This window comes from Melanotaenia boesemani, chromosome 12 (genome assembly GCF_017639745.1).
Source record: "Melanotaenia boesemani isolate fMelBoe1 chromosome 12, fMelBoe1.pri, whole genome shotgun sequence".
Taxonomy (NCBI): domain Eukaryota; kingdom Metazoa; phylum Chordata; class Actinopteri; order Atheriniformes; family Melanotaeniidae; genus Melanotaenia; species Melanotaenia boesemani.
The window spans coordinates 22,312,573-22,384,661 of NC_055693.1; the positions used below are offsets into that span (position 1 = coordinate 22,312,573).

General features: G+C 37.1%; 3 protein-coding genes across 4 annotated transcripts; 1 reads left to right on the forward strand and 2 right to left on the reverse strand.

Moving 5' to 3' along the window:
- Positions 1 to 564: 564 nt before the first annotated feature.
- vgll3 (vestigial-like family member 3) lies at positions 565 to 3,052 on the reverse strand. The gene is made up of 4 exons (XM_042000926.1): positions 2,584 to 3,052; positions 1,474 to 1,828; positions 800 to 1,351; positions 565 to 699 (listed from the first exon to the last, which is right to left on the reverse strand). Exons 1-4 carry the CDS (start codon positions 2,683 to 2,685, stop codon positions 659 to 661), a joined length of 1,050 nt encoding a protein of 349 aa, XP_041856860.1. The 5' UTR covers positions 2,686 to 3,052; the 3' UTR covers positions 565 to 658.
- Positions 3,053 to 13,990: 10,938 nt separating this feature from the next.
- On the forward strand, positions 13,991 to 25,618 carry chmp2ba (charged multivesicular body protein 2Ba). Its single transcript, XM_042001789.1, has 6 exons — positions 13,991 to 14,198; positions 16,803 to 16,894; positions 21,306 to 21,500; positions 22,434 to 22,536; positions 22,800 to 22,906; positions 23,915 to 25,618. Exons 1-6 carry the CDS (start codon positions 14,165 to 14,167, stop codon positions 24,026 to 24,028), a joined length of 645 nt encoding a protein of 214 aa, XP_041857723.1. The 5' UTR covers positions 13,991 to 14,164; the 3' UTR covers positions 24,029 to 25,618.
- A 786-nt stretch (positions 25,619 to 26,404) lies between these two features.
- On the reverse strand, positions 26,405 to 46,204 carry pou1f1 (POU class 1 homeobox 1). Of its 2 annotated transcripts, XM_042001788.1 has the most exons (9): positions 46,140 to 46,204; positions 42,422 to 42,552; positions 40,588 to 40,690; positions 38,056 to 38,217; positions 37,655 to 37,753; positions 30,307 to 30,567; positions 29,617 to 29,781; positions 28,185 to 28,245; positions 26,405 to 28,090 (listed from the first exon to the last, which is right to left on the reverse strand). In XM_042001788.1, exons 4-9 carry the CDS (start codon positions 38,171 to 38,173, stop codon positions 27,850 to 27,852), a joined length of 945 nt encoding a protein of 314 aa, XP_041857722.1. In that variant the 5' UTR covers positions 38,174 to 38,217; positions 40,588 to 40,690; positions 42,422 to 42,552; positions 46,140 to 46,204; the 3' UTR covers positions 26,405 to 27,849. The 2 variants fall into 2 exon arrangements, with proteins under 2 accessions (XP_041857722.1, XP_041857721.1); XM_042001787.1 differs by lacking the exons at positions 40,588 to 40,690; positions 42,422 to 42,552; positions 46,140 to 46,204 and adding an exon at positions 39,743 to 40,305.
- Between the last annotated feature and the right edge of the window lie 25,885 nt (positions 46,205 to 72,089).

Sequence of the window (72,089 nt, forward strand, 5' to 3'; positions counted from 1 at the left end):
ATTTGGCATATTTTGGCAAGTGAAAATATACCTGAGGGGGGAAAAAAAATCAAAATCTTCATTTTCACGAACTGTTTAATAAATTTATTACTTCAACATCCAGTAGAAATATTTACACTACACATTCTCCAAAGGCTAAATAGCATAGGCAGCATTTAAGCAAGAATTTTAGCAGAATTTGTTCAGCAAATTGCAATTTATCAGAGAAAAGCATTATACACACAGACACATACACACTCACGCACAGCTGTCAACAAACATTTACTGTACAAAGAAAATGTGGATCAAAATCAAGCTCTTGAAACAGAACTGCTTGGTCTCACAATTCATGTAAAGGAAACAGTTTTGTGCAGACAAATAAAAAGCTTTTTATTCTTAAAGCTAGAAGTCATTTTTTTATGCTTTTTATTTTTATATCATTCTTTAAGGGTCTTGAGAAGGAGCTAAATCATCACTCTCATTCAAGTCCAAGCCTGAGTTCATCTCCATGATGATTGTGAGAACAGTGTGAGACACAGGGACCAGGCAACAGTGAGCATACTATATCTACATTTTACATTACAGTGCTGGTGTTGCAGCCATACATTGTTATGTTAAAGCTACATAGTAGGTCTTTTTTTTTTTTTTTTGGTGTGAGCTGATATCATGAGTCCATCAGTTAGAACCAAACTGATGTCTTTGCTTTGGTCTGATCAAGAGCTGCAGAGAAAAAGAAAGAAGGTAAATTTTATCACTTATTACAAGCATTATTAAACATGATATTTAAGAAATGATGGTCAAGCTGATATTTCTATCATACCTGAATCATACACCTCCAAAGATCCATGAAGGGCAGAGGGGGACCAGGCGACAGAGGTTGCCGTAATAGGACTGTTGTTGCTGGGATCCATCTCTGTCTTCCCCCCCTCACTGTGTGGGGAGCTACTTGTGCTGGCGGTGGGCTGGCTTTGGCTCCTAACACCAGGCAGGAACAACGTGTTGAATCTGGGATCCAGTGCTGGGCCGTGAGCTGGGTATGTGTGAAGCATGGCGTGATGGTGTCTGGTGTGGATGTGAGAGCGGGTGCGAGGGTGAGGATGGTAGACATCGTGAACATTGGGGTAGCTGCTTGTGCTCTGGGGGCTCAGACTGTAGGTCCAGCTGTCAGAGAGGGTAGCTGCAGACGGGAGGCTAGCCTGGGAGAGCATGTGGCCAGCCCACAATGCTCCATCTGGATGGTTAAAGGGAACTGGGCTGGAGGAAAAGTCTGGGTGGACTGACACAGAGACAGAGTGGAGGCAGGAGTTGGCTTGTGATGGCAAAGCGCTGTTCCAAACTGAGCTACTCTGACTCTCCTGGAGGGAACTACCATCTGAAATGACCAAAGCGCAAAGTTTAAAAACAACACATTGCCATACACCCTTTTCTCACCATTAACTTTATCTGGTAATTAAATCAAATCAGCAGTTTCTTCAAATGTGTTGCTGCTCTTACCTTTCCATAAATTAGCAGTGGCTGAGGCAGATGGTTGAGTCACTCTGATGGGTTTGGTCTCGCTGTTGAAGTTGCTGGACTGACTGAGAGCACGAGAGAAGTGCTCATCCACCACATCCCCAATGTCACCTTGAAAGTAGGTGAACAGTACACATCGGGAGCTCAAGTATTCGGCTTCTGCAGGCTGAAGACCATCTTTCATGTCTGAATCCGATGAGGAGCTACGGCCTGATTCAGCACCTGCTGCTACAGGAAGTCGCTGGAGGCCCTGATCCCTGGGTAGCATCCCTCTTCCTTCAACTTGTTGCTGCTGCTCCATACACTCTTGCATCTTACTGTATACACTCAGCTTCCTCTGGAGGAGAATGCAAATACAGATAAACTGACAGATCCAAGCTGTGATATGCAAGGTCTGTGAATAACATAGAAAATATTGAAATTTCAAGTTTTTTATTGACTTCTCAACATAGACTACAGAGGATAATTTCATACTTTCAAGTCAAAATAATGTGATTTTTCTAAAGACCCCCCACAGAGAAAATATTTAAGTGTTATAAATGATAAATTTCCACAGAACCCAATCAGTAGGCAGCAAATTGTTGGAATCGTGTGAAAATGACTTTCTTTCTTTTTTTTTTTTTTTTTTTCATTCCGCATTCCAACTATTTGTAAAGCTCCGATCCTCTTTCCTTCCTGATTGACTGGCTGTCATTACATCACCATATGACCACAGGATTAATAGCTTCGTGTCATTACGCGTGACCTAAGATGAATACCGAGTCCCAGATCGGAATTTAATCATTCAAAAAAAGAAACGTAAGGTTTATGTCGTAATGAAAGGTTGAGGTGAGGTCTAGAATAATCATCTGTCATTATTCCCGATTGTGCCAAGAAACTTAGTCTTTAAAACTTTTTTTTTTAGAATCCAAGTGATAAATAGTCTGCTATGCTTTGAAAACAGAGCTTAATTCATTCAGCACTAGAGCTCTTGGTGGAAGTCATTCCTCAATCTCAGTTTTACAGGAGAAAGAAAAAAAAAAAAAAAAAAGAACTTGAGCAAAATGTCAGTCCTCATCTGTGGCCACAAAAGCTGAACTTTGAGCTGCTCACCTGTTGCTGCTGATGGTGGTTATGGTATGTCGCTTTGTACGCCGCTGCAGGGAGGTAGTGCGCTCCATAGCTTTGATGATACATCACATCCAGACAACTCATATCGATGGAGTAAATCAGCAACGAAGGAGGGGGAAAAAAAAGTCAACGGAGAGAAACTGACGGAAAACAACCGAAAATGACTCTCCTTGAGACTTCAGACGGGCTGTGTCCTCCGGGCCAGCAGTGGCTCCATATATGCCCAAATGCATACAATGGCCATGTCGTCCAGTTTGCATACAAACAATGCGCCTCCCGCTGTGCGCTTCACCAGTAGCCACCCGGGGCTACAAAATGAATCAAAACGCTAATAGACACAGTGTATCCGGGAAAGTCCTTTCCTGACAAGTTTTCAGATTGCTTTAAATTCAGTAAGAATCCCTTTCTCCCCTTTCTCTCCCTCTGTTTTGGAGGAGAGTTATATTTAGAGAGGGCTGTGGCTGTTACGCACGCCCACCAGGGTAGGGCCTGCAGTGGAGTTCAGAAAGGCTCTGCTGCTGGACGGTTCTGTTACCATTGTCGGCTTTCATTCAAAAAAGTTTCATTTACAGATATATTTAGAAGATTTTTTTCAGAGCCACAGGTTAGGTCAGAAGTCCATGTCACCCCAAGTCACATATGTAGTTTAGGATGGATATTTGTTTTTTCTTCTGTTTTAACTTGTGACAGTAGCTGTGTTAGTAATTCACTTCCCTCAAATTGGTGGCATAACAAAACATTCTCTGCTTCCAATATTGATTTATTAAATATTCTCGATTACAAAGACAGTCAAACAAAATAGTCTGAATTACTTTACGAAATACTCCTCAAGGAACCCATCTGTATAACAATCAAACATTTATTTTCATTGATCCCCCATTAGATGGAAAAAATTTTAAATTCTCTATGAAATGGCAGATTCAAAAAGAAATGTACGAGCTTATGTGCCATCTTTAAACAAAACAGGGCAACTCAGTGGCTTGTCTGTCAAAATCAGATTTGAGTTTTTCTTTTCTTTTTTTTTTATGTTTACCCCTCTTGTTAAAGAACCTAAAAAGCCCCAAATAACAGAAGCAGATGTGGACATTTCTGGAACACTGCGTGTGTGTGTTTGTGTATATATGTGGTGAGCCATGTTGCTGATTTTTACTGAAACCTACATTGCTCCCTCATGGAGCAAAACTCATTGATTGATTTAAACTGTTTGCTGCCATCTATTGACAAAACAAGTGACATGACATGCTTATCAGTTTGACTTCATCTAAAGAGCCTTGTTCTTTAAGTTATCAGTAGGCGTTTTGCTACAATGCAGATTAATCTAAGTGTGAATTTAGATGACTAAGAAAGGAGTAAACACAAAATTATAGTATAAATTATCAATGGTGGTGTGCAAAAAAACAATTAAATAAATAATATTAGCACGTGGACAGATTCAATTGGTATGATGAGGTTTACAAGTGATTTATAATCATATTCTTCAGTTTTTGAGCCATGCAGATTAACTCCCGTGGATGCACAATACAGTAATATAACTTGGAATAACCTAAATCAGAAAGAAGAGAAAAGCTTAAACAATAAAATTTGATTAAATAGCCGCATGAAAAGAATTTCTAAAATATCATTTTTAACTATCAGTGGACCAAAATAATTTAGATATTTTAATAAAACAGCTAATTACTTTTAGATTTTTATGGAGAAAATAATCCTTAATTAAAGATTTAAGAAATTTAAAAACTATTGCAGCCACTAATAAATCTCTGTGTGCTGCCTCTGTCCGTCTGTCTGCTCATTCTTCACTTATCTGTCTTCCTTCAGCTATATCAGTCTTGTGTTTGATTTACAACATTGCTGCCAGTTCAGATAAGAAACCTGTAACAGTACAGCTTTGCAAAGGTCATTAGAGACTCTTGCAGGACTTCAGTTTCCATTCTAAAAATATTATTTTAACAGTATCAATAAAGTTATTAAATAAATTGTGTTCAGTACAGAAACAGGTTAGAATCATGATAACAAAGAGCTTAACCACAAAATGTAGAAAACACATATGGTTCTAGTATCTGGGTTAATTCATATAAAGTTGAAAGAAAACTCATTTTATTCTGCAGTTATGAGACTGTCCTCTGCTTAAATATCTCCATGAGGAGTTATGTTTGATAAACAATAAACAAATAGATAAATAAACAATATAAAGACCTTAAGTGACCATGAGAGCACATGTGTGGGTAAAGTAGCTTTCACAAAAGTAACTGTCAGAAAGAAGAATGTACTTTAATTTTAACCATGATTGTTTACAAACCCCAACTTTTTAACTTTGTTGCTTAAACCCAACCAGGAACACACAGCTAAACCCATCCAAGAATGAGCAAAACATTGGACTATTCTGAAGTAGCCTTCTGTGAGCCTTGCTCTAAATCCTCGAACATCTGTGGAAGGAGCTGAAACAAGCCATCTGGAGAAGGTACCTTTCAAACTTGAGACAGCTGGAGCAGTTTGCTCATGAAGATTGGCCACTGTTGGCAGGTGCAGAAGTCTTACAGAAATCATTTAATTGCAGCGATTGCCTCAAAAGGTTGTGCAACAAAATATTAAGTTAGGGATGCCAACATTTTTGTCCAGGCTTGTTTCATTAGGTTGTTTTTTAAGGTAATTCTGTTGACTAACAACTCAACAGCAATGTCTGATTTTCACTGGTTAATGTTCAGTACCTTTTGTCAGTTTTGAGTTATTTCAGTAACCATTGTGATTTAGTTATTAGTCATTTAATCATGTCAACAATTCTGCCCCTGTCTGTACCTCTTTATAAGGATTGTGTTGCATCTTAAAAAAACATCATAGTTAATTTGATTTTCAAACAATAAAGGAAAACAAGAATATTTCCTAAACAATTTACATCTACACATTATAGAAATGTTAGTATTTTTTCATGTGATTTAAGAGATTATGTTACCTCTAAACAACAATGTCGAAGCTCTATTAAAATGTCTAAGGACAAGTTGACATTAGCAAGATACGCTCTTGTTGGTTTGGCTAGCTTAGATGTTGATTCAGTAGCCGTTAGCTGTTCTAAAATAGCTACAACTGCAGTATATAAACTGATTGGGAGACCAGACTAATCATGTACATCTTTCATATTTTAAGGTTTTTCAAATAAAGATTTTTTTTCCCGCTTAGCTGACATTCCTTGAACAGGGAGTATGGTTGGGGAGTACTGTTTATGTACTCTGGAATGTAAAACAGCCATTTAGTTCCTTTGCTGGAGTTGTCTTGTACTTTGCCTGTACATTTGCTGTCTGATACATGTTGTACTTGACTTTTCTGTTCCTACTGCAGTAAATGATGCTGCTGGCAGAAAGTTGTTACAGTAATGTTAATTATTTAAAGAGGTGTTAAATGTAGTCTACTATAATGAAAGGTGATGATATTATACACAATAATAATGATAATATCACAGTATTTGAAAGTCTGACCTCACCGAGTCACTTCAAGTAGCCCTCTCATTTCCATTTCTTGCACAAACTATATAAAATCTATTATCTAACTTGCTTTTTTCCCAGTCAGTGCAAGAAATGGACAAGTGGTAGTAATGACTTTGTCATTAAACAAGTCAGTATACCAACCAGGATGAAAAAAAATGTAGGAACTGAACTTTGACTGAAATTGATTACTCGCCAACTTGATCAAATACACCTGTTTCTTTGTCCTGCCATTACATTTAATCTGTGGAAAAAAGGTCCAGCTGTATAGATCACTAATAATCACTGTACTCACAAGTCTATTTTTCCAATTTTAATGCAGTAGTGCATGAAAGACAAGTGTAAAAAAAATAAAAATAAAAAAAGAACTGCTTTATATCTGACCTACAGACATTTGTTTCCTGTCACTTTACTGTTAATTTACATTTTATTATTGTGCATTTCACCCACTGTGGGGACCCGGAGAGAGATAAATGTTCAAGAAACACAACAGCAAGATTTATTATTGACTTTCTGCCTCAGCACTGCTGCATGCTGTTGTTGCCACATCTGACACTTGGGTTAGCAGATATGATGACACTTCAGGGACTGTGGCAAGTGAGTAACAGACCCATCAATTTGACTCGTGTTTCATTCACTTTGATGACACAAAGAGAGCATGAATTATTCAAGCACATACCATGGATGCTAAAGTGAAGGAATGTTGTGGAGGAAAACCATTTATTAATAAAGACAGAAATATGTTTGGAGTTTTGATTATTCCACGGAAACATAACTGTTCTCATCTCCCATCATGTTGATAAAAGTTAGACAAGCAGCAGCAAGAGTGTGTTTTTGTGTTGCTTTTTATTGTCTTTGAATTATAAAAACTTAATGGCTACGCATGTATCATTATGTTCTTGAAAATGAATGACATTTAAGATATTAACAACAAACAGACAAATTAATGGATCAGTTTTGTAATAAATGGCAGTCAACATAACAAAGACATGGAAGTACAACTAGGACAGTTTGGAAAAATGATTTGTAAAGCCAGGCTGTTTTGATCAGACACACTGCTCAGCGTGACAGCACCGGCAGTCACTGAGACTGATTATAAAGTAGTGCATAGCTGAGTTTTTCTTTTTTTTTTCTCATTTCATCTCCATCTAGTCTTCTCACAGAGAAAATCTCACCCTCGACTGTTTTAGGTTGCTTTAGAAGTGGGGCAGTAGAGCACTCAGAGTGATGCTTTGAGGCACTGCAGGAAGTATAAGATTCATGGACGCATTACAACAGACAGATATGCACAAACTGTCTGACACAAGACTCTGGACCTCCAGGGTTTGTCATCAAACATCTGGAGCAGCTAGCGCCTCCACTTCTTTCCTCCTTAATGAGGCACAGAGATAATTATTAGTGGATGCTTTAGAGGGAAAAGCTGGGGAGAAGGGAAGGGACTGGAATTAAAAATGAGAATTGTTTGCTTTTCCCCCTTAAAGAAGGAGAGACCTCCAGTGCTTTAGATCTAAAGAAACTCCATGCTTCTAATAAACTTCTACCACATTAGATCACAGAAACTTTTCTGACAAACCGAACTGAGGTTTGGGGGGATACTTCCCAAGAAACCAAAAGAGAGGTCTCAAGGGTCTTGCCCTAGATCTGAGTCTCACAGGTAAAATAGGAACAAATCCCTTATATGTCTTTATACTTTGAAATGGTCACAATTAAAAATATTACTCAGATTCTAATGTAATGCATTCAGTCTTAAAAACACGTCAAGAACAACGTTTCTAACGTTGTCCCACCCTACAGCAGGTGTGAGAGAATGCTGAGCTTTCACATTAAGCAGACTGCACCATAATGAATTTTGTGCTGTGATTGCTTTCATTCCTTTGCCCTGGAGAGTGTTTAGAAATGTGCACCTGCCAGGCCCACTTCTCCAAATGACCTTGTGATGATGATGACGACACTTGTGATGATGATGTGGTGATGATGTTGCACAATATTCAGACATGCAAAGGCTTGAACTTTAGCTCTTTATATTGTCTGTTAGGTTATTTTGTTTCCCATAATACAGATTTTCAGACAATAGTACAATGTTTGAAAGAGACTGATTTAATTAGTTTAGCAGTTATTTTACATATCTTTGTTATATATCTCTGAAGGCATATCTTGTCAACACACTGTGAAAACATCATGGTGGAGTATTAAAAAATTGCATAGAAATTGACCATGAAAGGATGAAATCCTTACATATTTATATCAAAAGTTTGCATCACCTAAATTACAACTTAACAGTTCCAACTCAGTCTCACTTTTACAAGCTGGGGTGACCCCTGATGGGAAAAAGCAGACAGACTTTGTGAGTAAAATGCCCCGAGAAGACTGTTGCTGTAAATTAGGGCTGTGTAAATAGACTGAACTGAATTCAAATACAATGAACAGAAGTAATTTGTCTCATTCTCTGATCCAAAGATCACATATTTCCAATTAACTGACATAATCAATTTGTCAAACACTTTAATAACATCATACATAATCCTGCAGTAAATAGATGTGCTTGTAAATATAAGGTTGATATTCAGTTGTATTTAGTGGTGTACCCTCTAATTAGATGTGGTGTCTTCATTGAGTGTGTCTGAGGTGGGGGAGGAGAGGAGCCTCATTCTAATTAAAGAACCGTTAATGCATCCCTGTTCATGTTAAGTGGATGCAATATTAGTGGATTTTTATTTATGTCCAGGGAAGTTTGAAGAACAGAATCTTCTTACTGACTTCAAATAAACATTTCCCTCTATACCAAAATCAGAAGATGAATTTTGATGTAAAATCTAGTTTAAGCAAGATATAAAGCAACTTGGAATCATTTGCTCTTTGACACCCCACTAATGAATAACACAGTCATTTGTAAGTTAATGGAAAAGAAATGTACATGTTAAGCTTAATGAGAAAAAAAAAAGAACTTACAATGGATTTATTATCTTAGTAATCACAGGAATTGCGTTTTATTGTTCTTGCTGTTTTTGCACATTTTCGAAACGGAAATTAAACTTTTAATTGCAAACAGTGAACAAAGACAAGCTTTTCCTTGGTGGTGTATTTGCACCCTTACAGCCTGCCTGTTACAAAGCGACCAGTGGACGCTGGGTTCAGAGTCAACATGCTGACCTTGCTTAAAAAGCACATAATTACTCAGTCCATCCTTCAGCTTTAACTCACTTTCTGCATGTGTACAGATAATGGGAGCTGCCTGGACTGGCTAGCAGAAGTTAATTAGATGATGGAGACTCAAAGGCAGGGGCATAATGGAAGAGAATATGCTTGACTGATGTGACTCTCCTTTCGAGGGTCACACTAAGGAAAAGTTTCCTTTCGCACAAAATGAATATGAGTTTAAAAGTTAAGTGTAAAAATTCAAATTGGAAATAACAACAGAACATTGTTTATGCAGGACATTTGGGTTAAAACACTTGATATGTGTGAAATTAAGTCTAAAACCCCGACTATGACTTCAGGGTGAAATCAAATTTTTTTTCTTGTGTAAACAATTGCACAGTGTAAAATACATTAATATTATCTGTAAATACTCCTCAACATGTAAATAAAATAAAAAAAGGAAGAAAACATCGAAATTTTCATTTGTTGTGATGGCACCCATAAAAGCACCCTTTATTAGACTTCCCATACCATATATATATATATATATATATATATATATATATATATATATATATGCTTGATAAACTTAAAGAACATATTATTTACAAGCATAATGCATTCAGAATCAGGACAATTTAGGATTTGAATATGTGAAAACTGCAAAGTACATATACTGCACAGTGAATAACCCTTCCTCATTCATCTTCTTCATAGATCCTCTCATATGGTCCCTTTACCTCCTCCAGAAAACTTCACAAAACCTCATCCTTTTTTCCGCAGAGTGAAAGGCTCGTCCTCCGTTGCCCTTCCAGTCGTAATGACTCTAATTCCCTCATGCTAATGGTGTTTCCAAGCCTCAGCCCCTGCTGGGACCACCAGCCCACTTCTTGTGGTCGCAGCCTGGCCCCAGGGCAAGAAGGACCATGGACCGAAGAGAGGGAAGAGAGACTAAAAAAAAAAAAAAAAAGAGGGGCAAAAGAGGGTTCTGGTTTGATGCATGTAGGACCTACCCTCAGACAGATTGGCATCCCCAGGCAAAAAAGACCTGTGGATAAAAGAGGGTGTCATTGAACTGCATGAATGTGTGTGTGACTCACTGAGTGTGAAATCCAAAATAGGCGCCAGCAGCAGATTTAAACAATAATATCTCATTGTTTGACCTTACGCACAAACCCTGCATGCCTGTAGGATGTGTGCACGCATACCTGTTTGCATGTATTCAATTCATTTCTCCTTACATATAACTCTTTGCATGCATCAAAGCACTACTTCTTCCAGCTTGTGTGTAGTACTGTGTGTGCTTTAAGTGAGGCTGAGGTCGGGGGTGGCAATGATGATGAGCAAACACTACAGGGGGAAATAATCTCTCATTACCCACAATTCCCTGATGCTGTGCTGCGCCGGTGAGCGCGGCTAGATTTGTCCCACAGGCAAAAAAAAGTGGAGTCACTCACTCGATTTATTAGACCATCCCAAACTCCCCTGCCCTCTGCCTCCCCTGCTGCTACCACCTTGTTTCCCTGCTTCCTACCCTCTCTCTGTCTCTCTCAGACACCTGCTGTCTTCCATATGTCCTCTGTTCTCTCTACTTTGTTTGAGATCTGATGAAAATTTCTGTTTTTGATCATTTAAATTAAAATTCTCCCGTAGTTTGAGCATTTGTTATTAACTCTAATTAGCTGTTATCTTATTCACTTGCTTATCATAAAGCTTCTGCAACGCTCACTCAGTTGTGCACATTTTGAATAATATATATAAAAAAAAAACAATATTTTATTTTATGAGTGGTTAAATGAACATTTTTCATTCAAAACATGTTTTCATTAACTGGATATTGTAGTACATTACCAGGAAATAATCCACAATCTTCAAAAGTAACTAACAGATGAAAGTTTGGTTTTATTAGTTAAGCAGAATATAACAAGAAAAATGGGCTGTAGTTTTACGGAAGTGATAACAAACTTTCCTAATCAATCTCATGACTTCTTTGGACAGTTTCAGTTGTATTCTCAACTGAATGAGTTGAGAAAGTGTCATGTAGCTAATGCTTTGATGACATTTCCAGAATGCAATGATGACATTGTAAACTTTACTTTAGACAACTGATTCACATCTTTTCTCTGTCCCATATTCTCGAAGTGCACCACAATATCCACCCAATAACCATCTGTCTCTCCACCCAGGTCGCAGCAATGCACCGTTCATCTAGCAGAGCTTTTGATATCCTACATACCCCATCACAGGCTCTTGTCTCTCTGTGTTTGCAAATAAACATATTTCAGCATACAGTTACTTGTCAAGGGTGAAGGGAAAAACGCAGCATATACTCATATCTTATATCCATTTACGATTCTGGATTTATTATATGCTTGCAGAATGTAGGAATGAGAAACACACCCTGAGAAAGCCTGAGGGAGATTTGTTGAAATTCTAGTGCAAATGATATATCATAAAATATAAGGGCATCCATGGTTTTACTGATATAAAGCAGCTAGCTGCAATAAAAATAAGACCTCACTGATTTAGGATTGCTTCCTTATGTAAGATTTGAAATGAATAAATATGATTTCTGTCAAGTCGTCGTCCTACAAACTTTCATGCATTGCACAAGCACTGCATTTTATTTATTTATTTTTGCCAACTTTCAAAATAACAGGCTGCAAAAAGTATAAAGATGGTGGAAAACATTTATAGTTCTTTTGGCTCTATTAGGACACAATAGGTTTCAAGTCTGAATGTCCATGAAAGGGTGCTCTGTGAAGAGAAGAAAGAAACACAGTTGTTAGAAGTCTGCAACAACTCCACAGTCATTAAGTGAAGAGATTTGTGCGATTTGTTTGATGATACCTTAAAGCTGAAAAGCTTAGTGTGCTTTATGGCTGCAACTCCCACTGATTGTGCAGAGATCTCATTTCACACATGATTGTCTCTTTTCTTTTTTTTGGTAGGTATGTGTGTGTGTGTGACTGTTTATACACTCTGTAGTTAGTGCTTTAACATTACCAGTCTGCTTGCTCGGGGCTAGATCACAGGCTGAAGGGAGAGGATGGGATGGATAGATTAGTGAAGAAAGTGGAGAAAGTAAGAGACAAATAAGTGAAGAGAAGCAGGGAACATTAAAACGAGAGACATTTCTCCATGTTTTCTTTCTTTGTTTTCTTGTGTCCTTTTTGTTATTTCTAATTCATGATTTCTCCTGATTTTTATTTGTAATAGAAAATGGATTGCACTGTCATACAGTCCTTAAAAAAATATAAAAAAAATTTTTAATATTATGAAAAAATGTATGTATGACTCTTAATAACAACTGATAACTAAAAGGCATCAACAATAACATATAAAAATATTTATATTAAATTAATCAAAGTGTTTCACTCAAAGTTAAAAATGGCAATACATCTATCATAGGAAGAAACACAAAATCCAAAATTTGATCTGAAGTATGGGTGTACATGCCATTGCTTTGTTACCACAAAGTCAAAGACAGGCTTAGTGCCAGCAGGTCCTCTGTATGCTTGGGGCTAGATTTATCACCATCAGGACCCTCTGACGATGAGGCCGTTTAGTGGAGTCCCTATAGTCCTCTGCTGATTAGCGCCAAACATCTTCTCTAATAACCTTAACAAGAGCAATGCCTCAGGACGACATACCAGTGCATAGGGGGAGCTGTGTGCTCACACACCTCCTTGGAGATAAAGAAAAAAGCTAAGGGCTACCCATCCTCCTCTCCCACTCTTCAAAGTCACCCCTCTCTCCTGTTCCAGCTGTAACTTGGGATCTCTCACCATTTCTAGGAAGAGACTCCCCCACCTCACATTGTCATCTGCCTCCTACCTGCAACCAGTTCAGATAAATGCACAAAATTGAATTGGATATGGTTCAAGAGTCCCAGCACCCAGCAGAATGCTCCTTTCAGCATCAATATGAGATAAGAAAAAGGGACAAATGAATACAAACTTGAGTTGATGGAATTGTTCTCTTCAGGGGATAAAAAGGCAATAAATGAAATTGAGGGGGGGGCTTTTATAGACAACCTATGTAGATAATTGTTTGATTGTATGCATTTTCTGTCATGACAAGTGTATCACGTGGCTTATGCCCAGGTGCAACGTAGGTGTCAAATACCACGTGATGACTGAATGACTAAAGACAAGATGAACCAGTTAGGATGATTAAATGATAGTCAATAAAAAAAAAGTAAAGGTGATTAAAAAATATCAATTTCGCAAACTCACTTGTTTGCTTAGCTTTGTCGTACAACAAAAAAGAAAGGTCTTTGTTGCCTATTTACATTTTACTAATAAGTTTCCAGCATGTATGTTACATTCAAGAAGTCTGGGTTATTTTATCATAAAATTTATGAAAGCAATCACAAACAAACTTAGCTTAAACTCGTTCATTTCTAGGGTTTGTTTTTCACTGCTATCATTGATTATATTTATAATATTTTTAGTTTTTTTTTAATGGATAGAAAGTAACGACAGTGGAGCTTGAACTGTCTTGTTTTACCTGGTATATTTTTTAAGTCTTGTACTCCATATGTAGGCTAAGAGTCGGAAACTACTCATTAGCATTTAGGCACTATTACAGAGTACCCTGAAACACACATTAGTGAGACTTGTTTTCCGGTGGAATATTTATGTTTATATTTATAAAAAGGTTTTTTTTTTTTAAAGGTGTTACAACATTATTGCATTTTTTAAAGATATTCGTTTGACTAAGTCGACGTGAAGGCAGCATGAGAGTCCCGTCATGACGTCACATCGAGCCTTTCAGTCAGTCAGCTGAGGGAGGAACTCCGACAACAGAAAGTCAACCAGGAAGCAGAAGCTGCTAAACTGACCCACCGTCCCGGTCTGACGGCTTAACGACGGTATTCACGACAGGATTCAAACAGTATATCAGTACAGGATTTTGGTTTAGTATTTAAGTAGATACAGAGCAGTAACATGGCTTCCCTTTTCAAGAAGAAGACTGTCGATGGTAAGTTTGCTCTGTGTTAAAAGCTAGCTAAGTTGTTTTTAGCCCCGGCGTTCAGCCCAAATTAGCTCTCTCAACTTCACTTGTTTAACCTGTTTTCAATCCTGTTGAGTCACCAGTCACACTACTGATTAGCATACAGCGTTGAAGCGTTGCCTACAGTCAGTGTAACATAGGCAAACATGCTATTTTTAGTAGGTAACGGGAGTAAAATGTAAGCCTAAACAACAAGTGAATACAATAAAATGTTATCAAAATATTGTTTCCTCATCACGTAATGATCTGGTGAAGATTACGTGATCTGGTTAGTTGGTTGGGCTGTAGAAAGAGGATTGTATTGCCACGCTAAAGCCAAGGTGAAGCGATTGTCTTCAAATGAGCAGAAACAGTGAAACAAAAGCCTTACTTTACCTGAAGTGTTTTTCAAAACGCTGAATTTAAAATATGTATCAGCTGTTTACATTTGTCTTCATTTACTGAGGTTTTGTTCTACCTTGGTCTCATCTCTCTCACACACATAATTTGGCTGTATTACGGTCTATTTGTACACCACACTGTAAAGCTTAAGTCTGGTGCTGCTGTGGAAGAAAAAAAAGTGATTTTTTTTCTTTTTTTAACCACCAATAATGTAAAAAGAAAGTGTGATGTATGACAAGGGTGTTAAAGTATGACATCATTACCATGCTATCCTTGCAGTTTGAGTTAATTTAAGTTATGTGCACCTCTCAAAATTTCTGAAAACCCTTCTACTATAAATATTTGAGTATTTTTCTCCAGGCGAGGTAATCAGCCTGACAGGGTCAAGATGGAAAATGTGCCACCTATTTTCTTAAAATTAATTAATCAATTATTCTGTTTCAAATACTGACTCCAAGGACTGGATTTCCAGAGGACAAAGCAGGCTAATCTCCACCAGCTTTGGACATTAAACTTATTTGTGTGGATAATAATATAAAAATGTAGCAGCATGTTTAAAAATAGACCCTACTGGTTTAGGCAAATCTTTTCACAGCAGTATTTTACTCCTCCCATCACTGCTATTCCAGCCTCACCCACACAGACAATCTGCATACTGTACTCACTGTGCGCTCCATGTCGGCCGTCATCAGGTCCTCTCAGCTGTGACTTTCTGCAGTCCCTATCTCATGTTCTGAATTTTCCTCATTCTCTGGACAGTGTTTTGTTTGCTGCCCTTTGGTCGGGTGGTTGGAGTGGTTTCTGGTTATTTGGTAAATTTGGTTAGTGGTGGTGGGGGGTTAGATCACACATATTTGTAGGATGATATCCCTCCCACTTTGAGACGTTGGCGGCACGTCACCTTATACGTATTTATGCTTCGTTCTTACAAGTGGCCCACCATGCTGACGTTTCTCGAAGTTTATCCCTACTAGAACTTTTTAGGAGAAATAGGCATTTCTCTGGCTCTGAACCACTCCTTTTTTTTCTAAAAGGTTTTTTCTATTATATACTATCTTATGAATGAATAGATCATAATCAGTTGTTAAACTACTATATTTTGTATTGATTTCTTATAATTTAGTGTCTTTAAATTGTTCTGTGATTCTGTAAATATTTATTGCACATCTGTCTGTTCATAAGGAGGGATCGGTTCTCTATTACTACCTATTTTAGAGTGACTTTTCCCCAGCCTTAGAGGCTAATTATTTTTATTTTAATATATGTATGTGTGTATATATATATATCTATATATATATATATTTTTTATTTATTTAATTTATTTTTCTTCTTTTTTTTCTTTATTTACTGAAGCTTAAAGGGCAGAGCATGGTGTAGGTCTTGTAAGATTGCCAATTTGTAATTTTGGATTAAATCAGAGTTTTAGTTTGAATGATTTATTTGCCATATCTATATATGCTTAATTATTCCCAGTCTGACTCTTAAAGGCGAATTAATTCTCAAAATAACTTAAAGAAAAATAAATGCCAGAGGCTCTAACATAAAGATGCATCTACATTTTATAATTATATTCATATTGCTGATAAATTCCAAAACCACTGAGTGTGTATGTGTTAATTATTTAGTTAGATCTTGTCTTCATAAGAAGCCATTTATGACTTCAGAGTCATAAATGATCCCACAATATTCCACCTTATGTTGTTTAGAGCCAGCTGACTCAATACCAGTATGAGCTGCCCAGGCAGTTCCACAGTTGTCAGGATGTCAGTGTCAGTATGCATTCAGTGTGCTGCTGATTACTCAGTGGTATGTCACATGCATCTGGGCACACACACGCAAACGTGTTCACTATTAAAACACTATGCAGCTGATTTAGACCCTTGCTGACTCTATTTGTTATACTTTATCTTGTTCTTTTCCCCCTTTTTCTTTGTTGTTGTTATTATATTATTATTGTTGGTGTTATCATACATTATTTTACTTTTCTGTTTTTTTTTGTGAAGACAAACTGCACATACCATGGGCACGGTGTGGCAAATGTTAAGATTGATTTTTCTGGCTGATGAGTTTTTACATTTTTAAATTTTGGTATGTGTAGAATGATGGTGGTTATCATAAATGTCCAGGTGTTGCATCTGTTCTAAATTGGTAACTTATCTTTTTTCCTTGCTGTTGTGCTTTTCTCTAAAGACATCATCAAGGAGCAGTCTAAGGAGCTGCGTGGCACTCAGAGACAAATCACCAGAGACAGGGCAGCGTTGGAGAAACAAGAGAAACAAATGGTTGGCATTCATGCATGCACTTTCACAGACATAAAAAATTTACAGCGAGTTTAAGTATGTGCATACAAGGCTTTTTAAGATTTCTACATATTGCATCAAAGCTTTATAACAACCCCCCTGTTTCTTCAACACACACAGCCACAACCCCAAATGCTTATTATATCCACTTTGCATAATTGGAGATTGAGTCTTATTGGCTAATAGGTCTAAATGAATAGACAAGAATGGTCTGGTGTGGTGGCTTTGCTCCAGGCAAGTGAGAGCACACACATGCACACACACACATACACATATTCAGAGGGACACAATAACACTATATTCAGAGTCGCACATAACATTTCCAATCTCTTAAAGATGAAAGAAGCTGACTGTGTCCTCCCCACTCGTATTAAGTAAATATCGTACAGGACGTAATTACTTCCTTTGGGAACCACGTTTTTCCTCTTCATTAATGCTTCCTGCTAATTAGTCTGGTTTTTAACAGCTTTATTGCACATTCTGGATAAAAGAAATCTTGGCTAAGAAATGAAAATTGCATGGATTTGCAAGTTAGCACAATCGTGATTGTCCCCTATTGTACATGCATGCACATTGTAGATGAATATGGTGCAGGACAGGGGTTATCCCTCAAAGATCAAAGTACTTTTTTAAGTCAAGCTGTTGATTTACAATACATTTCTTTAAGATGTAACAAACTAAAAGGAATATAAAAGAGGAAGAAACACACACATCAAAACTAGGGCATAATCAGATATGACCAATGTCTTTAAAAGTACCAAATTACAAGTGTATCTGTGTTATTAATTATTGGGGGATTTAATGTAGCTTAACAACTCTATTGCTATTCCCTATTTCAGAGATAAAAGGGAGAGTCAGTGGATTTTCAAAAGAAAAATAAAGGGACCATAAAATCATTAGCATGTAACTCAAAGTTAATCTCACTTCTGGGATGTCAATCTGTTTGGTTGGGAAGTAAAACTAATTTATATCAATTTCACCTGCTGTTGTACAAATGGAACAGACAACAGGTGGAAATGAGATGCAATTAGCAAGGCAACCCTATAAAGGAGTGGTCCTGCAGGTGGTGGCCACAGACCACTGTCCTTGGTTCTTCCTTTCTGGCTGATTTTTGGTAATGTTTGCATATAGCCCGTGGCCTCACCACTAGAAGTAACATGAGGAGGTGTGTGCAACCCACAGAAGTTGCTCAGGTAGTGCAGCTCATCCAGGATCGCACATCAATGTGCGCTGTGGCAAGAAGGTTTGCTCTGTCTCCCAGCACAGTGTTGAGACATGGAGGAGATTCCAGGACACAGGCCAGTATACCAGGAGACACGAAGGGGGCTTTAGGAGGACAACAACCCAACAGCAGGACTGCTATCTGCTCCTCTGTGCAAGAAGGAACTGCCTGAGCCCTACAAAATGATCTCCAGCAGACCACTGATGTGCATGTTTCTGCTCAAACTGTCAGAAATAGACTCCATGAGGATGGTGTGAGGGCCCGACGTCCAAAGGTAGGGTCTTTGCTCACTGCCCAACACCGTGCAGCCCGATTGACATTTGCCAGACAACACCAGGATTGGCAGAATTACCAGTGGCACACTGTGTTCTTAATGGAAGAGAGCAAGTTCACATTGAGCACATGAGACAGAGATGAGTCTGGAGATGCAGTGGAGAACATTCTGCTGCCTGCAACATCCTCCAGCATGACTGGTTAGGCAGTGGGTCAGTCATAGTCTGAGGACGCATATCCTTGGAGGGCCGCAGATACCTCTATGTGCTAGCCAGAAGTACACTGACTTTCATTAGGTACTGGGATGAGATCCTCGGACCTACTGTCAGACCATATGCTGCTGCAGTGGGACCTGTGTTCCTTCTGATGCATTAAAATTCTCAGCCTCAGGAGGCTGGAGTGTGTCAGAAGTTCTGCATGATGAAGACATTGATACTATATACTGGCCTGCCTGATCATCAGACCTGAATCCAATCGCTCTGGTGAATGTCTCGTTCCATCCACTGCTGCCACGTTGCACCACAGCCTGTCGAAGAGCTGACTGATATCCTGATCCAGGCCTGGGAGGAGGTCCCTCAGGAGAACATCCATCATCTCATCGGGAACATGCCCAGATGTTGTAGAGATTGGGTACAAGCATGTGGAGGCAACACATACTACTGACCCTCATGTTGATTGTCTTGAGGACTTTCCACAGAAATTGCATCATCCTGTGATCTGATCTTTCCACTTTCATATTGGGTATGATTCTGAATCCAGGCCTCCACGAGTTAATGATTTCCATTGATCATTCTCATGTTATTTTGTTCTCAACACATTCCACTATGTAATTAACTAAAGATTTTTAACTTGACTATTTCATCCTTCAACATCTAACATGTGTTTAAGTGTTCCCTTTATTTTTTTGAGCCGTGTATTTGAAATAGCAAGAAGTTTCTTTTTTAAACATTGAATAAATGTGGAGTTTTTTGTAGCGGAAGTTGTAAAAGCTGGCATCTTGCAATGCAGAAGCTTTTGCATCACGTTGTCAGTGTATAGTTCTGAAAACTCTTCAGCATTCTGGCCTTTACTAATGCAATAATGGTCAATTTAATCCTAGGTAAAATCTTTCAGCCTCGCACTTCTTTCCTGCATGGCATCGTACTTGAGTGAGCACCATTTATCCATTAACCCTCAACTCCTCCCTTTTTTTTCTGACAGGGAGGCAAACAAGACATTATAGCTTGCCATCAGCAGCAGCCCCTGCTTGCCTCTTGTCTCTTTTCTTGTGAAATCTCTTCTAAGTGTTTCAGTTCACAGTGTAGTTGGCATCAGTTGTTTTCCTTTAAAAGGTTCATTGAGCCATTTATAGACAAGCTAACAATGCCTGACGGAGCTGATGTATGTCTGCAAACATTTTTGTAGGTGAGAGAGGGAGAACCGCAGAGCTGAGAGGGGAAAGTCTATTGTTTCTGTATCAAACATTAATAATTGATTGTTACTTCCTGTAGAGGATGCACACAAGAAATAAACAAGAGCTGCTGATGCTGAGAGGCCTGGGATGCTTACAGTAACCTGCAGCTCCGCTCTCATCTCTGGGGATGCTCCCACACGTTCATGCCCACACACTGGATCCCTGTAGGCATCAGGATACTTTCCCATATTTACTAAAGCTAAATGCATGTATTGGTTTGCCATTGAGTAACATTTGATTTGCATTGCTGCATTTACCTCGTCTATATTTACAAACACAATGGTCTCCCTGGGGCTTTGTGAAAATTTGTTTATCAATACAAATATAGTACTTCTATACAGTTTTATACTTTATGTGTATTTATGATGTAATTTATGTTCCCAGACTATCTGTTGAGTTTATGGCTGTGGTAACCTCAGAAATCCATACATGGTTATTGTGATCAAATGATTCTAAGGAATATGATTGACAATAACGAATTAGACTAAATATGCCATAAACAAAGTATTTCTTTCTTCTTTTTTTTTTTTTTAGCAAATGGTTTAATCCAAAATATTTGTTTTATATACGAGTTGTTTTCACAACCATTTGCGCCTTGTATAACAAGATCATCATATTTTATTCATGGTGGGAAATCAACCCGCTAGGGTGTCTCTTGGCTGAGAGAGTTACGTTGTGAGAGAGAAGACTTGGTGAAAACTGGGTGCTGGGGCAGGTTTCATTACAATTGAAGTGCTTTTTAGTTCACATTTTCTTTTCTGTTGTGTTCTAGAAACAAAATCTGCACAAAATCACAGCAATCATCCCATGAATGAGTCCAAAAAATGAGGACGAGTAATTATTACATAAGAAAAAAAAATCCAGTATTATAGAATGGATTGTCCTTGCACAACAATCCCACCAATATGTCTAATCATTATTTGCATTGTAATGTGTTTGCATTGTTTTAGCATATGTGTGACTTTGCAAGACTCAGGTGGGGTTTGTGTGAAGTAAATATCATCAGAAGGTTTTCTGCTCTGTGCAGACTTGATTACGAAGCAATTTCTTGTCACCAAGCTGGCTTGTGAGCTAGTTTAATTTGTATGCAAGCATACCTCTGCCTGTAGATAGCAGTGTACTGGAATGTGGCTCACCATGCAGAAACTACAACAGGAATATGTACATTGTGGCTATCCAAGCATGTACATACGTGCGTATCCACTAGCAAGTACAATCAGCTTGTAAGGCAGATGACACATAAAGTCATATTCGTCTGAATGAGAATTTGGAGCCTCCTGTTAAAAACCTTAAAATAAATCTTTTTTTTTTTTTTTTTTTCTTTTACTGTGGGTAGTTCAAATAATACATTTACACAACATGGGTGCTGAGAAACATTCAGACCCAATGAATCTTGTAGCTGTCAGTGTGCCTAGTGTTCACATCTCCCTTCTTTTTGTCTCCAGGAAGCAGAGATCAAGAAAATGGCAAAGAGTGGTAACCGGGAGGCTTGTAAGATTCTCGCCAAGCAGTTAGTCCAGTTGAGGAAACAGAAGAACCGGACGTATGCTGTCAGCTCAAAGGTTACCTCCATGTCTACCCAGACCAAGGTCATGAACTCTCAAATGAAGATGGCCGGTGCAATGTCAACTACAGCCAAGGTAAGATCCTGTGTTCAGTTTGGAACCAGGAAGCACTTCGTTGTGAGGAATAGCTACTTCAGTAGATGATGCTTGCATTGTGAGCTGTGTTTATCTTACTGATTGATTCACTGTCAACTAGCAAAAATCATCTCAGTATATGACTCCATAATTCCATCGCTGTTACCATATTTCATGTTTAAATGGACATTAGACATCTGATATCCACTTATTTTAACTTGATTTCAGAAAAGATGATACATAATTTGATTTTATTCATGTCAGTATTCAAACATTGTGATTAAAATTTGAATGTGGAAGCTGTTAATGTTTAAAGGCAAGTCCCAGCATCATCGTTAATGAAGTGTAAGAGCTACTGTCCAGTCAGATGTAGACGGGTCAAATGTAATCAGGCTTCAGACTAATGGAGGGTGATGGTGTGTATGTGAGGCTGTGAGGAAAAAAAAATGGGAAAATTAGCACAAAGCTTGTTCATACACAGATGCACACCTGTTATTCTCCATAAATAAAAGCAGGTACTTGGATTCAGTTTTATAGTTAAGTGTTTCCTCTTTGCTTAGTGGTGAGAGGCCACATTTATGCTCATCTTTTACAGAAATAAATTGGATGCATAATTTGTGAGTAAGTGTTGGACTGCTGTTATCAAAGTCATCAGGAATACAGGGCAAGGTCTGTAGAGCTTTGTGCCAGCCAAAATGCTTTTAAAAAAACTGATGTAGAGGATTTACTTCTTGGGAAAGTTTATCATTAAATTCTTATAATTATTAGTTTTTTTTAACTACATTTGTGTTGGATCAACTAATGAAACAACCTAAAAGATCCAGCATTGTGGGAGGTTTTTATTTTCTCAAAAACATTTCTTACAGTCTGTTGCTTCTCATCAGCATTAGCTAAAAAATGATTTATCTCCCTTTCTTTTAATAATGTTCATAGACCATGCAAGCAGTGAATAAGAAGATGGATCCAGAGAAGACACTGAAGACCATGCAGGACTTCCAGAAGGAGAACATGAAGATGGGCATGACAGAGGACATGAGTAAGGACACATTTTTCACACACAGCTCCAGTAATCACAATCTCATTATCTAGCCAATCACAGCTGGATAATCTGGATTTATGGGGATGTTGTGATGATGACTGATTTCTTTAAAGGGGAAAGTGGGGCAAAATACAATATGATTGAAGAATTTGAAAAGGGAATGAACACTTTGTCTCTATGAAGTTCAAACTTGTGGATGAAAATCATTTTGTTTCACCATTATGTGTTTTTCTCTTCCCTGCCTGTCACTACCTGTCCAGTCAACGACACTTTAGATGACATCTTTGATGAGTCTGGGGATGAAGAAGAATCTCAGGACATTGTCAGCCAGGTTCTGGATGAGATCGGCATTGAGATCTCTGGAAAGGTAAGAAACTGAGCCTGGCTTCTTCTATCCTATATAATATAATGCTTACACTTCAAGCATTTGGAATAAAATTAACCCCATGTGCTTTGCCTGAAACGAGAAAGAATACTTTTTAATAGACTAAAAACATTCAATTTCACTACACATTTTAGAGAAGTAACCTGTCTTAAATGAGTGAGTAGCCCCCAGCAAGAAGAAAAATGGCTTTTATTCAGATGTTAAAAGCATCCCAGCTGCCACATGGTGGGGCTAGCCCTCAGCCCTTTCAGCTCTGCTGTAACCACCAGGCTGTCCATCTGCTGTGTGTCTGGCTCCCCCTGGGGGGCTGCATGAGTAATTACCTCTCCAAGCACAACACACAAACCCCCCCAGTGTCTGATAAACACATCCACAGCTGGAGAGAACCAACAGGTAGTTCGGTTAAAGAACTGCATAACTGTCTTTTAGTTCTACATGGCTAAAAGTACTTTCCACTTAGTTGTGACAAAACAATGAGCACTTATTTCCCAGATAGCTCCATTTTTGTGTAGAAGTCTTAAAGGCTTGAAAGGTTCCCAGTTAGCCTAAAGCTGAAAGAAATGTACTCAATTTGTGAATTATGGCAGGAATATAAATAAATAAATAAATAAATAAGCAAGCATCTGTATGGTTAATTTATTTTGACTAGAAAATAACAAATGCCACAAATGAGTTCCCCTCAGTTCTTTTCAGCAAAAAGCAGTGTGCTGATTTTATGATGAACAGAAATTTATTATGCATTTAAGTGCTGGCTCAGCACTTGCTGTAACACTTATATAAAACCAGGGAAATTTACCCAAGAAGACAAAAAAAATGTTTTTTAACCAACAAACCTGTAAAGAACTGCACATTATGATGGAATAGAAATGGTAAGGGGGCTGAAATCATTTAGAATTTTCATTGGTCATAATTAAGGTTGGTGATTGTGTGTCTTTACTTTAAAGTAAATGCAAATTCTAATAGGATTTTTCTTCCGATGTATTATTCCAGATGGTTAGAGCTCCAGCTGCTGGAAAGGCTGTTCCCGGAGCTACTTCCTCTAAACAAGCCACCATCTCCGACGACGAGATCGAGAGGCAGCTCCGTGCTCTGGGAGTGGACTAGCTGTCTATTTTGTATTAATGTTTACATTGTAACTAGTGCAACATTAATACTGATTGATACAGACTCTGTCAGACACACTGGCTTTTTTCATGGTTGAAATACTGCAGGTGTAAATGCAAACACACACACACACACACAGATACTCACATGCATTCAGAGGCATGCAGGCGGACAGATATTTAATAACTCATTTTCATACAATCTTCTGCAGGTTGCCTTACAGATCATTAGGACAGTACATCTGATCTGGTTATTTTAAAATATTTATTACAACTTTGGAGGCCACAACTTGTCGGTGGAAACAACAATAAATGCTCAACCTAAGGAACCACGTACACCTTTGTTTGCCACCTTATCTGTCTTTAAAAGGGCTACATGTGCAAATTTGAGCTTGGAATTTGTTTTTTCCTTTTTTTTTTTTCTTCCTCATCCCTGTTATCTATCAGGTTTTTTTTTTTGCCATTGAAGATGGATGATCTTTCCCCAACAAGTTTTAATGAATAAAACATGGTAATCAAAAAGAGCTTAGGGGCTGTCGATAAGCAGATGGAATTAGTGTTTTTTCTACTCAGACCATCTCTGTCATTTGTTCATTTAAACCGATCTGATTCACATTTTCTGAGGCAAAATAGCTTAATTAAGGCCCTCTTTGGACAGAATTGTAATTTTTTTGTTGGGAAATGCCTCAGTTTGATTCTCCTGTCTTTGCTCACACAACTGATCACTGTCATCGTACAAACGAAAATCCTGGTCGGCCGTCTAGATAATTACCGTGCTCTGCTATAGAAACTGGAATCAGATATATGCATTTAATGTGGAACTTGCACGAGGTGGTGAGGCGGACTGATCTGAGGGCAAACTGGAGCTGTGATGCTGTGAAATAAAACTAACACAAATTAGGTCCAATGACACCGGGAGAGTTTTGAATCAATTGTCTGATGTAATCTGAGTAATCAAATAGACTTTTGGCTTCAAGGTTGATGTTTGCTTTAAACAGTGATTGTGGGATGGCTCCGGTCCCTCTTCTCTTTCAGCTGCTGTGCAGTTATTGTCATTGGTTATTTTAAACTGCCTCAACCACAAAAACCACACACTACAGCTACAACATAATGGGAGTGTATGCTAAAATGACACTGTGATATACAGGATGTTTCCCCCTCTCTGGAGCCGAAACTGACTTTTCTGAAGAATAATTTTTTTTATGTCAGGAGCTCCAGGCTTTGTGAGAGTGACAGCAACATCTGCTCATTGTAATGTCTTTTTCTCTTTTTCTGGCCTTTTTGTTTCTGTATCAATTCCTGTTGCCAAAACAACAGAAAATGTGTCTTACATGTGTTTGACATGTACAACTTTTACAATGCATTGATTTTTTTTTCCGTTTGCATTTGTCCATCATTTGTTCCTCTGCCGTATACTAGTCTGTTTTAATTGAGGGCAGAATGGATGCTCCAACAAATTTTGACCTCTGAGTGCAATTCTACAGATAGGATTTTTTGTGTTTTAACTACTTTTCTGTTTATTTTTCATCCATTGTAAATTGACTCTGTAAAAGGTTTATGGCTTTTATAAGGAATAAAGTTTCTTCAGGTACAATTGTAAGATATTTTATGTTTTTTTTTATATTAAGGACAATCATTTTTAAGGTTTTACCTTAGAAATTATGTACATCTACTGTGCTGCAGAAACTGTAAAGTAGATATAGCAAATCAATACAAGGGATTATTACATAACTTATCATCTTTGAACCAGTTAAATTCTACAAGTTTTAGATGTTATTGTACAGAATTGGATTGATCCAATGGCTTGCACTGGCTGTAAAGTGTACGTGGTCGGTAGTAAACCTGATTAAACATGTAAAGTGGCGAGTGTGATGCTTCAATAAAAGAGCCTGAAAACATTGACACATTTACTTATGTGGACTTGCAATAATGCAGCTAATATTTGCATTAACATGTATTGAAATATAGATCAACATTTTAGCTTTAACCCTTATGTCATTTCCAAAAATATTAAAGTTCAAAGAAAGATTCAAAGAACGACCTAAACGAAAGAGACTGTATCTTCAGGAGCAGCAGCAATAAGGTCAGGCAGCAGAGAGACTGGCTTAAGCTTCTTAGCAGCTTCATCCTAAGCATTTCCCTGCCTCAACTTTCACTTTCCACCCCAAGAAGTGTGTCAAGCGGCAGTCCATGACAGTGCTGCATTTATTTCCCCTGATAGCTCTTAACTTACCCAGCCAAACGTAAGTCACCGTGGAAACTGTGTTCCTGAATGAAGGTTTCCTGTGGGTTCATTAAAGAATCCTCGGTCTTTGTCCTACTAATGTATGTACTGGTTTGGTAATACAGCAATAAAATATGAGACTTGGCACAGGAATGGGAGTTCTTCATAAAACACAATTTACTGTTTGAACTGATGTACCTTACAGGATCAGTTTCATAGATTAAATAAGAACATTTTTACTCCCTAAGTACATCTTTGGCCATAATAAAGACATTTATAACAGTCTTTTTGACATTCTCATTTAACACACACTTTCATTAAATTAATCAATTTCAAGCTCTTCCAAACAGCTGATTTACCCCTGATAGGCATTGTGTGTAATACACGGCACACACTTTATTACACCTTTTCTTTTAAGAGGGTGTTGTGTTTGAACTTGTTCCCTTCCTTTATGAAGACATTTCACATCAGTCATTGCAAACAGGTTAGGGTCTCGACTGACTGATGTTCCTCTTTGTCGAGGCAGAGACGACACAAGCAACACAAATCTAAGTATGATCGGGCAAACAGCTGACATCAAATCCATTTTCTGTCAAAAAGTTTCATGCTGTGACTTCAAACCATAAATCAAAAAAGTCGTATGCAGCAAAGTAGATCAACTTTAAAAGAAGAAGAAGAAAAAAAAAACAGTAGATCAACACAATATATTAGCTCTCAAATAAATAGGTCACAGCTACATTAAATAAAACATTTGTTTTAAACAACACAGGGGTATAATTAAAGAGGGAAAAAACATTAGCTTGAATCACAATATGACCAAAACAACAACAACAAAAAAATGATCAAAGCTGTTAAATCCTGATGTAAATGTTGAAAACTTCATTTTTCCACTTTCCCACCAATACTGTTTATGTTTTCAGAAGGCACAGATCTGATCTTTACAAGCACTCGTCTGCACTCTGGTGCTTGTAGGTGAAATTACATTTAGTCTGTGTGCTTAATAAACTTGCAGCATTCACCCAGCAAACATGGCACAGGCAAGGTTCAGAACATTTAAATGTCAGGGCTGGGAGCTGCAGCATTTCCTTTTTGCTTTTCAATCTTCACAGTTTCAACTTCAAGCAGCAAAAACTAATAACTGGTGTTCTCTTTGACATTCATCTTATTTTAAATTGCATTTTCTCTGGGACAATGTGGCATTAAAATACTACAGGAAAACATTTCTGTAAGTAAATAAGGACAAAAAATAACACGACAATGAGAAACTACAATAGCGGAATTCAGCTGACTTTTGCAGCTGAGACTGATGTGTATTGTAAGTACATTACAATGGAGTTTCTTTTTTTCATTTTCATCTTTATTTACCAGACAGATGTGGATGCTTATTCGAATGAAATAGCTTTTGTGCATCAACTCTGCTGAATGGAAGTTGGGGGCATTATTTTTAGTGTTTTGTTTTTGCCTTTTCTTGGTGCACAAATTCCCTCGAGTCACACTACAACTATTGTTTTTGCATATATTGTTTGAAAATAATGTCTCGTCACAAAATGTGCTCATGTAAGAGCCTCTGTCAAAACAAAACAGAGAAACACATTAAATTACGTCATTGCTCTTTGCGTTTTACTTATTTGTGCGATGCAGTTTGGACTGATTTTGGTCAAACAGGAGTTGAGGTTGAGGCTTGTTTTTACACGTTTCTCCCTTTGGCGTCTGTTGCAGAACCAGACTCGGACCACTTCCTTCTCCAGATGGAGGCCTTTGGCTATTCGGGCTATCTCCTGAGAGGATGGTTTACTTTTCTCAACAAAGCTGCACTCCAGGGCCTCTTTGGCTCCAAGACTGTAGTATAAAACAAAAGACAGCAAAGAAAACAAAATGCTGTAAAGATTAACTGAAGGGTCGGTTTTTAACATTCAGTCCTTACAATACACACCTTATAGTTGTTCTTCTTTTCCTCTTCCGCTCATTTATTCCTATTTTATCATTGTACAAAGCTGCAGGAATGCAAAGAAATACAGTTAATGTGGCAAACCTCTGATTTCAGTAATGTCAGAAAACAACTACTGTCAAATATCATCACATTAAAATAGCATGAAAGATAACTCACTTATAATTCTTATCCAACAGCAAACCTCACATGACCAACATGGTGTTTCAATTAATTCATAAAGCCTTTCCTATAAAATAAACTAAATATTTCTCTTTGGCTATACTTCAGTGATAAATCATGGCTTCACTGAATCCTTGATCATTTTACATCCTCCCTAAAAATTGTGAAAATGAATCAGTCTCAGATGAAGCAGATCAAAGTTCAGTGATGCTACTTTATTGTATGAGCACCAATTGTGCTGCATGCAGAAAGATTGTAAGTATTGAGACTCATGGTTCAAGGCAATCGCTTTTAAGTCATGAAAATCATGCAAGAAAATTAGTACCTAAGTACTGAATCATTTGAAAATGAGTGACACCATGAAAGCCTGTTTTGTGACACTCTGTGCAGGTGTTATGTTTATCAGAGCAGACTCAGTCTTTGTTTGAGGGCAGTCTAGAGAAACTGCAGATAAAACTGACTTTCATACAAAGAATAAAAAGAAGTGCTCTGCCAGTGTACAGTATGAGGATTGTTGCTTGTAAAAGTATTCTTGAAAACCCCCAGAATAAAATTTAGTCTAAAATGAGCAACTTTCCGCATTAATTTTTTTTTTTTATTATTTATTTATTTATTTTTTTACTTACAGTATGTTAATAAAGTGTTATCTATCAATAGATTCAATAATATGCAAATTTCTTTATCCAGGTATCGTGACATCAAGTTCAGAATAGCTTTTTTTTTTAAATCTGGAGTAAGATTTGTTCAAAATGAGGAATTTTTATATGTGTTGTCATCACTCAATAAATTTGGAACTCTCTGAATAGTCAGAAAGAAAATATATTGCCATAGTTTAGAAATAAATGTTATATAAGTCAGGTTAAACCTGAAGGAGCCTTCTATAAAAATCTTCACAACAGAAACTGCATAAAGTTTGGTTTGTGTAGGAGCTTATGAGGTAGAGATTTCTGGCTCAGAGTGAGTAAAACAAACAAAAAAAACCCTGAGAAAGTAGCTTTAAATATATAAAATGTCAAATTACAATTTTGTTTTTGCATAAATGTGTAGTGCAGCTATTATCTTTCTACAAATCTGAAAAAAGATGTGTTACAGAGGTGAATTAGATCAAAATATCTCTTTAGTGTCGTAACCTAAAGCACCATACTACCTCTCTGAATCAAAAGTGTGGGTTTAACCTCATTGAGATAGATAAAGATTACACCAACTGTAAATAAACACTCTACGGGGGTTGATACATTGGATGTGTGTGACTCACCACCAGCCAGCTCAGCTTCGTCAAGCCACTTAGCCAGAATGGCCTTGAGTTTGCAGGCGTTCTTAAAGCTCAGCTGCAAATTTTCAAAGCGGCAGATCGTGGTCTGGCTGAACTCAGAGCCGTGCACTGCAGCGAGAGCCTCGCCTACATTAGTCTGAGTGTAGCCTGGGGTCAAAATGAAACAGAAATAGAAATACTTCATACGTTATACTCAAACAGAGGAGAAGCAAGGTGGGTGCAAAGAAGAATACAAAAAACAAACTAGAAGGACTCAGAGAGCACAGACTTTCACCATGCCGCTGCATTTTTTTTTCTTTCTTTTTTTTTTTTTTTTTTGGCCAATTGTTGTGGGCATCATTTTTGAGTTATAAGCTCTAATTGCAAAATTATTCCTATCTCCCCATAGTGAAGAACCATTTAAAAAATTCCTGGATCAAGGCGGTGATCCAGATCACCCCCAAAATCTAATCCCTTGTTCTTTTGTCCATTTCTGAAGAGATTTTCTGAACATTTTGTTCAAATCTGTCCAGAACATTTTGAGTTATGTTGCTAAGAGACAGACAGACAAACCAACACAACTGAATACATGACCTCCACCTTGGCAAAAGTAAAAAAAAAAGACCAAACACTGTTAGGTTAAAGTGAATCGATAGTGCAGTTAGATAACGAGTTATATCAAGTTCCACTCACCGAGCTTGATTCTGCGTATTTTGAAGTCATTTGCAAACATTTCCAGCTCTCGTATCTGTGGGGAATCCATGGCAGGAGCATCCTCTTGGTCCCGCATGCTCTTCCTTTGGATGTCGGTTTTCACCTCTCCACTGTGTCCCCCAGGGGCATCATCAGCTGAGAGCAGGGCAGAGGGCAAAGTGGAGAAACCGTGGCCCAACGCACAAGAACTGCTACTTAGCCCATGATCTGGAAACTTGTATATGCAAGGAGTCAGAGACCCTGAAGAGAAGGCAGAAAGAGATGAAGCATTAAAAGTGTGAAACACAAGATTTCCATCACCTTATGACATTACGGTTGAAACCTTAACAGTCAATATCCTGTCATTTTCTTCTTCCTCCTTAGTTTGTGAAAATTCATGTAGACAAGCTATCATTATTCCACCTACATGCAGGTAGACACAATCACTCATCGGTGTTGCGTTTGTGCAGATTTCTATTTGAAATAAGATTTTTTAAGCTGCAGCACACTTGGGTGACACCTAAGCCAGTTCCATTTACTGATAAAAGCAGACAGCACAGTCTGGAAAAGGTTGTGTGTGACATGAATGCTAAAATAATCTGAAAGGGTTTTGGTGATTAGGTATTCTTTTCCCTGTCATTTAACACAATAAACTCCAGTTTACCCATAATTTAACAGTCCTCTCACAGATCCCTTTGACCCCTTGTTTCAATGGTGCTTCACAAACCTTTGTTTCCTGCTTCTAGTTATTTTAAAGGCTCTGTATTAGATAAGAATAAATACTGGACAGCTACATGAAAACAGCCCTGTATCAGTTGTGCTGTGTGCCACAGGCTTTAAAGGTCCCATATTATACACTTTATTCCCAATCTGAGACCATTCATTAATATCTAAATGAAATATTTCCGCCATGGTATGGACAAATCGACCCTCAGTTTGAGTGCAGCGGCTTCTCTTCACCTCCCTCTTTTTAGCAGCTTCAGAAATGTGCCGTTTATGGTGGGCGGAACCCTGGTGGAGCAGCTCAGCTGTTGGCTCCGCCCATCGCATCGCCCGTCATGAGGTGATTGACAGGTTAGGCCTTAGCGGTTACTAGACGCTGATTACAGCGTAGTGAAGGATAAACAAACGCCGGAACACCGGAACCCATTCCTGAAGCCCCCATTCCCGACCCAAACCGAAACGCACGGAGAACACAGCTAGCTACGCTCACCAATCTGATGCACAATGGCACCGGATACAAACAGTAGAAACAGTAACTTGGCTACATTTACAACAGTGCTAATATATTTTCAAGCTATCAGACTAATAAGGCCGAAACGATAAAATAACTGCCAGCTCTTACCTGCCAGCTGTGTCACGGGCAGTTGGTATTGAACCTGGCTTCAGCTTCAAACGGTTGGCGAAGCCTGCTTTCCATGCCCCCATGTTGTGGAAACAGTCCTCTTTGAAATGCTGGCCACAGACATGCAAAACCTTTGGAAGTTTTCCGGGTACATTTCCTCCAAAAATAAAATTAATCCACTCAGTCCTCGTGGGTTCAGTGGATGGAAGTAAAAAAACGTTTTCGTGTTCATTTATGCAGCCACAAACAGAACAGTGCTTCTGTCGCTTAGCCATGTCCGCTAACGATGGTTGCTGAAAAGGATAAACACTGGGCGCTAGGTGATTTTTAGAGGGCGGGCTTTGACAGCCGGTAGGCGGGTCCATCGCTCTGTGGGGAGTGGTTATTGTCCCTTATGACGTCTTAACGTACACGCTTTCAAACTCGCTCACTTCAGCGTTTACTTCCCTAGAGGTGGAGCACGGGGGAGAGAGAGCGCCTGAAAGAGTTTCACACTTACGGGTCTCCTACACATGCGGGGGGACCAGTATGACTGTTCCAAAACCATTAAAAAGTGAATTTTGCATAATATGGGACCTTTAAGTTAATTTCTTCCAATTATTATTATGATTTCTGCAGGTGGCTGTTGATGCTGAGCTGTCGGACAGAGTGAAGGTGATTGCTCTCGCTACTAATCACTGATGACAGATTAATGACAGATGACTGCCAGAGTGCCATATGGGTGGAAGATCATTTATAATTTGGAATGTGATCAGATACTTTGTATCACTGCAGCTGCAGTTGAAACTGTACAGAATAATTATATGTCATAATATAATCTATTCTAATGTGAGTAAATATATATCAATTTTATTATATCAGAATATCAGTATTTATAATCTGCAACATTAGCCCATTGACAGGTTCACTACAGTTTTTCATTGAGATTATACTAAATGATACTGATTATACACTATTGTTGGAAAGGTGTGCCACCACCCATAATGAGCAAGGCAACACTCCCCTCTTGTGTCAATGGGGTTGCAGTGCAAACTTTTAAACTACTGCAAAAGCTCAATTTATAGGTCAAGTGATTGTGAGGATAATAAGCATCCCTTGTAAATTCTTCCTTTATGAACATATACCCAGGTTACAGTTTATTGGGTATTTCTACTGTGAGAAACAACCCTCTATCCATTTTTTAGTGGACAAGTATCTGGAACAAATTCGTTTTAACAATCATCAACATACTCACACCCCACATTTGTATGTGCTTTTTATCCAAAATGTTTCATCCTGTGCATCTACCTTGAATAATATTTGAAGCTTATTAGTGAACGTTAATGCAAACCAACCTCAGTCTACTTAGCTTTTGTTGAAACTGTTTCACAAGGCAGCAGCTCAGTCTCGCCACTGAACAATTAATCGGTACATTTATCTGAGTAATGTCACGGACCACGGTTGTAAATTGTGAGATGGTAACGTATCTGTATAACTTGTTGTTTTCTGTAGGATGATGGAAATAATGAGGCATTAATAGTAGAATATAAAAATCATAACCATGTAGATTTTTGTAAATGTCTAATGATAATGTATTTGCAGCCAATCAACAGAAGCGATTTATGGAAAGTGGATGTCAACATGGGATATGTACATAAAGACAAAGTGGAACTTCACTATTATAAGTTTGCACTAAGAAGAGAAAAATGTTTTTTTTTTTTTTGCATTTTTTCTTAATAACTTCTTAATAATAACAGGAATTTTTATTTATATTTTTTTAATGGTTGAGATAACTGCTTATAATATCATAAGAACAGCAAAGTTGGCTAAATTAGAAGCAGTAAGGGGATAATAAACACTTACTTTTGATATTACATACCCAAACCAAGTAGTCAAGATGGCTATATATATATATATATATAATTTTTTTTTTTTTTTGGGTGAATCAGTGTTGTTATTTCTGTGTCATGACATCAGTTTGAGTTGAGAGATGTCTTCCTTTAGATTCACTGACATTTAAGAGACTTAGTTGTTATGCTATTGAACTCCATTTTGTCAAAAGCAGTGTTCTGGATTATTTCCCTTCATACTGTATTACTGACAGAAAAACTCAAACAGATCAACAGTAATTTACTTTGATTGTCAACACGACTCTGCTGGCTTTGCTTTTCATAGACTTTTTCTCAGAGCAATGATTTTTCTAGTTTTCTATTCATTCAATCAAGTGAAGCTGCAACCCCACTGATGCTTCCTGTCATTAAATGGATGCAGCAAACAGCAAAATATTTTCTATTGAATCTAAGATGACAAACTGCAATAGAATATGAAGGCAGGATTTCTAAATTCTGTAATAACTCTCAAAAGTGACCTGTTTTAAATGGCTGGTTTTCCAAAAGCAGAGAGGAGGAGAGGATGCTATCATTAACCCTTTGATTTTTTCAGCTGGATCTACTATATATTCATCCTGGACAGTGATGCTGCAGATTCTATCTCACAACTGTATGCATCAGTGCTTTTCTCTTGTACTGGAGGCATCACCGAAAGGTTGGAGTTTCTTTCTCTCTCTTAAAATTTCTTTTACAGATATAGATACAGAATATGTCTCTCTTGCATAAACCTTTAGTTTTCAAAGCTGTTTCCAAAGAACTTGATTGACAGTTGTCTTTTAAATTGGTGTCCACTGCTCCTAAAACCAGTGTCAGAAAAGCACGATTTTCCTGTGTAACATCAAGAGCCCTTCATGGTTGACTCACCTGAAAGCATCCTGTTTCCCCCACTGAGCCGGTAAAAAAATAAAATAAAATAAAATAAAATAAAATAGATCCTTCCTTGTCTACCTGATGTCTGCCCTGATGTTCCCATAGGGAAACAGCTCTGCTGCAGCAACACAACAGCTGTTTGTGATATGCAGACGGACTGAGCAACAAGCCCCATTCATAACACAGGTGGGCTTGCTGGCTATGTGAGCGCTTCTTTTTTGCCATTTTTTGTGCATGTACACAGACCCACCAGCTGTTCTACACGTGCATAATCCCTTAGCAAAGCCCTGAGGACAGCCAGAGAGTATATGACCTGACAAGCACACATAACTGCTACAGTGAAAGCTGCACTGATAACACTTTTCCCAGTAGCACTAACTTTTAATGAATCTGCATTCTTTTATTTGTAATGGCTCAACAGCCATGTATTTGTTTATACATACAGCATATAGGATCCACATTTGCATTCATCAGCAGCAATATTTCTGCATTTTGTGCCAATATTAACTTACATTCCTTGATGTTCTGTTTGCCTCTCAAAGTAGGTGCTGATGAAAATGTCTGGCCATAAAATCTGTTACATGTAATTGGGCAGGAAGTGCTGTTTACAACAAAATGATGTTGCTTTAAAAGAAAAAAAAAAAGCTTTCTGCATCTGAACATGACGTTATTTGATAAACATGACGAACAGAGGGTATTAAAGAGGTGGAGCCCAATTTCAAATAGATATAAACCAGGATTCAGTTAAATGCAATAGGTTTAAAACTCAGTTACTGAATTAATACCAAGCCAAAATATGTCTTAAATAAGTGATATTTTCATGAAAAAGAAACTGCCTTTTTTGTTATTTTCATCATAGCAACGTATTTCAGAAAACAGGGATAAACTTTGTTGTGGGAAAAAAACAGGAACTGGGTAAAGTGAGAAGAGTGTGACTTAGTATGATTGGTTAGAGAAGATGAGGAGGGTATGAGGGGGGTATGAATCAAATAGAGGAAACAACACATGTTTAAGAATGTTTCTCAAATTAAAATGAAAAGGAATATATAATGTAATGCTTCTCCTGTACCCTGCTGTATTGCTGCTAATGTTTTATGTAAAGCACTTCAAATGCTATGCAAATAAACTTGCCTCGCCTTGTTATTAAAGGCTTCAGATAATATGGAACAATCTCTCTGCAAAACATAGGCTAAATAGTACAAAATTATTGTGTTCAGCTCTACCGTGTTGTAAAGCATACCTGATTCTGTAGACAAAAATAGCCGAATGAACTGATGAACACTTTTACATCTCTAGTGAGATGAATTTGTCTCTGCAACAATAAAAATAAGATAAAACTCTACACAAAAACAAAATGCCAGAGAGGAGGTCACCTTTGTGTCTGAGCTCACTGAAGATGGACTCAGGCAAAGTGGGAAAACTGTACTGTTGAAAAATCATCATTGGGGAAATTTATTGCTCATCAATGTAAGTCACTTTGGATAAAAGTGTCAGCTAAATGACTGTAGAATAGAATACAATAGAAAAGAATAGAATAGAATCATGCTCATCTCTAAATCTTTGGACAGCTTATGCTGCCATCCAGACAGGGATGGCTTGTTTACTTCAACAGGACATGGCAGAGCCACATTCTGCACAAATTACAGCAGCACACTTAAGATTTGTAAAACATTGCGTATTGTTTTGTTTGACCTTTATACATGATCACAGTTTTTATTCATCAATATATTAAATTTAGATACATTGGGAAACAATCTACATATAATACTCTTCATATGATTTTTAGGATCTTAGGCCTTGCAATTCAAACTGAGTTTAATGATATTAATGTATTAATAAAATCCTTTGCTGACTACTGCTGGTGAACACTTTGAGCAAGGGTTTTGTTGAGCTTCACCAGAAGTGACTTCTCACATGCACATCACATGCCTCTCACAACATTTCTTATGGATACTATTTAATGAAATGATTTGCCAATCTGGTAATAGCTAATACATCCCTAATTTAAGTCCCTATTACATCCATCATGCTGCAGACAAAAGATGTGGACTGGTCTATTTGTAATGTCTTAATTTTTTTTCATTTTGCCATTTGATTACTTAGTGGAGAAACTGAGATAATTTAAGTGACAAATTAACCTATTTTCTGGTGGCAATGAAAGAAGGCGCCTATTTAATTTGATTCTAATGTCTTTAAATACAACCTGTGACACTATTGATTTCCCTGTTTCATCAGACCATTTACTGGAGTTGGTTTATGCTGCCAGGTCAGCGTTTAAGAGCTAAAGTCCTATTTTTCCTGTCTTGTCTGTATCTGTAATTTTTATTTATCTATTTATTTATTTATTTATTTATTTATTTATTTTCAAGATATTATATATGTTTTTCTGGAGTCATCCAACAAAGTAATGAGTCAAAAGTGAAATTCTTCTCAACCTAAGACCTGAATAATTTTTTGTGTCCATTTACATATGTTTTTCTTTATATATACACTACTGTTCAAAAGTTTGGGGTCACTTCCCTATTGAATCCCATGGCAAAGTGACCCCAAACTTTTGAACGGTATTGTATATATATATATATATATATATATATATATATATATATACGTATATATATATATATATATATGTAGAGAGAGAGAGAGAGAATTAAAAATAAATCAGTGTGTAAATCAGCTATGCATGGCACAGCTTCGAAAACTTTACATGTTAAGTTGATGTAGACATGTCTTATGATGTGATGTGTAATCCCATTTTGGATGCATAAACTAATATGTAGCCTCATTGTTATTTGACAGAATAAGGTATCTTAGGTGATCCTGTGCTTACAAACAGGAAAATTAAGTTGATACTCCAAACGAGTTTGGCATATTGAATTTACTGAGAAATCCTGCAAGCCACAAAGTTGCAATATAAATATGATTTGAATAAAATCTCCTTCCTGTAGACACATGTTTTAAAATTTAGTTGTCAATCAATCAGTTTATGATGATGATCACAAAATTGTTTCTGAGAAGTATAAAAAGGGAATGATTGGACTGAATCTTGTGCTTCCCACTGACTGTTTCCAGCTCTAGCTTCAGCTTTCTTTAATTAGTGAGCAAAAGAGCTTAAAGAAGAAAAGTTAATTGAGGCTGAAATGAAATCTAACTGGTACCAAATTCAAAAGTTAATGGAAAGTAACCACATTTTCTGCAACGTTTACTAAAATTACCTGCAGGTGAGTGTGTGTAAGTGGGGAGAGAGTGTGAATCTTTTCTTTACCTTGCAATGGGTTTGCACCACTCACCATGTTAGGGTGAGGGACACCGCATGTTTGCAGGATCCGAGTCTGAGATATGCTGGCAGAAAGCATCTCCTGAGCTGCAGAGAAAGAGGGCCAGAGGCACAGATTGTGTCATCACTCCACAACATCATTGTCACTGTCTGGCTGATAATCAGCATTAAAACCTCTATGACAGCCATCACTGTTAGTACGGCAAAGCAATTTTCAGTGTGATGTAAGATTTTTTGCCTCAGAACACAAGTTTGAGTGTAACGGATCCAAACAGGGCACTTTGTGACCCATGATAATAAGGTTGAACATCACTGCCCTGATGATTTACTTACAGTATTTTGTTGATTAACTAACCAATGAATCACCATCTACCGACACCTCCACTCACCTGCCATCATGCCATAAGTGGCCTGCTGGTTGCTGTAGTGACAGGGAGTGACTGGGTAATGTAAGCTTGGAGGGGCATTACCAAGAGCGTTGCCGAGGGAGGAAGTGGACAGGTGCATGTGGGAGCGCTTGGAGGTCTGCCCCAGTGACAGCCCAGATGAAACTGATGGAGACAAAAATTGTTACAATCTGAACAAAAAAGAGAGCAACTTAAAAACTTGAGAGATGTTTGGAAAAATGTCTTAATATTCTCTTGAATTATAAATAAAACTGAGTTCTGTTCGAGAGATAACTTAAAAAAATACATTTAAACACAAGCCTACTGGCCACACTGAGCTGGCACAAGATGCAATAATATCTATAAATATGACTTAATGTAATAAATTGCCTCTAGATTAACATAAAGACGACTCCTGTAGAAGTTCATTGAGATACTAAATCAAACCCCTATCTTATTTTTCTGATTAACAAAAAAAAATTAAAAAACTTTAAGCTTGCACTTCGTCACAGTTGGATTTGAATACATTTTTCCTTTTAAGGTGACGGAAGGAAGACATCAGCTATGACAGGTATAGGTACAGGTAGACCGTTAAACTCCTGTATTTGACATATTTCACCTTGTATCATCAGGCCATTTGAAGTGCAGATGTGGCAGCAAACACAAACACATGCTTCGATGATGACTTTTCTTAAAACAACTGATTTACATGTCAGTCTGAATGTTCATGTTTGCTGCTAATTATATAATTATTCATGTATTCATCTTTATGCAGTTTGGAGCTCACTCCAAGCACTAACGAGTGCTTAGTGGTTTTGTTAAAATGCACTCTGAGTTGGCACAGTTCCACTGACAATGTTTCAAAAACCATCAAAACCCTGTAGTACTGAAGACAATTCTGCCATAAATGGGAAATTTAGGTATTTGATGATTTTGGGTACTCTCTTGTGTGGCCTGACTGAAAAATGTATTTTGTAAGCCATGTCTACCCTCTGGTTATATGATAATGTTGTATGAATAATTTCCTGCATGATCCAGTCCTGTCTAGGCTGTAACAATCAGCAAGCACTGAAATTCAGAGGAAGTTTTCTCCACAATAACCCATCAGAACAAAGAGCTTGGGGAGTTTGTTATACTGATAAGCCATCCTCAAAGCCATTATCCACTGACAGCTGGTCCAAACTAACTGATTAAATACATGTACATAATTTAAATTGGATTTGAAGGTATATACAGTATTTTTCAAGTTTATTCTTTCTTCCTGTTGCTTCCAAACACAACAGTGCGGTGTTAAGGATTGTGGCACTGGTGCAGAATTTCAGCATGGTTTGGACAAGAGTAGGTCTATAGCAAAAACTTATAGCCCTACAAATTATGGAGGAAATCCCTCCGGAATATGTTAATGTAGAGAAGATAGAACAGCATCAATACTCTTCCCTGAAGAGGAAGATTGGAGTTATTGTTAGTGGCTTGCTCTTCTGCAGTTGGGATTTAGTATCATTACAAGACAATGCGGATTATATTCATGCCAATTAGGCTTTCTAAGCTCCTATTTTCCACTCCATTTGCAAAAGACAAAGCCGTCGTTAGAGAAAAAATTAGGTAGAGGTAACTCCAACAGGGAGAGGGTTATTGAAAAGAAACTATGTATGACATTACAAGCTTGAGTAAGATTTTGAGCCCACGTTACCTGCAGAGATCATGCTGTGAGCATGGGAGGTGGCTGGCAGGCAGTCACTGGTAGAGCCGTGGTGCATGAGGATTGGCAAGGGTGAATCTCCGGGCAAGGGGGTGAAAGAGTCGGCTCCGAATGCCTGACATGCCATATTTATCTGGCTTTGAGGAATGGTCCCAATGGTGCTGATGTTCGTCCCTCAACAGGTTTCTTGTCCTCACCGTCCCCTCACTTTGCTTTATCTGGTCTTATGTCCCATATTTGGTTTGCTTCTCCCTTATCTTTTCTAGTCTTTCCTTCTTGTAATCTCTATTTTTCCTTATCTGCTCTTTCTTGTTTTTTTTTTTTTTTTGGTCTTGTCTTACACCTTGAATATCATCTTCTTGTCTCCTCCTTTTTCTCTCGTCTCAATGAAGCATACCTGTCCCTTTAAGCACTTCGGAATACGACAAAAGGAAGCTGAAAATTTTTTTTTTTAAATCAAAAAGAATGGTTGTCAGCACCTCTGCCTGAACTTTTCACAGTTTTAGACACAACTCTACCCTCAAAGAAAGTCTCTTGCAGATGAATAAGAAAGAGCTGCACTGGTGTAATGCGACGTTTCCTAGCAATAGAGATTTCTTTTAAAGGCCTCTACAATGTGCCTGCCTGTCTTTTATTCACAATCATAGACTCAAGTAAGCCAGCATCTATCATAACCTCAGCATTTCTCAGCCCTGCTCTACTGCAGGTATTTATATCCCAACCACCACACCTTACCATCCCCTTCGACCTATGAGATCCCCTATTTCCCATCGAGCTACTCTCCCCCCACCCTCTTATTCTATGTCAGTGCAGTAATTGCCTGTGTTTGTACCTACCTATGTTCTTCTTATCCCGCTTCCAAATCCAGGATTAGAGTACAGAGCTGCTGAGAAACTCGATCTTCTCCTCGCCTCATTCGCTCTGTTGCTTTCTCTTTCCCTGATTACAGGATATTTTAAAAGCAGTGGTAAATGTTTTTTCTTTTGTTTTTCTAACAATCTTTTTAGTTATTGTTTTCTTGTTTCAGCAGGATTCACACATGGTGTTGGTTTTGTTCAGTTTAAGAATTTTTTTAAAAAGTAGAAGCTAAAGTTTAGATCAGATGACCAAGACATTATTTAGCCTATGACATGTTCATAAGCAAGATTATGAAAGGCAAAGTGTGACGACAAAGCCTTACACAGTCTCTAACTCACGTTCAACCATCTCCCAATTATCAGCTGGAAAGGGCTGCTCTGAGCAGCTGCCTCGTTGCATTTAGGTGGTCGTGCGATTTATAATTTAATTCATGACATTATTAGGAAATGGCAACTTTCCAGAGATCCTGTTCACAGGATTTATAGAATAACACATTTAAAAGTTCTACTTCACTGCGAAAGGGCCTTTCAGGGATTTAGCAGGCTGTGTTGTCATGGTCCACTGTTGTACTGAGCTACCACATTTCACAACTACGATATGATGGCAAAGTCTTCAGAGGAAAAACATGCCTCCACCTTCACCATGAAATTCGCTGTCAAGGAGAAAAAGGTTTAAATTAAAAGGGGGACAGTTATGATAGGATAACCATCCCAAAAACATCTCAAAATCCACAATGGAGTACATCAAAATGGCTATGTTAGAATTTTTCCATGACCACAGTTTTCAAAACATACAATAGACATCATGAAAAATCAGTTTTTAAACCAACAGAGATGAGTGCATGCATAACAGCCCAAAAATCTCACACACCTAGAAGTCAAACAACATGCACGCACACACAAAATGAAAACTCCTCTAATAAGAAAATTAACATGACATGTGATACTTGCCAAAAATGTCAGCTCCAGAAAAGCTGCTAAGAGCTCAAACTTATGCTCAGGCCTTCACTTCTTTATTGCATTTCTAAAACTGGAAACGTTTCAGATATTAAAGAAATGTTTTATCTTTAACTTCATTTATCTCAACTGTCTTTTCCCTTGTCTGAGTGTGCTCTTAACAAAATCCCTTGAATACTTTAACAAAGACACTCCAAAGACATTGATTTGTGTTGCAGAGACCTTCAGATATTAATTGGATGTTTTGTGGTTTTTGTTGTTGCTGTTTTGGGTTGACCCAAGTTGACCTTGGATGCTGCTCACCTCTCAGAGCTAAAGCTAATGTTGTTACATTAGAGTGTGTGGAGGAAACTATTGCTATTGTTTCAGTGCACTTTCCACATTGTGTTGCTGCAGAGTGCTCCAGGTAAAGACAACAGGTCTCATTGAAGTGGATAAAAGGTTAATCTGATGAGCGTAGCCACCATGTGCACCCTGTTGTGTCTGCATTTATGGTTATCCTAAGCTCTGCTTCACTATTGTTGATGTAGGTGGGCAGCAGGTGGAAAATAGCTTGTGGGTGGCAGACACGATTCAGCTTGCTTAAGCACAGTGTAAATTTGGACTAGATGCACTTAATCCTCGAACAATGTTCTTCCTTGAGGTGGAAATTAGGTTTACATTGTGGGTGAAGAGTTTGATGATTAACAAGAATAAACAACCCTGAGCACTGATATTAATTGGTCTTTGCAGCAAACAGCCAATCAGACTAAAATTGATTCATAGGTATGGATTTGAGATAAATTAGAACCAAGTGTCTGAGTCTCATGGCATGTGACAACAACAAAAAAAAAAAAACAAACAAAAAAAATCTTACCATTACCTGAATCATCCTTAAAATACTTTTTTCCCTGTCTTCTTTTCTTTTAGCAAACAACACCCACTCAGGCAGAAGATCATTGTCCAAGCTGGTGGATACAATTCCACCTCCATTATGAAGCTGTTTACCTGTTACAGATAAAACATAATTCTCCAATAATTTAGGCTTTTCAAAAAAAAAAAAAAAAAAAAAAATTATATGTTTAGGCTGATCCTAACCAATCTTATTTTTGTGTGGGTGAATAGTGAATTTAAATCCATAGAGATGCTACTTTTCTTTTGAAGGCTGGTTTGAAAGTAATATGTTTATTAAACTTAATGATGAGTCATGGTTCAGTCAGTGTGTTTGTCTCTGTTATGGGTATTATTAGTTTGTCTGCTTGGAAATGTTTGAAAAGCATATTAATATTCATGTTTAATGTGCCCATGTTGAGCTTATCTGGATCAAAGTATTTTTCCAGCTTCCCTAAAGTTCATGAAGAAAAAATTGAAAATGTTAGAAATACATTAAATAACATAATAAATGAAATTGGCTATTTTGCAATGCCAGTAAATGATGTTTGAAGACCTTTTTTTCTTTACTAAATGTGTCATTAAATTAGTAAAAAGGAGATCATCAAAGGATAAAGGAGTGGAAAAGGCAAAGCTTTCCCATGGATAGGCAGATGCAGACACACACACACACACACACACACACACACACACACACACACACACACACACACACACACACACACACACGTGCACACACATACATATGCACTTTAAAGACCCTAAACCTAATTAGTGAAGAGACAAAGAGTCAAAAGGGTTCTCTTAAAGCACCTGCCCTAAATCGCCCCTTTATTTCACCTTCTCACAAACACACACACACAGGCATGCACTTACACACACAGACGACAACATTTTCAATGATCAAAACAGTGTTATTATCATATCTTTTATAAGTAATAATACTGTTCTAACACAAACAGAAAAACACAAATATTTTTCCAGCACAATCACATGGACACAACTGCAGACAGCACTGATCCAATTCACTGATGCAGTGGGAACAGTGCAGGGTGACACATTCTCACAGGTATCACATCCATACATACAGTGAACCAGGTGTGTTTGCCTGCATGAGTGTGTGTGAGAACAATAGCGCTTGTTGCAGTTGACATGGTTCATCTCATCAGGGTTTATTCTGACCTGTGACAAACATGTCTGCATGTGTGCATCAGAGTGTGTTTGTGCACATCTTGTCTGCTTAAGGACAACACTGTGATTCTGCAAATAACATTAATGTTGTACTTTATTTTAATTTATTTTTTCCAAGTGTGCTGTCACATAGTATAGACAGTCTGATTGACTTTTCATTGGTGTAGCAGCTTGTATGTAAACATGGTGTGGGTTTCTATTTCCTTTTAACTTTAACTGTACAGTTTACAGGAAGAGGACAATTTTAAAGGAAAACAAAATTAATATGCTTGTAGTCATCCTATGTAGTTATGTTTGACAGGCAAACTGCATGTGGCAAAATAAAAAATCAGGTACAAAACCAGATGAATAACAACTGATGGCATCCTTTCTGTAAGGAAGGGGATAATGAGTGAAAATATGTTTTTTTAATTGAATGAAAAGTTATAAATATAAATATTTTCTACAGTAATATAAAAAAACAACAACCAAGATCTGCATTAACAGATACTAGTTCCCATAAAACATACTTTTCTGGGAGTTATGGTAAATTTCAATAAAAACTTTTTTGAAGTGTTAATTTTCCTTCAAGTTTTCTCCTTGATTAATACTCATGACTGCTTATCACAGTTATACACAATATACCTGAAATTGCCAAAATTACCAGTTAAGGAAATGGGTTAATGCACATATTTTATGAAGAAACATGTCAACATTGCACTCCCAAATTTGGTTATGAATTAAACAGAAATGCAGCTGCACAATGATACTAAAAAGAAAAAAAAGGTTCAAATACTCTCAGAGAAACCCAGAGACTGCAATCTCAAAGTTCAAGACAAAACTCAATAAACAATTTACATAGAAAATTAGAGGTGAATCAGTGTTACACCTTTTTCAACAACTAACAATCCAGTCACTAAATATGGGTTTATCTGTTATTCTATTCTACTATTCTAGTCAATTGGCAGACACTTTTCTCCAAAGCAACTTACATCGGAGTGTAAGAACAACACAAGCCAGAATTCAAACAGGATGGGACATTATAATTAAGTGGTAGTCAGACTGCTGTGAGCCTAGTTGGTCCCAGGTGCTGTCATGTAGTGCTAGAGGCAGTATTTGTCTCAATAATAGTCCTTTGTTTAATTATGAGATCAAGATTTTAAGTGCACATAACTTATTCATTGCTGAGTTGTACCAAAGAGCTGGACAAATCTTTTTAATATATCTGCTGGTTGATATGTGCACTCATGTTTTAGAATTATCAAACACACAACCTCTGGTGCCTAGTATCATTTTAGTGAATGGCTGCAGAGGAGTAGTAGGTCAAATGATAAGAGTTGAATTAATGAGTGGGTCACAGGTATTTACAAAACTTCATGAAATCAAAATTTGAAGAAGTTAACACAGTGGGAAGCGTGAAGTGTTTTCTGCCAAATGTCAAGGACGTCTCTCACAAGAACTGACTGCAAGATATTGTTGCTTGAGATTGAAACTGATTGATTATATTTAAGTGTGTACTTTTTCTAAGACATGGTGACAATTTGTTGACTGACCCTTTGTCAATAAGCTGCCAGAGTCAATGTTCTTGCTTCAACATACAGGCTTCAATGGATTTTGCTAGAATATCCCGGCATTATCCAACTACAGCATGATAGTCATGAGGCTCAGATGAAACTGAGCTGCCATGGCTACCTTTATTTTGAGTTTATACATGCATTCATTATGCAGAGGGGAACACTAAGTGAAGTTTGCAGGATGCTTGAATGCATCATGGCAGAGGTCAGCTCTCCTGATGAATATCAAGCAAACCTTCTGCGCTCCTGCAAGCGCCATCTGCCCAGGGCTGCACCTGACTTACAAACCAGAGCACAAACACCACCCAAACAAATCTGAGAGGGCTAATTTCATCAGCATATTCAGCAAACTCCATTGGAACAGCAAAGGTTAACCGTGCAGAGGAGGAAACAAGAGCGGGTTCTAGATGTGCTCTCGCCCCCCAGATTACCATCTCTCCTCATTAAGTAAATGTCAGCTTCAAATGTTTGCTAGCTAAATGACAATATACCAACCTCTATTTACAGAACTCAGTCTAGAATCAAAGGGCTGCCAAGTGTCTTTCTATAATCCTCTGATATCCCTTTTCTCTAAACACGGTTTTCCTTTTAGTTTTAGTATTTCACTTTTTAGAAAAAACTGATTGCTCTGTCATGTAAAACAATCAGTACATTGCATTTTACTCTCTGTGACACTACCAAACCTTAATCAAAAAACTTTAAATTGTTTAACGTTTTACTTGCAAAAGACCATTAAGTCTTATCTCTTTCCTGTTTGTGCAAAACAAGCCTTTCATAAAGTTTGCATCAAAGGTTGCAATTAAGTGAAGAAAAGTTTTAAAATGACCCTGCAAACAGCACCATTCAAATGCAAAAGCAAGCACATGCATGACTCAGTACAGTAATTCTGAACTACTGAATAGAGAGTAATGAGAACTATCTTGATAAACAAACAGATGTAAACTGCAGGGATGAACCTACTGTAAATCCAACTCATTTCCTTTGGATCCTAACTCCACATTTCAACCACCGAGTCTCAGCTTTGAGCACACTCTGAATCCCCTGTGAAAAACATGCTAACATTACAAGGGCTGGTAAACATATTTATTGTACAGCCTATACTGAATGTTTAAAGAGATATTTATTTTACAATCCATATACAGTTGTGGCACTGGCTAACTTCACCCACAACTTTTCCATAGTCAACAGTGCAGCTGCTGCGCACTGCTCTTGGTGACTTTTTTTTTTTTTTTGTCTTTGTCCTCTGCTTTTCAACAGCTCATGGTCTGAAGGGAGAAATCAGCAAGAGAACAAAATTCTGTAGAGGAATAAGAAAGTGTAGAAGATGGATTGAAAAATGCACTGGCAGGTTATAAAGACATGCAAACAGAGATACCATCTTGTACAGGATGATATAATATTGAATATTTAAAACATGGACAGTCAGGCTGTGAATAAGAAAAATGATGCTTTAATATTTCTTTGTGGTCCAAGTATTTGCTGACAAATTCTTATAAAATCTGTTTTGAATTTTTGAATCACAAAGTCAGCCTCCTATCACCTTAAGAATGTATCAAGGGTAAAAGATCTGATGTCTCAACAAGACCTGGAAAAACTGGCCAATGCTTTCATCTTTAGTCGGCTTGGTTATTGGAACAGTGTTTTTAAAGGTCTACATAAAAATCAATTAGACACCTGCAGCTTATTTAGAACTCTGCTGCTTGAGTCCTCACTAAGACCAAGAAAATGGACCATATGAGTCCAGCTCTGAGGTCTTTGCACTGGCTCCCTGTTAGAGAATAGACTTTAAAGTTCTGCTGCTGGTCTATAAAGCTCTGAATGGTTTAGGACCAAAATACATCAGTGACCTCTTGACTCAGTATGAACCTACCAGAACCTTCAGGTCATCTGGATCCACTTTCTTACCAGTTCCCAGAGTCAGAACCAGCTTCTATGCTCCACATGTCTGGAACAAACTCCCAGAAAGCCTCAGATCAGCTGAAACACTCAGTTTTATTTAAATCCAGGTTAAAGACCCACATGTTCTCTGGTGCATTTTATTAGTTTTTATTTAGAAGTCCAGATCTGTTTCTGTTTCTTTTAAGCTGGAATTTTTAAACTTGATCATGTTTTAATACTGTTTTTCCCCACATTGGAACTTTACTTCTTGCACTTTATTTTATTTATTTTAGCTTTTTCTTTCTGTTTTCATTTAATTTCTTTAATTTCTTTGAAAGTTTGTTTTTTAATGCACTTGTTATTGCTTCCTGCACTCTGCTGTAATGCTTTTAATGTTCTATGTAAAGCACTTTAAATTGTCTTGTACATAAAATGAGCCATACAAATAAATTTGCCTTGCCTCATGTCTGCTGATATGTACTGAGATTATTTCATTTTGAGGAGAAAAAATGTAAAAAAGATGAGCACAGTCAACATCTTCTTTAACTATTGTAAAATCTGTCAAATAGTATGTAAAAAAAACACATAAACTAGAAAAGAAAGAAGACAAAAATTAGACATACAGCGCATGATATTTACATGCTGGTTTGCATGTATTTATTCAGTTTAATTCAACTCATGTCTTTGCACTACTAACTAAAAAGAAAAAAAATAGCATGAATTCAGTAGCTAGGCAACAGGCACTAAAGCAGGGCAGTTTACTCATGTGCCTTCTAAGTCTAAAAGCTCTATGAGTTTCAGTTTATCTTTTCATTTGCTGAAAAAGGACTGTGCCCTGCAGGTGTCTACAAATTACAACTGCTGGAGCCAGAAAAAAACTAAACAAAACAAAAAAAAACAAAAAAAAACCCAACATTTTTTATCTTTATGTCATGCACTGTTGCTGTGATTATTTAAACTAAGAGGGGGGGAAATATCTTGTCCATCATTAGTGGTGACACAACATAAAATTTCTAATCATATAAAATGTGAAAACCTAGGCCAACATGATAAAATCATACTTGGGACTTACAAGCTTATCGTGGTCATGTCCTGTGTTTATAATTCAGCTGTCTGTAAACCAAACTGTGCCTAATACACCATAAATTTCTATCTCCATTTTCATGCAGGATCAAGCATAGCAGGTCAATGAACCATTAGGGGTAGAATTGGATAGGGACCATAGGGACATGTCCCTACCAATATCCAGCAACTCTTGAGTTGTTCCTGTCATTTTCTGTCACACAGACCAGCTGAGAAATCTGGTCTCTCTGTTGGCAAAATCCCTGCAATAAGTCCTTACTTAGAAACCATTTAAGCTGCTCTGATCGATCCTGCTCTTTCATTACTTGCTAACATGATTGGCTGTTCCCACTGTCACTCCGTTGAATGAACTAGTGCTAGTCTAAACACAGAACCCAGAGGAAGACAACTGCAAACTCTAGTGTGTGAGGAAGATTCTTTGTTTACAGGCACAAATGGTAATTTATTACACTGTATATAAGCATGACTTCAACCATCCCAATCGGGTTCCTTTAATCTTATGAAACTCAATTTAAACATATTCAGTTCTTTCAAAAAGAATGTTGTAACAGAAAGGAAAGCATCACATTAAAATGATCTTAGATTAGATTAAAATTAGTTTAGATACTGTACATTTATATTGTCACACTTAGTGACAAACACATAGACTAATAAATACACAGCACATGCTCTTCCACACATAAACATATAGGCTAAATAAAGGTTACAAATAGTTAGACAGGTATAAATAATCCTTAAGAAATGTGTAGCAAGTGAAAGACACTGAAAGAAAGATGTTGTGTTGGCTCTAGAAGCTACCACATAAATGAATTCAGGAGGTTGACACCAGGTGGAATTCCACATTTTTTAATGCTGCATCGCCTACACAAGCAGCATGAACCAGTTGGAGCAGTGGTCACAGATCTCGCTACTGGTGGACTAAAAAATAACACAGATGTTGAACTGATACAACACCTGTAACTCTTACTGTATTCAAGATGACAAATGTCAGTGTACTGGCCACAGCAACAATAACTGATCCACGATTCAAGTCAAAACTTTTGGTCATCTGTGCAAGACATTATTGCCAGGGTAACTGCTTAATGCACTCAGAGTACGAGAATGGTAGGGTATATCTTATTTGTTTATATATTGTTGTCTTCTATAAAGCTTTATAAAGACCATATTTTAAAAGTTAATTGCATCAACTTCATCAGGAAGCATCAATGGAAATGTTTAGGTCTGCAGCACCAGAGGGCCATGACATCCTGTGGGACTTTCTGGACAGTGGAGTTGGTTTGCCTTTAATTACCATTAACATGGGTTTTTAATGCTTTTTAAAGTTGGTTAACTGTCATCTTAATATTTTATTTCTTTCAGATGCAACTTCCCCAAAGCTGGAGAAGGTAGCATTCCAGAAGAGGAGCAGGCTGAAGCCAAACATCATTGAAAGGATACTTTTTTTAAATGAAAAATCTTAAAGCTGTACAAACTTTAGTCTCAAATTTTATTTTAATGCAACTTCATAAATGTACTAACACAGCTAACCCATGTTTTTCCTATTGAAAAATGCTGACTTTGACACTACAATGTTGCATGTTTTCCTCATGAGAATCCTTCATGCTGGGGGTTTTGTTGCTGGTGATCGCCCTTGTCTGAGTGGCTGGGGCCCTGCACTACAGCCTTATGGCTGTGGTGTAGGGCCCTGTCTGCCCTGATTGCCATGGCAACGACCTCTGTGGTCATGGGTGGACTGGCACCTGGTGTGGACCAATCCCCATGATATTGTTTCCTCACAGCAGCATCAAGCCAGATGTTTAATACTTTTAGTATTTTATACCTACATTCAGTTTAGAGACAGAAATTAGGGAGTCATGTTTGTGCAAAACATACAAAACTGCTTTGTATGTGTGTGTATATGTGTGTGTATGCGAGTGGTTTTATTAATTGTTATGTAATCTATTTTGATGTGTGTAAAGGCTTGTTTTATTTTTAATATGCACAAATTGCTTTTTTTTTTATCATGTAAAGCACTTTGTGTTGCCTTCAGCATGAAAAGCACTTTATAACTAATGTTTAATTTGATTTGATTTGATTTGATTCATACAAAGCACTTTTCATCTGATCGAACGTCCAGTCAGAATGAAAAAGTGTCATGTAAACACCTCAGCTTTATCCTACTGGCCTCGATCGTAAAACATTTTCAGTTCAACCAAGAGGGGTGGTTTAAACCTTTTCATGATCAAGTCAGGAGGAAAAAATAGCCATATATATGATGGTTTCTGTGGTGTATGTTGTTTCTGCACATGCACATGGGGGTTAGGTGACAAAATGAGTCTCTGGGAAGACTTGAATAATAGTGGTAGCAAAACAGAAATGGACTATTGAGGATAAGATGTTTTTTCTTGGAACTTAAGAAGAGTTAAGGGCATCTCGGCATTAAAAAGGTAAAAAAATAAATAAATAAAAATAAAAAATCTTCTTTGTCGTCTTCTTTTTCTGAATTAGTATTGCTATATCCAAATCTGTCCATCATGTAAACACACAACTGATTGGATTACTTAATCCAGCATTAATGTAAAAATGTCAGCTGGAATCAGATTGATATCACTCGGATAGATTAAATGTTTGTCCCAATAAACGTAGCTACTGAATTCCTTTAAAAATTCCTTCATTAAACATTAAGTCAAACAGTGTAAAATATCAGCAGGGACTTAAATACAGCGTGTTTGGTCCTGTCTGAAGATTCAAGCATGTTGGGCGAATGTCTTACAAGATATGAGATAAATATTTGATGTAGCAATACGCATAAATAATAATAATAATAATAATACATTTTATTTGTTGGCGCCTTTCTAGACACTCAAGGTCACCTTCCAGGATAAAACACAAGAATAAAACAAATCAATAAATACATAAATACATAAATACTGTTTCCTTGCATTTAGATCATCCAAATGAAGATGATTGGTATTTGCTCTAATAGTGTTCTAACTGACTGTATGACTTTCTTACACATACTGCAAGAAAGAACATTTTCTTATCATAAATAAGTGAGAAACATCCCACTAAAACAAACTGTCATAGGATTATCATGAAATGTTTTCCTCTGGAATATCTGACCTGTCTGCTTCATTCTACAAAGGAACAGTTTGAGAAATTTTTGACTCCATAAATTCTTTTTTCATGACTCCACCATGTCTTCAACACTTGCAAACCTTATGTCTGTTTAACTGTGGCCCTCATTTTACTTTCACTTTAATTTATATATGTCCGTGCTGATTGTATAGATCTAAGTTGTACTGAGCTTTGCTTTTTGCGTTGTTTTTCTTTGTTTCAATAAACATATAGAGAAAAAAAACTATTGAGTCAAAAATATGCCAGGGACTTGCATGAGTGTAATGAGGTAATGAAGCCTCAATACAGCTTCCCCTCAAATGTATCACACACGGCCAGCAGATGGAGCGCTTTTTGAATGTTTTCAACACACTGAGTTGATTTCACAGCAAACATTACAAAGTGACTCAGTTTTTCACGAAGCTTCAGTTTCTCACCATCCCTAAGGAAAGCAGGCAGATTATGTAATGACTGACTAATGACAAATGAAGAACAGATATGGTTATTAGAATATGAGAACCAGGTACAGCAGGGGAGCATAAAATAAACGGACTAAACAAGGAGATAAACTGTCAAATACAACAGGAAGTGAGACTAAAATACTGAAAAACTCAACCTGAAAGTAAAGATGGCCTAAACTGAAAACCTAATTAGACCGAGGAAATAATACTACAACCCCACAAACAGAAATCCGACACGAAGTAATCTCAACAGAAGCAATTCACTGACATCCATGAAGGTAATGGTCCCATTGAAAAACAGAATGCATTGTAGCCCTAAACATGGTAATTTTTTAAACACAAACAATGTAATTATGATTAACTCTAGCCAAGAAAAAGAGTTACCTAAACCCAACTGATGATGATGATGATAATGCTGCTATTGTTAGTGATAATGGTGTGTTTTAATATTTTACTAGTTTAATGCAGGTTCTTGAACACTTTGTCCGTTTAATGAAAAATTATAAATAATTCTATAGTAATCTGTAGTTTATGTTTTTTCTTATAATTTAAAAAAATATTCAGTTCACTCATTGATGTATTTTATTATCATTTTATAAGTACTTCTTTCAAGTATTATGAGTTTTATTCACATTTCATATTCTTTTTTGCAATATAACTATTTAGGCATGTTGTTGTGTGATTTTCCTTTAAGGGGAAAAGTATCTGTATCAATACAGAGGAAAACATACTATAAACTAACAGTATCATATCAAAATGAAAGATGCAATCAAAATAGTTTCAATGCATGTGTTCACTGATTTTAGTCAGTTTCTTTGGCTCTTATTATGAAACTGAAAATCCCTCTTCTTAAAGACATTGTGTCAATTTTGTTTAAGGAAGTATAGATTGTTTTTTAACATCTTCCATCTGTTTTCTTCGGTTTTGATCTTATAGCTAATAATTACATCATTTCCACACAAAGAAAACCATTAACTGACTTTTTGTTGTCTAATACATGGGGGTATTTTCATCCAGATAGAGACAAACCTTCCCATTAAGTGAGAATGAGGATCCAAACCATGCCAGCAAAGTGACCTCCAAACCAAAGAGGAATGATCAAATCCACTCATTATGTATGCAGGTTCAAGGATTCAGGTTTTTATTTCACTTGTCATCTGCCCATGTTTTTCCAGGAGGCTGTTTTATGGTGCACATTTACAGAACCTTTGTGTTTCATTAGGCAAGAATACAGTAGGGCTCATGATCCCATGAATTCAACTATAAAATTGGGTTTCACCATCTGCTTTCATCAGCTTTACCTTACCTAACCACTGAGAGCCTGTAACAATCCCACAAAGAAGTGAGTTTTGTGTCTCCTAATAGCCACAGCTGCAAAATCAGCAGGGAATCCCCCCTGTTACAATGCAACCGGCTCATCTGCATGCAGTTTACCTCACAGAAAAATTAGAGCTGGTGTTAGATGGGAAATACTCTCAGAGGATTGTTGGATTGGGGTATTTGTTGTTGGCAAGCTCAAGCAGAATTTACTTCAGGTGATGAGAGGCTCCGGACAGTCTGACTGATAAGCTGGTTAACCTCATATTGGCTTATTTGTCTCAACCCATTCAAGCTTGTTGTCAAGCATTCAACTTACTGGCAGCTGTTCACATGCTATAAAAGACAATATAATGTGTACAGGAACACCATTAAAGCTGAAGTGTAGAATAAGGCTGGTGTGCTTGTCTCTTCCCAGCAGACACAGTTAATGCAGCAGGGTGCGGTGCAGCTAGTAAAATGAATGTCTTTTCATTTTATTTAAAAATTATATATATAAATATATATAGTCTATATCAGTAAATGTGTGCTGGTTTATGGCACTAAAAATTGTATGTTAATGGTTTTATGTTTAAGCAAAAACTAATTGTTAGGGTTAAAAAAACACTGCGTCTCACTGGAACAATATCTTCTTACAAATCTTCTTAAATTCATTTTTAAGTTATTCTTAGGTTTAGTAATATATGTCAGATTTATGAAAATGTTCTTAGACCACAAATTTGTTTGTAACTTTTCTCTTAGAGTGATGAAGACCAGGCTCTTCATAAGTTAAAAGGACATGCAAGTTGTCTCGACTTTGCATAGATTAATACCCTAAAATGTCTATATACACGGAGGTAAGACAGAGACAAGGAAAAAATATAAAATAAAATGCCAAAAGAAATAAATGAAAATACATATTAACAATTTGTTTGATTTTGGCCCAAGGGAGGCACTGAGGAAATGTCGTTTAGATACCAAAATTGAAAGGGATGAAGGCGATCATTTATGGTGCTCAAAAAACTTACTTGACAGCCCAGTTATCACACGTTGTTACCATGGCGCTAAGTGTTGACACCCATTACCAAAACCTGCTTAGCAACTGGGAAATAACAATATGCTTAACATTAACCAAACCACATCAGATCCATAATATGTATATATATATATATATATATATATATATATATATATATATATATATATATATCAAGACTTTGTGAATCACAGCATAACGCAACTTGAAATAACAGAATATGACCGTTCTTTACAAGATTTTAGCATCACGTCTCTAAAACAAAATTTTAAAAACATCTGCAATATGTGTAATAGCTAAACAGAACTGATTTAAAGTACCATCTAATAATAATAACAAGAAGAATAAAGAGCATCAAAACAATATTTTCTATTAATAAGTTAATTCCTAAAAGTTATCATATATTAGATATCTAAAATATATACAAAGAACATTAAAAATTTTACTTTTTAGAATTAAACTATGAAAAATAAATGACATTTTTCACTATGTTCTAACTGTATGAAATGCACCATGTACCATCTTAGTGAAGAGAACATAAAATTAATTAACTAAAAAGTGCTTCATACTGTCACATGTCAGGCAGGGAGGACTCTGAGACTGTGTTGAATAAACAGAATATAATTTATATTGTTTTCTTGGCCAGTGTTTCTCAGTCCTAGTCCTGAGGACCCACTGCCCTGCATGTTTTAGAGGTAATCCTTTTTTTTTAACACACCTGAATGAAATGAATGGCTCGTTAACAGGGTTGCAAAGAACTTGATGAGAAAGTTAATGAATCTGAATCAGGTGTGTTGGAGTGAACTCGTCTAAAACATGCAGGGCAGTGGGTCCTGTGTAGGAGGAAGACCCATGAAGAGGCAGTAGCAGCTGCTGGGGATCAAGGATGATGAGGATCAGGTGTGCAGGTGGTCACGCCTCCTCTGCAAGTGTGACATATACCTTGTGAAGTGCACTGAGCGGACCTGAGATCCTGAGAAACTCTCCGATTAAACCAAGTTTTAAAATTGGACAAGTATTTCTTTATTTTAAATATACATATTTATTCTGGCTCATTTAGGAGTTACTGAAACTTTTAATCTTTACAGAAAGGGGACAGTTCTGTGAGAACATTAACTCTGAGCTACAGGATACTAGCTAGTCAGAATCAAAGTTTCCATTACAGTTCTTTCCACACTGTCTAAATTTTTTATTTTTATTTTTTTTTAAAGTCCTGTCCAGCATCATAGCAAGCTGAACAAATTTGCTCTGCCAAGGGAGGCCTATGGGTAAGGCTCCTCTTGATAATCTGATTCATTCATATATTTATTTACTTTGAATCATGGAATCTATGTAATCTTGCTGGACCTGACCGGAGGGGACAGAAAAAGAAGGAAAATAGCAAAAAGGAAAGAAGAAAGGAGACAAAAACATCACAGACTGAAGGCAACGACCCTTCAATTCACACCATCACCAGACAACAAACTGTTACACCTGTGCATGAACACCAGAAAATTTCCTACAACTTTTACAAAAAAACAGAGCTGTTAGTCATTAAGAGTTTAAATAATAACCAAATCAAAAAGACATATCATGAAAGTAGCACAACAGCAACCAGATACTAACTCAGGAAAGAAGAATTATCTCTTAGTATATAAACACACTGGACAACTCAGTGATTGTGTCAGCATGCAGAGTATGAGGAATAAGGAGTGATCAGTGATGAACAGTGGTGAGTGAGATCATGAGGAGGTCAGAGACAGACCAGGATTATTTGGTTTAGGAACGAAATGCTGTTTATACAAAACATAAAATGATAATTAATAACTAGTAATAAGTTTTTTTTTTCAAACAAATTTGAGTTTACAGTGTTAGCACTATGTAACTTTCCGACCTTAAAACTCCACGTTGCTGACTCATTTTAATGACACAGTCACATTTATTTTGTACATTTCTGGAGCAATCGCTGCCCATCACCGTCTTGAGGCTGAGAAATTGCACCTCACAACTTTTGCTTCCAGGACGCCGCTTGATGTTGCAGCTGAGTTTTGCTTTACGTACCGGGTGACACAGTGGATTTCAACATGTCAGCTGTTTGCACAGAAGCTGATTCAGCACAGAAACTTAAATGGAAATTACCAAAAGAAGAGAGGAAAAGAAAGAGAGAAAGAATCAGAGCAAGAGACAAGACAAAGGTGAGCATACTTTTACTGTCTGGAGAGAGCTCACAGTACAGGATGGATGCAAGATGGATGCTGAATTAGACGTTGATAGGTGGTGCCTCACTGAGAAAATCTGCCAAAGTTCCATAGTGCCTCTAAGAACAAATTGGTTCATAAGAGGTCAGTGAGGCCCTTTGTTAATTTGCTAATCTGTTTTTTTTTCTTCTTTTCTTTTCTTTTCTTTTCTTTTCTTTTCTTTTCTTTTCTTTTCTAGGGAATAAAAAAATACATTTATTACCACAATCACCATGACTACACTGAATGTTGTTTCATGCTGAATTAACGTTTTCTTCTTTTGTTTTTTTTTCTTTCAAGATGTTTTATCATTAGCCACAACCACCCTTTTTAAAATCTTTATAATCCTTACAGAACATAACATTTAAAAGTGGATTATCTTTAAGCAGAATAATCCAAGTTGTTGAAAAGCAGACATTTCCACGATACAAACATTTTTAACTGACTGGATCAACAAAAGAACCAGCATGATATTTTATAGAAATCAACAAAAATGGAGCCATGTGGGCCCATAAATACATGTCCCGGCTGTCTTTGATGGTGCCATAAAGGTGGATTAAAAATGAAAGGATGATGCGGACAAGCACAGGGTCTGCCACTGGTACACTGATAAGCACAGAAAAAAAAAAGCAGTGTATATAGTACAGCTCAGTTTAATATGCAGGACATGTCTTGTCTGTAGCAACAGGAATACAGGAAGAATGAGACAGCATTACATTTTATTGTGCCTTTGGCTTTTCTCTTCTAAATTTGAAGAACTGATATAATAAAAGAAACAAAGAAAGAAAATTCAGCTGAGTAATAATTACCCTGTCCATAACGCAAAATAATTTCTGTGATGATTACACAAATATGGGTGAAAAATGGACAGCACAGTAAAAAATTAAAACCAATGAGTCTTCTCTCTCTCTCTCTCTCTCTCTCTCTCTCTCTTTCCATCTCTTTCTGTGTAGTAAAGTGTAGAGCTCAGAGGCTCAGATCAAACAGTTGTGGTGATGAAAAGAGCAGGTCTCTGAGGGTTGATGTAGAGAGGAGGGGACGAAACACTGAGATCAGAGAGAAAGAACAAATGAAGGCTAATTTGCCCTGATGATCCAGACTGTAACGGAAAAGCTTCAAAGACTGGCAGCATGAACTTAAGATCATTGGTCATATTAAGTGATTGTACACAGATCATCTCGTTGCACCACAAAGTGGCCTGTACGGTAAAATTAATCTTAATACCAATCAGTTTCTCTTTGAAGATAATTTCATTTTAGACACAGGCATACTCCAACACAGTTACTTTCTATTGCCACTGTCACCTTCAAGGTTGCCTGTATAAAGCTCAGATGAATGTTTTGGTACAGTATCTACCCAAGCTGCTGACAGGAAACTGTTGCAGTGTTTGAAGACTATTCAAAGTCAGATTGTATGCTGTGGACATTGAATCACCAGCCTCTGTGCACACAGCCCACCTACAAGCTTCTTCTTAAGGTATTCAAGTAGAGGAAATAAATTATAATGAATATGTTTACAGGCTTGGTGTTGGTATAACTGTGATGACTAAAAGTTCAGTGTTAATGAATGCGAATCTATGGTGGCCAAAGGAGTTCAAAGGAATACAGCTGAATGTCCATCCATCCAATCATTCATTTTCTATATCCACTTTTTCCAATACAGGGTTGCAGGGGCATAATTAGGAAGATCAGCTTCCCTTATTTGAGCCCAAGTGCTTTTTTGTTATTGAAATACTGTTAGAGTTTCCAGTAGTTAGCACCATGTTTCAGCACATGGTGGTCCATAGTAGTCCAGCTTGGGTCAAAGATTGAAGGTTGACTTTGCTGTTGTATCATTGGATATATGGCCAGATTTCTTGGATACTCAAAGAGATACAGAGCTGTCAACTGTACAATGGGGGTTCAGTGGGGGTTAGTGCAAGAATATTTACCAGATTAACTACTGCAAGCAATTAGGCTGTGTATGTGCACTTGGCACTAAGTCAAGTTCATTTATGGTGTATGCTGGACTCCACTGGGTCAGTTTTGTTTGTGGTTTTCATGGACAGAATCTCAAAGCATATAGGAGGGAGGAGGATTTGGGAACATCAAGGTTTCAACTCTGCTTGCTGTAGTTCTGTTAGCATATTGAAGCCATTACCTTTAGCATGTACTGGAGTGATTTGAGGTGTGAAGTGGCCAGGATAAAAATCAGCCTCCTCAAATTTAAGGCCATCAGTGATTCCTCTGTGTCAGGGGTTGGTCTCTGCCTGAAATGGAGGTGTTTAAATATCCCAAGATCTTGTGTATGAGCGTTGGCAAGTTGAAGAGAAAGATGGCTAGATGGACTGTAGCCTTATCGGCTAATTAGTGATATTTTTAATAAGTGTAAAAACAAGACATTCGCTGATTGCCATGATATGACTGTAGTAAAATATGTAACTGATACGTTTTCACCAACACACATCTTTAACTTGTGAGATCATGACCTGATGAGATAAAGGTCTAATGAAGCCAACAGAACCACAACCACAATAAGCAAAATAATCCAGTTCTTTTTCCTTTTTCTCCCTAACTTGCCCTGCCCTCCAAGACCCCTGAATCGATGTTGCTAGGGAGGCTAGGGAAGTGTGATCCCCCTGTAGTTGGAACACAACCCCTTTCTTAAAAAGGAGGACCATCACCACAGTTTTCCAGTCCAAAAAGGCACTGTCCAAGATGTCCATGTGATGCCACAAATGCGTGTCAACCAAGACAACCAGCATTGTTACGTCCTCAATTGTCTAGGGTTACAAAGGACGGAACACAGGGAGTCGGACACAGGATTTAACAAAGTATAACACAGTTTATTTGAAACAAACAAAACTAAATCCAGGTTCTCAAACAAATAAACATAACCCGGTGCCGACTACAAGAGATAAACCAAACTAAACCAACAAAAGGTGTCCCAAAATGGGTTAAAGGATAAATATCAAAAGAAAACCGGAAACACAAAAGGTGTTCCAAAGACAATTATCCAAAACACAGAAACTAAAAATGTCCCAAAAACGGGTATCACGCTCAAAGGCGGAATCACAAACAAAACCAAAACCAAAATTATTCCTCTTAACCAAACTGTCACTTCAACTCAAACAAGGACGGTAATTCAACACAAATGCCTATAGTTTTTAACTCCCAATTGGTATCTACACAAAAGTTCAAACAGAAGTCCTCAATCATCACACAAGTCAGAAATCACTCCCAGGCTGGCAAACTGTGTCCCACTGTCCACAGTCGCCTCGATCAGTGTGACTGGTGCCTTCTTGTATGAGCTCCTCCCCCTGGATTGGAGAAGCAGTCCGGAAGCAGGAGATGTCTGGACCAATCCGGACACAGGGAGGGCGGATCCCAGGCGGTATCTGGAACCAATCACAATCCGGTCCGGCTGTAAGCAATCGGGCAATCAGTTTCCCTGACGGGGAAACTGACAGCCGTAACAAGCATCCAAAGCCTTGTGAAACTTCAGACGGATCTTGTCCAATCACCAGGCCTTGTTACCGGGGAGCTTTTTAATTTTAAATGGAAATGAGGCATTAATGTGATAAAAGGTTAAAGACGCAGCACAAACAGAGATTTCTGAGCTGGGCATTTTGATTTGAATAAAAAATAATCTGTAGACATATGTACAAATGCATGCTAAAAGGATGCTTAAATGCGTGTGAGACAAGAGATGTTCAGTCAGGAAAAGCCAAGTCTAGAAATAAATGGAAAGGCACTTGAGTCTATGAGCACTCTTCTAGGTGGAGGATTGTTACTCTACAGAGTCAGTGAAAGTAAACAGTGATAACATGAAGGACCCTGGTGGTCCGATGTATTATCAGTTCATTACTGGTTCCAGCACAAATAATACCTGGAGTGAAAATCCTTTGAGCCATGGCAACACAAGTGCAAGAGAAGATGGCCGCAATTTATTTTACAATAATTAGAACAGAAAGCAAGAGCATTTAAATGTAAAATTTAAATATTAACTTCAGGGTTAGCAAATTTACCATGAAGTCATATCAGTGATGAGTCTCTATTATCATATATTTAAAAGTGAGAGTGGTTTCACAAACTAATCCAGGGCAAGAGCTTTCACTTTTGAAAAAAGGCTATTAATATTCTTCTTTTTAAAAATAATTTTTATGAAATAGAAAATACTCCATCTTTCCCTCTTATTTCTCAGTTAGTTGCATTCTTGATTCCTATTCTCTCCGAAGAAGCTAGGAACAGAAATGAAAAGGAGTTCAGGTTATGATGCATTTACAAAAATGAGACATCTTTGCTTCTCTCATTGTCAATCTAACTTAGAGTTATTCATGAAGACTGGTACAACAACGGTTTTGTTACAACCTATTCCCGTGCAAGGATTTCTCAAATGAGCACAAACAGCATTCATGACATGCTTTTAACTCAGTTGACAGTTTGGAATAACATTTCACAGCCCTTTAATACCTTACTGATAGCACAAAACTCTTCTGGAAAGGATTCACCTGTGCATCGTTGCTAATGGCTTATCCTGCAGCACCCTCAAACTGAACGAGGGAGAGTGGAAAAGATGCGAGGAAAAAAAAATAGAAAAAATAACAGGAGTCTGATGTCAGCAGTGGGATTCCTTTCTTTGCCTATCAATTATTTAAATATTCAATATTTTCCCAACCTGCTTTGCTTGGGATACAAGTAAGTACATTAATGGATTAAGGGATGTTTATATGACAGATGGTCTTGTTTTGGAGGTCTGTCCTGTTCTGCGAATTAGATTTAGGGTCAGGGCAAAAAAAACCTGAGTTCCCTCTGTCATCATTTCACAGATGCTTTTTAGCATGACTCGTAACTTTAAAAGAGGTGTTTCATTTCTGACATTTTATGATGTATATCGAACACACTCATTTGTTCTGTTACTAGGCAGTGTCATCAAAAAGGTTCCTCCTTATGCACTGCACCAAAAACACAACAAAATGTCATCTCAGGGCCTTTTACATAAACAGAAACCCAACAGTTTTATTTTAGTGGGGTTTAAAAAGAAAACCTCTGGGAAAGCTAAATTTTGGGAGAAAGGCCATCAACCAAGGAGACACCAACTGTTTAGCTGGTGCCCAGAAATAGGCAATTTTAGGCATGACGAGCTGCAAGAGGTAACTGGCAGAGAAATACAAATGTATTTTTAACTGTTTGTATAATAGCATCACAAGCACAGCAACCTGTAGCTGGCACTGACAGTAACACTTCATGGATTCAAAAAGAGGCCACTGATTGATTTTTGTTCTCTGCAAGGAAACTGGCCGGTCACTCTTAGGCCTGCTGTGTGAGGCTGATGGCCGTGATCCATAGAAGAATAACAAACTCCTTTAATTAATAGTTTTTTTTTTATTTATGCTACAGAAATTGCAGCCTGTTCTCATATTAAAGTGTCGTTATTACACACCAAGTCATGTTGGGTTTCTTTACTAAAAGTTTTAGTTTTGTTTAGCATTTAATGCAGCTTTCCTTGTTTTTTTAACCCTAATCTTAACCATTTCTCATGCTAATTTTTTCTGAATGCTCTGGTGCTGATAAGTGTAGATTCATATGTGGGCAGTGTAGTAAAATGTTAACATATATATGTTGGGTATCCTTAATTTATGAAGACTACAGAATGATTTATTTAACTTTCTTTGTCTTAAAGCAAATTAATTTTAGCAACTTGAGATGAAAAGATATTTTCTTTAAACCTAAACAAGCCATGGTAATGATTAAAATGATGATGATTTTGATTATAGGCTTTATACATTCTTTATTTATTTATTTTTTCTATTTAACTAACATGCTGGTGTAGCAGAGCACAACTCATGCATTAGAGTCCAATCTCATTCATACTGGATTTCATCTTAGTGGCAAAATTTCAATCACCAGTTTCCCATCTCTGGCACAGGAAGATGGCATATGTCCATTCATCTAGCTTTATTCATTTTAATTAGCAGAAAATCCCAAGGGGTGGTTCTAGTTTGAGAGCAACATGGCTTTGCAACCAGTGTATATTACTCGCTCTTGTCTTTTATCTTGTATTTAACCCTTTAAAGCTTATTTCATATGGTTTTTCTGGATATTTTAGTCTCTCTAACAGTATATTGTTATTTAATTTCATATGTGTAATTTTTTTCCTCCTTTAAAAACAGTCATCTATCAATCCTTCTATTTGAAATATTTAAATATTTGTCCCAGTCAAGGACTATGATGACACTCATGTCCTTACTTGAGTTTTATTTTTATTTATTTATTTATTTATTTTGCATGCTAATGACCATAACAATTGCAATGTTTCCCAGGTGCAATATATGAAAAATCTTTTTTCTATGTTATTTTTTCTATTATTTATATTTATATTTTTATTTATATTTTTGTCACATTTATTCTAAACTTTCTTTAAGCTCCTAAAAAAAACAAAACAAACAAAAAAAAAAAAAACAGCCCGTTGTAACTTTCACAGATTCTGGCTGCTGCTGGTGTTTTTTATCTTGTTTTTATGTTTTAATCTAAGATCTGTTGTTAGATAATTTCTTTGCAATGCATCAGAGAAGTTATGTGTTCAACAGCTATCTGAAGGATCACAATGTTGTCAATGACTAGATTCCAAATTGGTGTATTGTTAATTAGTCAAACTATCTATAGATGTAAAAGCTCAGCAATATTCTCGTATTCTGTATTCCTCAGTGGTTTATTTTGGGACCCCTCTCATTTTGTATCCACATGCTTTACCTGAGGAAAATTTTGTGAAATTGTGGAATTGATCCCCATTAATGTTGTAGATGATGTCCAACTATAAATCTCAACAAAGCTTAGTATTATAACTGCATTATTTCCTGCTTTACTGAAATAAAAATTATATGTGCAAAAATGTCCTGCAGCTGAATTATTTTAAATAAGATTTCATTATAATTACCCCCTTGTGGCCTCAGCACTAACAGCTTTCACATCATCTTTTCCTTACTGTGTGTGCATGATGTGGTCATGTTAGAAAAGAACCATTCAGTTTATGCATTTATTCCTTGTAGATTTGAACATTGTCATGCATTTTGCAAATGGGTCAAGCCAACTCCATAGGCATTTTCTTTTAAATATAATCTTTAAACTCACAATTATATTACTTTTTGCCTATTGGTACTTGTACATAATAGCAATTTGCCATATGGAGTAGCAGAGTAATAGTTTCCCAAGAGTCCACATAACAGAACTTTTATCAGCTTAAACTGAAATTCATTCATCATCCTGAAGTCCAGTTTTGCATTTTGAGTTGGCTGCAGTTTACAACATAAAGTGGTCATTTCTTACTTCTTATGGTTTGATTACAAATTCTCAATGTAAAGAGACTGTACATCTCAGGATGTTTTCTTTTGTTTAAATATTAGCCTAAAATTTTTTTTAAATTATGCTAATGTTTGCTTCCTCTTGACCGCTATCTTCCTGAGTGTCAGAAATTACACCCTTCTCTGACATTACTGAGCATAATTTCCCCTGATTTTTTTTCCATTTTAAAGTAAATAAGAACATGGAACAATTTGGTATATAATTTCTATCAACAACAACAACAACAACAATAATAATAATAATAATAATGAAAGTTTAACTTAACATTACACAAGGGGAAGAAGGAGTTTAGTTAAAAGGATGTTAATATGTGATCTAACAGACCCAAAATGGGAAATTTTTAATTTGGATTTGGATGTATTTATAGACACTGACTGCCCATGTTCAGTGGGCCAGGAGTTTATTTTGCTGGGAACTCTAATGGAACGATCCAGTCTCCAGTTTTCACCATGAACTGTGAACTGGAAAGTGTCAGCCGGGCACTTTGGACATATTGCAGTGGGTGGAAGGGAACATACCAGCTTAACACAAAATCTGAGATGCATTTGTGAAAAAGGCTAACTGACTCGTTTCATGGCACAGTGACATTTATTCTGCACAATTCTGGAGCCGTCGCTGCCCAAAAGGCGTCCCAAAACAGAAACAAAAATTCATAACTTTTTCTTTTGGTAAGCTGCGTGATGTTGCCACAGAGTTTCACACGCTGGCAAGCAGACTGACATGCTATCAACACACTGGCTGTTTGAATGAGCACCATGGCTGATTCAGCAAAGAAACACACAAAGACATTGTTGGAGGGAGACAGAAATGGACAGAATAAGAGATAAAGCAAGAGTCAAAATAAAACTGTTTTAATGTCTGTAGAGAGCTCAGTGTACAAGCAGGATGCAAGATGGATGCTGAATTAACCGTCGATAGGGGGTGCGTCACTAAGAAAATCTGCAAAAGTTCCTTAGTGCGTCTTTAATGGTAAACAATAAGACTTTTAAATGAATAACAAAGGCCACTGCAAGCACAGGGGGGATCTGGTCATGCTGGGTTCAAATTACACAGAAGCTTATTTTTAAGGGTTTACCATGACTTCCTAAGTCACGTGCAAACGCATGTATATTAGTACGCAGCAGCGCAGTCAAAAACAGGGTTACTGCCAAAAACATTCTGTTACTACTGTAGGCACCCGACACAATCACAAGCATCTCATAAAGAGCTATCATAAAAGTCAAGCAAGAATTTTAATAGTGTAATCAGAGCAAACAAAAAGCAACGGAGCAGAAACACATGTCCAACATTTTCTACCTCACCGTACACAGGCCTCCAAAAACAAAAAAATCACTTGAATAAAATAGCTGAACAATTAACTAATTTAAATAACTATACAAAGCAGCTGTCTGCAGTTTGCAACCTTCTATGCTGATCACTTTCCTTCTTTGTTGTATTGCTCTTTAATGTCATTATCCCTTAATTTCCCCTTAATTTACTTGTGGATTGCAACAACAATAGGAGATTGAATAAATGTTGGAGAGTTCTTTTATCAACTACAAGAAAGCAAGAAATTAAGTGGTCATCTCCCAGGCGGCTCATGGCATGTAAAAGCAATTCTTCTGTCCATGGTGGTGAATCAACAGTAATCAACAGTGAGTCATTCTCATTGAAGCAGAATAATTTGCCTGCGTCTAACTTCAGAAATACACTCGCATCATCATCGACTTATAAAACATACCTTTGTTAAATAGTCCTGTTCATTTGCCTACTGTAAGTCAATAGTGGCCTGGGTAGTAAAACTGTTTTTATTAGTTTTCAACTGTAACAAAGTTGCTATTCACCCATTTAATAACATCACAAATCAGTGGTATGGGTTGTTCAATAAATCCAATAATTAGATAAGATCAGTGGCCAATGAGCAAATCAACACTAAATTGTCTCAAGTAAAATTTGTAAAATTGATGTAATAACTTAATAAACACACAGTGGTGACAAATTAATGTGATTGTTTTCATTTAGGAAATAACAAGAACCTTGTGGAAAATAAAACATAACATGAAAATAGACCATTTTTTTTTATCTCCCCCTTAGTGTCTGTTTAGTGTTTTTAGGAGAGAGAGGAGCTACTCTTACCTTCCATGTAATAAGAACCATACCGTATGTCTGTGTCTTTTTGTCCTTGTAATAAGTCTAGCTGCAGCATTTTAAATCAACCGGAGCATTAACTCGAGCATCATAACTAAAGCTATAGTCAAATATTTCTCCTGCAATCACTGTTGTGATGGCAGCCTGTTCTGTTTTCCTTTCCACACTCAATTATATTCCTTTGTCTCTTTACCCCTCTCATTTTTATCCTTCTGTTTCAGTCTCTTTTTTCTCTTATTTTCCCTGTCAGGCTCAGCATTAATATATCAGATAACAGCAGAGCAAATACATAAGAATACAAATAAAATAATAAAAAGTTCTCAAGATCTATAAGGACAACCAAAATATATATGAGATGCCTCCCTTCATACTGCAAATCTGTCCGGCACTATTTAGAACACAGACCACCGTTTTGCATGTCATGACTCAAGACAGGACAGGGTTTACAAAAAAAATTAAAATAAAATAAAAAAATTGCTACTAGATTTGCAGCAGACTTTTGCTAAGGTGACTGAACAGGACTGAAAGAGAATTTTATTTGATTGTCATCTTTTAACTTTTCATGGGCCATGCAGATTTTAATATCAGAAAGACAGGCTGCATGAGTCACAAGGCTGATGAAGGTAATGTTTATTATGGTCTTAAACAGGAAACATGTAAGATGAAGCATGTGAAAAGAAATCAGAAAGGGGCCAAGGACTGAACCCTGTAGTACACCACAAATCAGCTGAGCTGTTTCAGAGGTAAAGTCATTTAGAGTGACCATAAAGGATCTGTAAGAGACTTATTAGTGTAATAAGCAGGGAGCTGAATCTTTACTATCCAGGATACTCAGCAATGCAGGAGAATGCTGTAATTGACAGTATCAGTGGAAGTACTTAAATCTCATTGCATTAAAAAAAAAAACAACTGTACTCAACAGATGGTCATTTCATGCCTTAACAAGCACAGCTTCTACACAGAGAGGCACTTGGAGATTGGTCAAAACTTACTTGAAGAAGTGGCGCCCAAATTAAATTATATTTTCAGCTGCAGAATATGTTCTGTACAATAAAAAGAAAATGTGTATACCCACAATTCAGTTTCAATTAGCTCACCCTTTCAAGTGAACTGAAAGTCTTTTCTGGGGTCACCATTGTTATTAGAGTATCTGATGCTCAAAGCAGGAGCAGTAAAACTTAAGCACTCTTGATTTATAAAATTGGAAAAGGCTTGTGGCTGGATTTCATGGGACTTTGAAATGTATAAGAGGGCTAAAAAAGGAAAATGAGAGGTTTTTGAAGTTTGAGGAAATTAAATATGATAAGTTATAGTAGCAGTGATGTAATACTAAGAAAAGGCAAGGCAGTAAATGGATCAAGGAACAGAATATAAGAACAGTGAACTTAAGAAACTCTACAAGGCAATTTCATGGAGCAATTGAAACTAATGTTTCCTTTTGGGGAATAAAGAATGAAAATGTTTATCATCTCATATTTTCTATCAACATTTGCTTTTAAAAGCAATTTCATTCAAACCTTTGGACTTAATCATGTCAATGCCCCATAGGCTTCCAACGAGACACTTTTTTAAAACAATGAAATCCTGGCTTGCAGAAGAACCTTTTTAAACCTGAAGTTTAAAAAAAAAAAACAAAAACAAAAAACATGATTTTCTATGGACAGATTTTATCACCTTGTGCATTTGCAAGCTCAGCTGGTTACATGATCTATGAGATCACAAGTAATATTAAAATGTCTTTGATGATGTTCCCAAGCAACAAAGGCAACGTTAGACTCTGCCTTGACATAAACACACATAACAGGAGAAGAACCAAATGTAAGAAACCCCCATGCTGTCCTCAAACAGACAGAGAGGCAGACACATAGAAAAAGATGCAGTTTTTCAAATGCAATCTTTGATTAATGATAATGGTAGCTTTATCTATCTATTATCTATCTTTTGGTATCATTAGAGGAAATAAAATTATCCAGTCATTCCTTTTTTTTCCATCTACAATAAATTTTGTTTGTGTACTTTAGAGCAGTTTGTGCTTAATCACTGCAACTTCAATCTTTCCTTTTGTTTTAAGAATATAAATGCAAAAGGCATTACAGCATTGCATTGTAAAAAGTATGGATGGCTTCAGTTTACTTGCATGTAGAGCGGAAGAAGAGCGTGGGCAGCACCTCAAGTATATCAGGTTGTTGATGTTTGTGTGGCTTTCACTTTATCATCTGTTAATGGTGGCCATGAAGCTTTTCATTCATTTGGCAGCTTTTTTATTTCACCATGTTCAGTCATGAAAGAGATAAACCGCAGGGCCAACAGTCAATATTTCTTCAAGAATTCATCTCTAATTGACTGAATGAGTTTCCTATTAAAAACCAAGGTCATGCTGGAAATCTGTGGTAGGACCTGAAGGCCGTTTGCTGCACATATTCAATCTTTTTTAACCAATCTTGCAATACAACAGGAAGTAGGCAGCTTCATGGTGAAAACATTGACATATTATCAACTTAGTGTTGATGGAATTCACGTTTTACTTGGTAAGTGTTTCGTTTTTCTCTTTAAGTTCTGTTTATTGCAATCTTACAAAACAATAGTTAAGGAAACAATCTTTGTCTGTCTGCTTATGAACCTGTTCCTATCTTTTGATAGGTGAGGACTTGCTTTCCATTTAGAAAATTGACAATGTTGTTCAGCAAGGTATTATAGTGCATGTTTTATGGAATAGCTATTTTTTCCCCCCAGTCATAGCCAAACTGTCTACCACTACATTTTAATTTCTAAAATTATTCAGATTGTTTTAAGAGGCTGTCTTTTTCATAAATGTGAACCCATGTGTCATTTGCAAATGCAGCCATAAATAAATAAATAAATAAATATGCAACCTCTAGTGGTTGTGAAAACCACTGCATGTGAAATGTAAAAATGGCTGCAACAAGGCAGTGGTTTCCAAACTGGGGGGCAGACCACCTAGAAGGGACCCTGAGTCATGCTGGGCACAACAAGACTAAATTATACTATTTGCACTGCTAACAAAACATGGACAAATTTTTAAAGTACCAGTGGACAAACAATTATGAATCAAATATATATATATATATATATATATATATGTGTGTGTGTGTGTGTGTGTGTGTGTGTGTGTGTGTGTGTGTGTGTGTGATAAGGCATATCTTGCCCCAGGCTTGACCAAGTGACATTATTATTGCCAATGAAAAGGGGACCCCACAGAAAAGGTTTGGGAACCATTGCAATCATGTAACAATGACATTGTAAAAATAATACTATAAAAAATTAATATACTACATTGCTGGGTTTCATCTGACATAGTGTCTACGTCACGAAAAAAAGATGGGGGTCAGAAAGTAAATACAGCCACACAGAACCAAGTTTCCCTCTGTTGTCCCTCTGTCTAAATTCTGTGCTGTGTATGGTTGTTACAGCTGCTCTAATTGGGAGAAAGATAAATGTTTTTTTTGTGTCCTGAAAGAAGCGTGTTGTAAAGGAGTTAATTTAAAAAAATCTTACAGAAACAAGACAATAGAAGTGGATCAACAATCTCTGGCTAAAAACAGGGGGCTCAGAAACAGGCAATGCTAGAGTTTGCAGTGACCACTTTCTAACATGTAAGAATGGTATAGTTTTTTTAGTCGTATTTTCAGACATTTTATTTTCACATGTCTTGACTTCTGAGTGCTAGCAGCAGGCTGCACTGCCATTGAAGAGGAGGCAGTCAAAATGGAGGATGTTCTCTGTGATGAAGGCTCACTGATTCCTGAAGATGAACGTTTCATAGGCAAAGAAGCCACTTTTGTTTGTTTTTTTTATTATAAAATTTCCTAAACCAAATTAATAGTCACAATAATTACATGTGTACAGATACAATATGCCAGACGGATCTGACCATGGTCAACCTCACAAGGCTGGACGATGCTGTGAAAGGCTACACATCTGAGATCTGCAACTTTCAGGGACAAAGTTTCAGACACTGAATTTATTTCAGAAACCAGAACAATAAGAAAACAAAGTTTTAAACTGGATTGCCCAATTTCTTAGTTTTGTTGCAAATTTGTCAGTTCTGTGAACCATCCTTCACCACATTATTGTTTTCAGCTCTCTCCAAATTTAAGGCAATTTATTCTGGTACTTAGGCTTCTCAGATTAAAATAGAATGGCCTAAACTATAAGTAATACAATCAACCATACCTATGTCATTCAGAAAGGCCTTTGGACTTAAAGTTGCAGTTTTGAAGTATTTATTGAAAAGTCTACCAATTTCTTGGCAGGAGCACAAACTTGGTCCAATTACAAGCACCACAATACCATAAAAAAAACAAACTTACTGGCATTGCCCCTTAGGGTTATGTTACTTATATGTCAAATGCTTGTGGAGGAAGGCCAGATAACAAAAACAAAAAAAACAAAAAACAAAACAGAGGAGTGTGGTATCTTGAACAAGCTGTTACCTGGAGATATTGTACTTGCAGATCGGGGCTTTACAGTTAGTGTAGGGTTTTTCTGTGCTTCTTTCATAAAGGGGAAAAACAGCTATCTGCTTATGAGGTTGAACAAACAAGGAAACTTGTAAACGTTCGCATTCATGTATAAGAGTAATAGGCTTAGTTAGGAGAAAATATCAGATTTTGCAGCGTAGGGCAATGCCTACTGAGCACATGGCTGTCAAATCAACTGACTCACAGGCGTTGGTTGACAAAATTGCTGTAATTTGCTGTGCAGTGTCCAACCTCTCAGTCTATTGTCCCTCTGAAGTAATGTTCAGAGAATCCCTATTTTTTGGAGCATATGTTTAAAGTTTTAATTGTTATACTTGTATTGCTAATCTTTTGAAACTACCTTTTTTGATACTCATACAGGGGTAATGACCATACTTGCACATATTAGAATTTAAATTTGTTCAGTGAACTCTGTAAACACCAAACTTTGTAAACATTTTTCATTAGTAAACCTGACAAGAGTTTTATTGCTTGATACTGATTGAAATAAATGCAAGTATTTTTTTAAGCTGACTCATCTTGTAACATTTATTTGTGAACTATAATGACGTTTGTATATTGAAATGTCTTAGAACACCTTTAAAGTGTAATAGATATAGCTTCTTACAGTTTTTAAATTGATGTACTACAAAAACATACAAAGTAGTAGACCAACAACCGAGATAAAGATTATCTGATCAGGTTCATGTCTGCTACGGTTAACAGCAGGGGACGACTATGCCCCCTGCTGCCTGGCAAGCCCAGATAAAACAGCTGTCAAGACATGTCACAACAACACCACATGATCATTCTGAGGAAGGCAACATGTGTGGCTGAAACATGTCAGTTTAAAAAAAAAAAAGGTTTTTATCTATCTGTATGGGAAAAAGAAAACGCAAACACTTCTAAATGGATTGTTTAAAAGCAGAATCTTTTGTAAAAGAGTGTGTTTCACAATTTTTTATTATCCAACCAGAACACTGGAAAGAACACTGAGAGTATGTTTATGTTAAGTAGGTGGGTTCCACAGTAAGAAAGCATTCATCTGGATTAGGTCTTAAGGGTGTGCCTGAAATGTCACACTCTTAAGACCTAGTCCAGACTAATGTTTTTTTTTTTTTTTTTTTATTTTTTTTTTTACTGATAACAAAGCAAGAGTGTCCCACAAAAAACAAGAGCATCTCCAAAACTCCAGCTACATGTTTTGAGGTACACAAACAATATATTCTATAGAGATTTAAAGACAAAATGATAATCGCAACATTCATACTGTGAGGTGCTACAAGTCTGCAGAGCAGTGGTCAAAATTACTTAAGAAATCATTTTTAGTTTGATTTCACACACCCCAGCTCCATGATAGTCCCATGAAACGACTCCATCTGGTGAGGCTCCCAAGTATGGCCACTGTTAGTGTTACCGCAGCCCACTATTTATACAGGGAAACCCATCATGGGCCATACATTGGAGTTGTTCATATTGTTTTCAGGCTGTTGCTTTGAATTTACAGACATATCTGCAATAAATAAGAGTAAACTGTAAATAACAAATTTATAAAATGTGATTTTTCTGGTGCACATTTTCTTTTTTGAGTTGAAGTATACCTGTACAAAGGACTGTACTGTTTTACCTGGTATATTTAGTTTATTGTGTTCACGTGTAGTTCTTACGTTCCACCACTAGGCGGCTGACCCGGCTGTAGTAATATATCACATCCGGCAGACAGCGTGGCTCAGAGAGGTTCGGCATCACGTTGCTATTGTTTGAGCTGTGTCAGTGATAGTGTGCGTCTATCAGAAGTAAGTAATTATATTTAGGATTTACTCTTGCCTTTTTTAAGCCCCTGTACTCAGCTTCCCTTGTGTTTGGCCGAGAGTAATGGCCGTTTTAGGTTCTTTG

Excerpts from the sequence above, each read along its gene's own strand:
- chmp2ba (XM_042001789.1), top strand. The coding sequence starts at position 14,165 with ATGGCTTCCCTTTTCAAGAAGAAGACTGTCGATG. Across the intron at positions 16,895-21,305 it reads AGAAACAAGAGAAACAAATG|GAAGCAGAGATCAAGAAAAT; the intron begins GTTGGCATTCAT and ends TTTTGTCTCCAG. Across the intron at positions 22,537-22,799 it reads GGGCATGACAGAGGACATGA|TCAACGACACTTTAGATGAC; the intron begins GTAAGGACACAT and ends CTACCTGTCCAG.
- vgll3 (XM_042000926.1), bottom strand. The coding sequence starts at position 2,685 with ATGAGTTGTCTGGATGTGATGTATCATCAAAGCTATGGAGCGCACTAC. Across the intron at positions 1,352-1,473 it reads CACTGCTAATTTATGGAAAG|ATGGTAGTTCCCTCCAGGAG; the intron begins GTAAGAGCAGCA and ends TGGTCATTTCAG. Across the intron at positions 700-799 it reads TTTGGAGGTGTATGATTCAG|CTCTTGATCAGACCAAAGCA; the intron begins GTATGATAGAAA and ends TTTTCTCTGCAG.
- pou1f1 (XM_042001787.1), bottom strand. The coding sequence starts at position 39,878 with ATGGCATGTCAGGCATTCGGAGCCGACTCTTTCACCCCCTTGCCCGGA. Across the intron at positions 30,568-37,654 it reads TGGTGCAAACCCATTGCAAG|GGTCTCTGACTCCTTGCATA; the intron begins GTAAAGAAAAGA and ends CCTTCTCTTCAG. Across the intron at positions 28,246-29,616 it reads CGAAGCTGAGCTGGCTGGTG|CTTTGTACAATGATAAAATA; the intron begins GTGAGTCACACA and ends GCATTCCTGCAG.